Source organism: Cyanistes caeruleus, chromosome 5, assembly GCF_971803275.1.
Source record: "Cyanistes caeruleus chromosome 5, bCyaCae1.hap1.1, whole genome shotgun sequence".
Taxonomy (NCBI): Eukaryota; Metazoa; Chordata; class Aves; order Passeriformes; family Paridae; genus Cyanistes; species Cyanistes caeruleus.
In genome coordinates this window covers 58891311-58960329 of record NC_141705.1, presented here as the reverse complement: position 1 = coordinate 58960329, position 69019 = coordinate 58891311, and the positions used below count along the sequence as shown (strand labels likewise).

Here is a 69019-nt window from a genome sequence, read left to right as displayed (position 1 = left end):
ACACATTCACTGAGTGTTTTGCTTGTTTCATGACTTAAAGACAAAAGATAATTAGGAGTCCAATTGCTTCTCTCTGGCTGAAGAATGGTTTTCTAGGAATGAGTTAAATATTTGTTTGACGGGGTATACAAGTCACTACTTACCAGATAAAAATACATAAGGAAAAAAATGGCAGGGGTAACTTAAATCACACCTATAAAGTTAAGTCCAGGAAACTTTTCTTCAGAACAGTGTATTTAAAAAGCATGCCTGCAAAAACACCATCCCTTGATAAGTAAGCATTCATAAAGGTGCTCTCTACTGTTTAAATTATTTTAGCCATCCTACAGAGTACAAAATGCACTTATGTATGTTGGTTTGGAAGAAATCTCATGTAATTTGTAGAAGTATTACCTCTTTTTTACATTATTTTTTTGTAGATAATAACATGAATATATATATATACACCATATATATCCCATATTTGCTCACAGCTTTCATATATGACCTGATTTTAAATCTGCTTGAGATTAATTCATGTATAAGTACACACTTCTGATAATCACCACAATCTCCCAGAAAATGAATATTTGTAAAATATAACACATAATATGTGATTTTTGAGGGGATCTAGAAGGGTTGAACTGATAAATTAATTTCAAATGTTGTTGAAACTAACAGATACCTTTATAGTTAAAAAACACAAACATAAATAAATTTGACTGTCTCAAATGAGATTTTTTCATATGAATAACCTAAATGCATATCATCCCAAATACAAAGGAAATATTTTCTGAGACTTTAGTGGCATTTTGATTAGACTGTAGCTTTCTTTTTCTTTTTGCATTTTCACATCTACCAGCCCTAGAAAGTTGACACATCTCCAAAAACAGGCATAAACAATAATTCAAATATTTACACTGCTGACTTCAATATGGTCAATTTTATGGTTTGAAGACCCACTTTTCACTTATAATCTTGAAAGATTTTAAAGCTAATGCATACTAGCTTTAACTAGCACAGAGTCACAGCAGTTACATTGTAAATATGTAAAATACCATGTCTTCATGTATGTAAATGTCTTGTAAATACCATGTCTTCAGCTTACAGCATTGACATTAACATGAATCAGCTCCCCAGGTTTCAGACCAGAGCATGAGTTTAGTCTCTAATATTACACCAAGATTTGCAGGTAAAGAAGCACACTATAGGCTAATGAAGCAGGAAGATCAATTAAGCATTGCTTTCTTCTTTTCATTTAAGTGCAGAAAAAAAAAATGCAACAATTCCAGATGTAGGTGACATCTGGGACTCTTGAGCCCAGCCAAACTATTCCACAGCAGAAAGCTCAACCAAGCTGCAGAGCAGTTTTGGCAGAAGTCTGAAACCTCCTTATAAGTTCACTGCATAATTTCAACAGAGTTTGTGTACCATCCATCCCATGAGTAATGACATTACCCAGAGCAAGCTAAAAGTGCCAGCTCTTCCATGAAGAAATCCTGCTACAACCAAAACACTCCTCAAATTTGGCATATGCTCACTTAAAAGGAGAAACATCTGCTGATATTTTGGGTCACAATATAATCAGCAAATGGTGTTAGGTCTATTTCTGATTTTCCAAGTCTTATTAACAGTGGAAGATCATCTAGAAGACATGGAACATTGCCTATTGACAAGGAAACATTACCTGCCTCTAAATAATTTAGCTGCACTGAAATAATAACCAGATGCAGTATCCATGAGAACAAGCTGCTGTGTAAATGGTTTAAGAACAATGTAAATGGATTCCAGTTTCAGACAGCCAACAGACTAAACAGAGCACTTGCCATTCCCTCAGAAGAGGAAGATGCAGGTGATGAACACAGAGAATGGAAAAAGAGAAAACAAGACTACTACTGGTCAGTCTGACTGACAAATAGCCATAGGTCATCAGCTGCCTAAATACTGGTTTGCTTAGAAATTGATCCACAAAGTTTTTCATTTGCCATCTATTTCTTCAACACCGATCCTCAGGAAATGTGCCTAGCTCACCTTTCAAGATAAAAATGCATGTATTAGGGAGAATAGAGCGTACAGTTAGTAGATGAGGGAAAGGTTGTGGATGTGCCTGTCCAGGGTCTAGCTAGACTTCCATAAAGTGTTTGACACCATCTGCCACAGCATCCTCCTAGAAAAACTGTCTGTTGGCAGCTTGGGTGGGTGGACTCTTCAATGGGTAAAAATCTGGCTGGATGGCTGGGCCCAGAGAGCTGTGGTGAATGGAGGTAAATCCAGCTGGCAGCTGGTCACTAGTGGTGTTCCCCATGGCCCTGCTTTGGGCTGGTCCTTTTAATGTCTTTATGGATGATCTGGAAACGGGGATCAAGTGCACCCTCAGTAACTGTGCAGAAAATAATGATTTGAGTGGAAGTGTTGATGTGCTCAAGGGATGGAAGGCTCTGCTGGAGACCTGGACAGACTCCATCAGTGGGCTGAGGACACAACTGCAGGAGGCTCAAGAAGATGAAGTGCCAGGTTCTGCACCTGAGCCATGCAGTGATACAGGCTGGGTGAGGAAGGGCTTGGGACAGAAAGGGACGTCTGGGGTGCTGGCTGACAGCAGCTGAACCTAAGCCAGAGTGTGCCCATGTGGCCAAGAAGGCCAATGGCACCCTGGCCTGGATCAGCCAGCAGGACAGGGAAGTGGTTGTTCCCCTGTACTGGGAACTGGTGAGGCCACACCTCCAGTGCAGTGTCCAGTTCCAGGCTCCTTTAAAAAGGACATTGAGGAGCTGCAGCGTGTTCAGAGAAGGGAAACAAAGCTCATGGAGTGTCTAGAAAACATGTCTTATGAAGAATGGCTGAAAGAGCTGAGTTTGTTTAGTCAGGACGAGAGTATGCTCAGGGGGGACCTCATGGCTGTCTGTAACACCCTGAAAGGAGGTTGGAGAAGGAAGATGGGGTCAGTCTCTTCTGCTGTGCCTGCAGTAAGAGGAATAGAGGAAATGGCCTTAGGCTGAGACAGGGGAAATTCAGATGAGATATTAGAAAATATTTTTCATGGAATCACCACTGTGCAGGTGTTTAAGAGGCATTTGGATCTGGCACTAGATGATGTGGTTTAGGGGTTACAACGGCAGTGCTGGGTGAATGATTGGACTGGATGACCTCAAAGGTCTCTTTCAACCCTGATTATTTTATACCTCTGCATGAACTATTCTAAATTCAACCATGCAATATTAGGTACTAATAAAAAAGTAGGATGCATCCTGCCCTTTTGCATCACAAGTGCAGTTTTGAGGGAACACAGCTGCCTGACCATTTGGAGCTCTTCACAGCACAAATTTTGTGAGCCAAACCTCACTGCTAAGCATTTAACAAATAGCCTAAAAATATGCAGACTTTTTGTCCTTAAAAAATAGAAACTACTAAAGAAATATTACAAATATTTACTTTTCCCTAGCATTAAGTTAGAAACAAACTGTGGGTATGCCACATAGTGAGCAACAAAAGGAATGAATTAAGCATGCAACACTCAAAAAATCCTCACTAGGGATATTTGAAACAAAAGTATCTGAATAAGGTTTTCTGGCTTGTTTTTTTAGCAAGGTTAATAAGCACTACCTCCTAAAAGTCACATAAAGGATCACTTTTTAAATGGCACTCTGCATAACAGGGAATGATACAGGTGTCAGGTAAAAACATCCCTAGAGAAGGAAAACAATTTCCATACTTTTTAAGCATGTGTTCCCCTGTGAATCCCATAGGACAGGAATGGTATCTAGATAGATTTAATCTACTCACCTTATGTTCCTCACCTTCTTCTGGGTGCAACTGTCTAGCTTCAAAGGTACCAAAAGCTGCTCATTTAGTACAGCAAGGTAGTTATTTGGTTAGTTATATATCAGTATAGCTACTGACCTTCTTTCTAACTTTAGGAAACAGCAGAGTACCCTTTCCATGTTCTGTAACAAAAAGCCAAGCAGATTTCCGGAACAGTGTGTTTACAGCATTTATGACTGACCTAAAAATAAAACAACCCCTTTTATGAAGGATTGGGTTATTTCAATTTCTCTTTCCTTCCTTACTTTGACTAACTTCCCTCCTCATCATTTTCTTACAATTCACTTTCATATCACCTTTAATAACCCTGTATAAGTCACAATCTTTCCTCATCTACAGTACTCAGAGTTCCCCGTGTACTTTTTAAAACCTGGGATGACAACCAGGATTTTAGCAGATGACTAACTGCTACTAGTTCTCTTGTGATTTTATTTAGACACAAAGAGGTGCAGATTACAGCTTCCTACAAGCTTTCACAGAATAGCTGAGGTTGGAAGAGACCTCTGGAGATTCAACCCCCTGCTCTGGCTGGGTAAAAGCTCTCAGAAGACAGTCAATGCCACCTGGTATCAAACATACCTGACACCATTAGCCTTCCCTACAGGAAGTAAATAACCCTTTTCAGGTAAACAACAATTCCCCCATCCCTGAAACTAGGAGATGGATGGTGGTGGAACTAATTTATTTCACTTGGACAGGAAGTTAACTAAGAATTATATCCACATTTCACATCCACACCCCATGAATTGCTCCAGGACTATATCATTACAGTGATTTGAATACATATTTGGAAGAATGTGTTTTTAAATCCTTTTCTTTCATCCTCCTTTTTAACCTATTGTTCAATTTGCTACATTTGCCTTTTTTTTTTTTTTTTTTTTAAAGCATTACAGCTTCTGGCTTTAGCACAGGCAGGCAATCATACCTTTTGCAACAAGCAAAAATACAAACTGCCTACTTGGCATTAACATCTGCTTCCCCTGACAAGAGAAAAGATACTCTTGACCTCATAGAATAGTGCACATCAACTAAAATCACAGGTACTTTATGCAGGATTAAATACAATATGCAGTAACAACAACGGTCTAAGACAGAATAAACTTGGATTGTTCGACACTTCATTTCAAAACACATTCTCTTACTCAGTATTAATGAGGCAAAGCTCATTCCTGTAAATCAGATATTGCCTTGTGTTATGTGTCCTGGCCATGCATAAGGACTGCCCTGCCCACAACCTTCCCAGAGACTTCCCTGATTGTGTGCACAACCATGCAGACAAAACTACAGACATTTTATAAAGGACTGTATTAATTAAGCATTGTTGTTGGAAGAACAAAGGCTTTCAGCTATTTTTTAAAGAACTAGAAGGATTCCCATTAGATGCAAAATCAACATAACTTCTCTTTCCAGGAATGAAGTCTATGCTTGCTTTCATCTCTCAAAATCCAGCAACAACTCCCAACTTTGCAGCACACCTTTAAAATCAGGGTTCTCCACATCCTTCAGTAACAAGACAATGAAAGCAAAAAGACAGAGCATGACCAGCATTCACATAAAACACATAGCTCAGGACTAAGCTGCACATTTCTATTACCATGGTGTCATGTTTTAGGAAGCCTACCTTTTCAAGGGAAACTGAAGGAAATAGACAAACACTTAAACTAACTCTGGTAGAAAATGAAAATTAATCTATTATTCAATATTTGATACAGAAGGGCAAGTATAAAATTACACATGGAATAGTGTATTCTAAAGTAAGAAATAGTGTTCTGTCTGAGAGTAAAGCTAGAAGAAAGAAAACTGTACAAAAGTCTTAAGAGTCCCAGCTCCCACCTCCTCTCTGGATCTGCCTGCTCAAACAGATGAGAAGCAGACTATGACATTCTTCTCTCCTCCTATTCTAAGAAAACAATGAAAACTGTCAGACTCATGAGCCATAATGTTTTCTAATCTACAGGGGCTGAGAATATAAATTATATTTGCCTCAGGCTGGTCCAGCAGAACATGCTTTTTTGCTTGTCATATCCAGTTAAGAAAAGCAATATGCTTAAAATCGAGCTTCTATTTTTTACTAATAAACATGATCTGGTCCAATTTTTAACTGGCTCAAGCCATAACAGCAATATTTCATACCCCCAGTACGTCTATGCACTAGCTCTTCTTCTCTTAAAATGACAAACAGTAAAACAGATTGTCAGATACAGCCAAACTCCAAAAAAGCATTTATCAGTGACTCAACTCAGCTCATTATGATACAGAATTAGATGTTGCCAGCTTTTATATGCCAGATAGATACTACCCTGATAAATAGCAAATTAAGCCTAAAGAGCTTGCCCTGCACTGGGACACGTCACTGTCCAAGAGCCTCATACACAGGCTGGAGCTAAGGGAGGTTTAATGCAGATCTTGCTGGCTTGGCAAGGTTTGCTGAGCACTCTCCTTCTGCTCACTGCAGAGATCTGCCACTACTGAACCTGAACTGCTGTGATTCCATGTCCCAATTCAGGAGCACTGGGAAGGTGCCAAGAGACCAGTGAGCTAGGTATTGCATCACACAGCCATGGGCCGTCTGGTGCTCAGCCTGTGGCTGGCACACACTACAGCACTTTAGTTTTATTTTCCTTTCTGAAAAATATTAAAAAGCAATACAGCAAAACACCATGCAAAACTACTGCTGGTGCTTCTGCAGTTCAAACTTTAGGTCAACACCAATGTTGGAGAATTTACTTCAGAGCAGAAATTCAAACTTGCTATGTTGTAACCACAAGAAGTTAAGAAAATTAACCCAAATCAAATCTCTTCCTGCACCTCAAGAACAAAACAGCTGGCAAAAAACCTCAAATAATTTCAAGATTCTCTACTTGTTTGCTGTCCTTTTCTCCCTATACATACTTTTCTTTCTCTGTGTGGTGATTAGTCTTACAGTGGTGAAGTTTTCAACATATTAACTGGAGAACATACTAATCCAATTATGATGCTATAGGTTTTTCTTAATATTCCTGAAAATTGTATTGGTCATGGATAGATGACTAAGTACTTGGGATTCTTTTCCCCCCTTTTTATGTCATTGAAAAAGCATGGAAGTGGCATTTTGACGGTGACATTTCTTTTGCTTTATTCTTCCAGTGAAGAGCCACAACAAAGGTTATGCTTTCAATGAGTAAATTTTGTTTTTAGTTATTAGTTTATAGTTGTAAGAGTATATATTGCTGTCCAGCAAGTAACTCTGTCTTTAAGTCATAAAAGCTTAATATCATTCCTGAGTCAACATTTCAAAAGTCACCCCATGGTACTGCTAGTTTCAACTCCTTTCCCTTCTGTCACCACTTCAGCATATCATATTTTTTTAAGATATTTCTAAACTAACCACCAAATCACTGAAATGTGTTTTTACTTCCTTAATTTCTTTTATCACCACAGGGTCAGCATTTCACCCTACAACCACTTTATATTTCCTCAGTTGTCACTGTAAAACAGCCTAATAGTAGATCACATAAGTCCTCAGCACAATGGTACTATCAGGAAGTGCCCTTCCACGCACATCTTTTTTAAAGGACATGCATTCAGCACAGCAAATTCTGTAGCCCCCTTTCTCTTCCATGTTGTGAAGCAGCAGGTTCCTAACTCCCAGTGCCCTTACTGGTTCATTAGACAAAAGTTTTCAGGCTCCCTTTCCCATCCAATTCTCCAGGTGTGATTCAGCACTGCTTTGAAAAGGAAAGCTTCCAAACCAAAACTCAAAAGACAGGCAGCTGAAAGCCTAGGAAGCACTGGAATGCCTACAAAAAAATCCTATTTCTTCATTAATGCAAGCTACACTTGGCACACAGAGGCACAGAAGACTGTGATGCCTGATGTATTAAATACCGGAGAACAACCATCAAGTGCAAATTCATTATGAACCTCTCAGTGTGCACAACACAACCTGTGCATTTGGGAAGCAGGCAATGCTAAGCTTAAGCTGTATTTTAAGACATCATGTGAAAAGACTGGGGAATTCTGCTCCTCATTCCGATAATTATCACTCCCCACAAACAAGGGGCGTATGTGTCATTCACAAAACAATACTTCTGGCCCCATTTTGAGACGGTCAAGTGCTGCTCTGTTCGGATTTGCAAGGTCTACACAACCTTAGCAGCTAAGTTCCATTATGAAAAGCTGCTTAGGAAGAACTCCGAAATACATCTGGTTCTATAACATGCTTTTGAAAGTCAGGCAAGGTAAATAATTCCCTCTGTTAATACGGACTCTGATCACATTTGAAACTAGGATTGAAACTAGGACTTTACACCTTTTAGTTTTAATAAGTGGTAGGATATAGATACCCTTTTTTCACAGCACTGGGGCTTCCTCTCTGAAGGCTGAAGCTACTACGAGTCAACAGTGACACTTAGAGAACCAAATTACAGCATTTCCCTCTCTTACAAATGGAAGGTAACCAAGAACTTTACAGTTCTTTGCAGATGAAAAGAGCACCTGCTGCTTAACTAGCATTGGAGTCAAGCCCAGCGCATGCAGATGGCAGCACTCGGGGTGACGGGAGAAGTGGATGGTCCACAGTGGGAAAACGAGGCCCTACCGCCCCTCACAGCAGCGGGAAAGCCCGGCCACTTGCCCTCACGGGCTCTGCGGCCGCCAGTTTTCACCTCTCCGCTTTGATCCGGGCAGCGACTGGGGAGCTCAGCCCCGGGAGCGCCCGCAAGCCACCTGCAGGTCCCCGCGGCCACCTCCAGCCCTTCGACACCCCCCTCACCTTCCACCAGCTCGTCCAGGCTGGTGATCTTCTTGCTGCCATCGATGGTGTAGATGGTGCGGACCCCCTGGGGCAGGTTCACGTTGTCCGACAGGGAGCGGGTGAGCTCCACCAGGAGGGCGTCGAAGGAGCGGAAGCGGTCGGGGGAGATGGCGTACACCAAGCCCTTGAAGTACCTGTCCCCATTGCGGTAGAAGCGGGCTTTGCGCGCCTTCTTCTCGGAGCTGAGCGCCTGCAGGGTGCGGGTGCGGTAGAGGCTGCAGTGCGCGCTGTGTGCCGGGCTGGGCACCAGCCCATTGCCCCGCGGCCCCGCTCCGCCGCCGGACCCGGAGCCTCCGCGCCGCGGCCCGGACCGCTGCTGCCGCTTGTCCCGCTCCTCGAAGTGCTCCAGCTCGATGCTCCGGCTGCTCGCCATGGGGAGCCGCCTGCCCGCCCTCCCAGCTCCGCTACGGGCTGCTTGCTACGCCTGCCCGCCGCGCTCGCAAGGGCTCGGGCCGCCTAACAGAGCATCGCGCCCGACCTGCCCCGCCAGCGCAGCCCCGGCCCCGCCGGAGCCGCCGCTACCCGCTGCTGCGCCCGCGCACAAAAGCATCCCTCACGGCCCAGCGCGGCGCCCCCCGGCTACGGGCGATGCCGGGGGCCGAGCCAGAGGCTCGCAGGAGCCCCGCGGCCGCGCCCCCGCCGTGCCCATGCGGGCTCGCACAATGCGCGGGTGCCCTGCTCAGCCCCTTCCCTGCTGGCTCCGGCGGGCAGCGGCCGTGGGGCCGGAGCGCCTGTTCCGGCAGCTCCGGCTCTGGTCCCGCAGCAGGGGCGGCGGCAGCACCGCTCGGCCTCCCGGCTCCCGGCGGGGGAAGCAGCCGCCGCGGATCCGGCGAAAGCGGCGCCGGCGGCCGGGCCGTGGAGCGCGGCGGAGCGGGAGCGGGAGCGGGAGCGGGCGGGGCTCCTGCCGGGCCGGGCCGGGCCGAGCCGAGCGGGGGCGGCGCCAGCTGGGATCGCGTCCGGAGCGGCCGTGGGAAGGGTGGGAGGGGCTGCTCGGGGGAGCGGGAGGGGAGAGGGGTTCTTCTAGGAAGGGAAAATTTGCAGGCTCGGTTTTCCCGTAGCGGTAGTGCTGCCCTTTTGATGGTCGTCCAAGGGTCCCCCGCCCCTCAGGTGCACCCGCGGAGCTGCCCGCCAGCCCTCTAAAGCCGGGGCTTTACGTGGTTCAGCCACTGCATTAAAACGCTAAAAATGCCCCTTCTCTACGGCCCTCAGCCTAAAATACATCCCTCGGGGAAGAAAGCTACACATCCCTGTCATTTGTTGGAGGAACTGCTTTAAAGGGTATGTAGCGATAGGACATGGGGTAACGGGTTCAAAGTGAAGAGCAGGTGTAGATTGGGTAGAGGGACGAAATTCTTCCCTGTCAGGGTGGTGAGGCTCAGGCACAGGTTGCCCGGAGAAGCTGTGGCTGTCCCATCCCTGGAAGTGTTCTAGACCTGGTTGAACGGGGCTTTGAACAAGCTGGTCCAGTGAAAGGCATCCCTTCTCGTGGCAGAGGGGTTGGAACTAGATCGTCTTCGAGGTCCCTTCCAACCCAAACCATTCTGTGATTCTACGATTTTCCTATTGCATTTGCCACCACCTCTCCCTGATGACTCAAATGAACCTATTCACAAAGCCTAAACCTCCTAAATGTGCTGCAGCCCACGTTTCATGGTTTCCACAGGCATCTTCTCAGTGCTCCTGAGGCTGCTCAAGTCAAATTCACTTTTCATAGAAATGGTCAACAAATGCACTGAAATGGATGCAATTTCAACTTTTTTCCAATTTATTTTCAACCATTACAGAACATATCTTCTTCTCTTCGCACAATGAGCATGTAAAAAACTGCAAAAGCTTTTACAACTACGTACGTGTTTTCATTTTTTTAGGTCTCTTGCATTGGGAAATTGCAGTTGTGTTGTGTCATTACAGATGACCACAGTTTGTGCTCTTCTGTCCAATATTCTTTGCCACACTTTTGATGGATTTAACATCTTTCTCTTTTTATGTTTTGAAATACCGATAAAATTGAGCACTTTCTCACCATTATTACCAGGTTTCTTACTAAGTAGATTAAACATCTAGCTACAACATTCTGAAGATGATACATAGAAACCATCAGTGCAACTTACTCTTTATTGAAGTGCCAACATCTGTGATGTCTGAAAACCTCCACAAGCAAAAAGAAGTGATAAACTATGGAGCTGGATTATCTCCTCTGGTGGTAAAATCAACAAAAGGAACTGAACAAGAGGGAATTTTGTTACAGTCAGGGCATGAACACACTTCCTAAGATTAGACACGCAGGTCTTGACTAGGAACCAGGACCTAGAAGCCACAAAACAGTATGGATCAACTTTTTTAGACTGCTTTTGATACATAGTTTCTAGTCCTGATCACAGTCAAAGTTACACAGACAAAAGTCAAACTCATGTGTATAACTTTGCTCCAAAGTGGATGGGTCTCAGCTGCAAAGTTATAATTTTTTCCAAATAGTACTGCACTGTATGGGCATGTCTGGCCTTTGCAGAACAAGTCACATTTCTTAGTTCAGACCTCAGCTGGAGGTTATTTGGACTAGCCTTTTCCCATTTCCTCAGAAGCAGGTCCCAAAGGGCCCAGGGAAGTTTAATCTCCCCCTTGTACACACCTTTTGTCTCTCTGAGCTGCTAACTATTGCCACAGGACAGTGCTCAAGTGTGTGCAGAGGATTCATGCAGACTAATATGTAAATAAATATATATAGATAAATTTGAATTTAATGTATTGGCTGTGTCTGTGACTGAATATAGGTTGGAGAATCTGATGCCAGGGTTATCATTTTGCCAGTTTCAAGTCGTTTTGTTGGGTGGTAGGACATGTCATGTGCAGGACTTGCTCTGACTTCTGAAATCTCTAGCTAGAGATGGGATGGAGGGAAAGGAATTTTATACAACCTCTGGTAAAGTAAAGCTAAAAGGGAATTCTCCAGCTTTGACCAGGAAAATTCTCTCTCCTTCTCATATTGAATTCCAGCTACAGAGAATTTTCAAGTCTGTAGAGCCAACTGTGTTTTATAGAGTACATGAGCATGAAATTGACTTCTGGTCTGTAAAATCACACTATTTCTATATTAAGGGGCTATTTACAGAGAGGTTGGGATTAGATCTGCAGCATGTGAAACTGCCAAGGAAATTGCTGGTGACATCTCAAACGTGGTCCTACAACTTGTGCTCTTCTTTTTTTTTGGTTCTCCTCTGATGTTACGTGTATTTTAAATGAGCTGTGCAAACCACTGTTCAGAATGGTTTGCAGTGCTTCCATTGGTGTGTCTGCTTTGCCTTTTCCTTGCCACCTTGTTTCCCCTGCAGAGTTATCTGTAGTCAAACAGATGTTTTAAAAGACTTCCCAAGATGAGGAATATAACCACAAAACAACCCCATATGCAACTAAAGAACATTTGTTGTTACACTTTAGAAAATTAATGTGATTAATATGCAGTCCTGTGTGGAACTTGTTGCCGCCTGTTAGTTTACTTTCATTAAGTATGTTTGTTGGTTTGCCCCAGTTACTCCCCACTATCCCGATATAGTTTGTTCCCAGTTGCCTGTCATCGTAAACCTCTCCCCTCTTTCCAGATTGTTCCCCATCCATCACTTTGGTCCTGCCCCCAAGCTCTATCAATCTATGTACACCAACCTTTTGTTCTGGTTCCTTCCCTGCTCATCATCCCTTGCTCGATGCCCTATTGGTTGTATAGCTATCCTCCCTCCCCCAAGTCCCTACCATTGGATTTGTGTATTGTAACCCCTTCCCACGACACCTCCCCTGCTGCCATATTATTGGTTGTTGTATGAGCCGCCCACGGGCTTTAAAACCTGGCGCACAGAGGTGCCCAGGGTCTCGGCTCGGACTTTCTCCTCAAGATCCCAGCCCTGTCCTTCATCGCCTTCTCCCTGCACCTGCTGGAATAAACTTGTTCCTGGGAAATTGGAGGGCTCCGAGCACTCTCTCTCCCTTTACTGCACCTCGTGTCGCCCTGCATACCATAGAGCCCAAGCCCAAAGGAGCTCTAGAGGTTCCAGGTCGAGCCACACAGTGCTCACCTGGTTCCCCACTCCTGCCGCCGACGCTTGGCACAAGCTAGCTGGGGCGTGAAGGGCCGAGCGGGCAGTGACAGGAACTGACCTATGTATTCCCATTGTCTTCTTCCAAAATAGTTGACAAATTAGCAGTTCACTTTACAGCAAGCAAGGTTACTTGTACAAATGATACCTTGCCTATTAACCTAAATCTCCAGACACCATCAAAATGTGATTATCATTCATTCTTGTGATATTCTTATTCTGTAAATATACATTTCTTGTTTGAATAGAACAGAGCTTGCAGTGTTCATGTCCACCTAATTACTCAGTTCTCTCACCTGACTTTGCTTTGTTTTTTACTTTCTTTTTTATTGTGGTAGGCATAATGAATTCTTGGTTGAAATCTCTTCCTGCATCTAGAGGAGCTCTTGTGTGGTTTTGTTGCTTGGTTGCTTGTTTTAAAACAAGCAAGCCCTGTGAAAAATTTCTAAAAGGAAACTAAGAAAAGTATGCCATCACATGCAATGTCTTTTTTCCTTCTGTTACCTGAACTCTTTACCTTCCTGGCTGTAATCAGTGACATTCAAGTTACTAAGAGCATTTAATAGGATTGATAGGTGAGATTCAGTTCAGAATTAGAGTTTACAGTGGGTGGCTTTAGAAAAAAAATAATGTATCTGGCCTTTACCTTTAGCTCATTGATTTCACCTGGAAAATAATAATACATAATGTTGCTAAAGAAGAAAAAAAGACATCATAAACTTGGGGTCTGTTGACTGAAGGTTTTATTTATGGAAAATATTATTTAAATAATTCAATAGAAAAATGTTTACTTGCCACATCAAGGACCGAATTTGAGTATTTAAGCAATTAGATGATTATTTGAAATTATTTGTTTTCAACCCAAGAATCTTGAAATGCTTTTAAAATATTCATATAATAAAATTTCTCAGCATCCCTGTGAGATTCTGTGCCCTACTTCGTAGATGCATAAAATGGGAACCCAGAAGTTCAAGCAACTTGACCAAGTAGCAGAGAAATATATCAGTGTAGGTGGAATCATGACGCTGCTCCTTAGCCACACCGGAGCTCTGGGCTAGCTCTGTGACGCCACTCCGGCACGGGCAGCGGCCAGGAGTGGGGAACCACAGGGGAAAGGCGATTCCACTGCGGGACCTACAGAGCTCCGACCCCTGCCGGGCTCTGCTAATTCAGGTGTCGTGGGTAATGATGAAAGGAAGGAGGAGGCTCAGTCTGCTGTACTTCCTAGGAACAAGTTTACTAGGGTGAGGGAACGGAGACAAAGGTTCGGACTGGGACGACAAAACAGGAGAAAGAGCCCCGAGCACCTCTGTGCATTGGGTTTTATTCAGGGGTGGGCACAATTCAGGGTCCAATCAGGGATCACGGAGGGAGGAGTAAGGGGAGGAGATTACAATATTGGGGACCAATGGGGATACAACGAGGGCAACGACATAGTAACCAGTAACGTATGGAAGAAGGGATGAAATACACAGAAGGAGCTGGAAGGAGAGGTGGGGTTTACAATGATGGATAGGGGAGATGGGGCAGGGTAAAGACAACTGACGGGGAACTTTCAGGAAAAAGGGGAGGGGTTAACAATATTGACAACTAGGGCTAAACCATTACACAACAACAGGGGGGAAACAAGAATGTACCAACAAATCTTAACAAAATCAAATAAACGAACTGCAACAGAATCAGGAAGATCTTCAGTCCTTAGTGAGCCAGCTGAGCCCAGGTGGCCAAGAAGGCCAATGGCTTCCTGGCCTGGATCAGCAATAGTGTGGCCAGCAGAACCAGGGCAGTGATCATCCCCCTGTACTCAGCACTGCTAAGGCTGCACCCCAAATCCTGTGTCCAGTTCTGGGCTCCTCATTACAAAAAAGACATTGAAGTGCTGGAGTGTGTCTAGAGGAAGGCAGAGGAGCTGAGGAAGGGTCTGGAGCACAGGTCCTGTGAGGAGCAACTGAGGGAGCTGGGGGTGTTTAGCCTGGAGAAAAGGAGGCTCAGGGGAGACCTCTCTACCCCCCTGAAAGGGTGTTATAGCCAAGTCCCTCCTCACAAGCAACCAGGGAGAGGACAACAGGAAATGGCCTCAAGTTGCACCAGGAATGGTTTAGATTGGATATTCGGAAAAAAATGTTCACTGAAAGGGTAGTCAAGTTTTGGAACAGGCTGCCCAGGGAAATGATGGCATCGCCATGCCTGAAGGTACTTAAAAGATGTGTAAATGTGGAACCTGAGGACATGGTTTAATGATGGACTTGGAAGTGCTGGGTTAGCAGTTGGACAGAATGATCTTAAGGCTCATTTCCAATCTAAACTATTCTATGATTTCATAATCTCATTATGAAGCTGTTCTTACATTAACACTTCTTGATGAATGGGAATGTGAGTCTGAGTGTTGAATATTGAATTATCTCTATACAACTTAATGTATCATAGGGAAATGTCTGAGTCCAGGGTCTGTGATGAATCTGTGTGTTATTCAGAAGGCCTGAGAATTATTCACCAGTTTTGATAGATCAGATGAAAATGCCATACAGAAGTTCAGTTACTTTTTAAATGACTTTGTACACTTCCCAAGGAATAACTTTGTCTTTAAATTCATCTTAAAGATTATTACTGAACATCTATGTAAGATTTCTGAAAGCAGTAAAAAAAAAAAAAAAAAAAAAAAGAATAAAAGCCGTATAAAACCAAACAAAAAACACAAAAATGTAGAGAAGAAAAGATCCTCACATTATGTTCTATTTCAATTTGCTGTACCGAAGAGGACTTCAAAACCCTTCCTAGAAAGGTCCTGGGAAAGGACCCATAAAGCTTCCTAATGGCTGGGATTTCATATCAGCCAAATATAACACTCAGATGAGTGTTTTGCCTTCGTACCCAGTATTTTTTTTCTTCCAGATTAGCATCTTTCTGCAGAAGATCTCTAGCACTTCGCTAATATTCAACAGAGACATTCTGTCCCATTTTCCTGTCACTGATGTAGGACTGCATGAGAGGAGTGGGATAATACCTCCACCCAGAACAGCATGAATGAAGTGATAAAATATACTCAAAATAAGTAAATACATCATGGAAAGCTATTTTTTATGCTGTATTAAACATCTTCAAAGAGCTAGGATACCCTAGGATACCCTCCCAACAGGTTCCTTCTGATGTCAACAGAGATCTCAGCCCTTTTGCACTCCAGTAAAATTCATCTCCTGGTTATTTTATTACTGGTTCTTCAGTGACATGACGTAACGATCCTCACCCACTCAAGCTCGATTAGAGATGGCTACATTAAATAAATCAAGTATGGGTTTTTATGATGTAAATAAATCCCTAACTCCATGTGCCCATACTGGTGGATTACATAAAGGTCTCCAAGTTGCTCCCTCCTTAAGTTCTTCAGGTCTGATTCAAGTGTGATTAAAAAGGAAAGTTTCCAAACTCAGCCTGCCACCTCCACTGTGGCAGCTGCAGTCACTGCCAGCTCGTCAGAGCTCACATTCAGGTGTTTGACCAGCACTTGGGGCCTTTGGTACACAGCTCATCTCCCACAGAGTCCATTAACAAACCAAACCAGCTGTCAGTGGGCTGGTTGTTTAGTGATGCCATACCAGGTGGTTCCTCAAGCCCAAGGTTCCCTTCCTCCCCAGGAAAGGGCCTAGGAACTGGCAAAAGCACGCGTTCAAATGACCTCCAAGCCTCCAGAAGCAGTTTCTGTTCTTATCAGGCTCTAAAGCAGGTGAAGCACTTTCCTCGCGGTCAATTTGCTCTGTCTGCAAGGTTCCAGCAGCTCTGGAGGGCAGCAGCCTGCTCCGTTTCTGAGCTGGACTGGAATCAAGTGCCCCTCCAGGGCGCTGACGCTGAAAGAGAACAAAACCTTAGCATTTTCTGTGGCACTAATATGAACATGGCACTTGGTTTTTGCCACCCCAATGACAGCACACAAGGATACACAAAACACTCCCTCAAAGGCTGCAATATGCATCCAATGGTGCTATGGGCCATTCCCACCTAAGTGCATCTCCTCAGAGCAAAGACATCACCCCTGAACTCGGACAAGCTGCCTGACCAAGAAGGAGCCTGTCCCAATGGCTTGAAAATGAGGAGACCAGTTCCCAATTCTAGCAGGCTGCTGCTCACACTGTAAGCATTTCTGAACTATTGCTGTGAACACCCACAGAGATTCAAAACCTTCAGTATTCCAGAACATCGAGTTACATGAAATTGTCAAAGGTTTCCACTCCTGTGCATTTGTTTCAAAGTGTGGATACTAAATGCAAGAAGCAAGCAGAGAGCACAGTGTGTGTGTGAAACTAAGTCACACAAGGTTCTCACTGTGGCCTGAGAAAGCATAAGGTGGAATCCAAACAGTCCTTGGAGAAGGACAACAACCTTCTCCAGGTGCTATTTAGGATACTTGTTGTTTACTTGCAAGAAAAATCAAGTAGTGATGTTCCAATTGCCCAGTAACAGTGATGTGTTGCTTTAATGACCAATTAGAGTTTTACCACTCGGCCCTGTCTATAAAAGAAGAACTGGAATAATAAAACTTGCTCTCTTGGACAACCCATGAGAGAGTCTGTGTCGTACTGCCTCGTCGTTCCTAAAATAGTGCGACAACAAACTCTTGAAATCCTTTCTAGAAGTACCCGTAAAATGTTTCAAGATTCAGATTCATGCTGATGTGTTTGTGACTGTGTTTGGAGTTGACTGGGAACTGTGTCGAAAGTGGTGAATCAGAGAATTACGTTTCTGGGGACCCCCTTCTTTATCCCTAGTGACCACCCATACTGGCGGTTGGAGGTTTGTTTTCCCTTTTCTGGGTTTTTATTAGGAGAACCAGTGTGTTATAAATGAGGCTCGAGACTTTCTGATGTAATTAAAGCCTGGCCTGTCTGAGCTGCAGCCAAAGGAGAACGCAGGCTAGTCCTGTGTGCTCCACTCTACAAACCAAGACAGCAACGTACCTAGACAAATTCCCAAACAGAAAAGCCACTGCTAACACTTAACAACCTATTTTATACCCTCCCTTAGACCTGGATTGGTCCGTTTTGGATCCGTTTCAGGATTGGTTGCTTTCTTGGGCTCTGATTGGTCCATAGCCGCGTTCATCCTGGTCCAATCATTTTCCCAGGATGTTGAATGATTGGTGGATGTTTCTTCCAATCATTACTCGTGGTGCTGATGGTATCTTCATTCCTTCATGTTCTTGAATGTTCTATTCCAGGCCCCCCATAAGCCCCCTTATATTTTGTACCAGTCCCCCATTCTATCCACCCGACCCCAATCCAGTATCAACCCCGAACACTCCAAAATCCTTAACAACCATCTTAACAACTTTACAACATAATTAAAGATAGTTAACTTTTATCATAATATCAATTAACTCTCCAACAATAACAACTTTCATTAACCTCCCAAGTTCAACGAAAAGATCCCTTATAACAATTCCCCCTTCTAAAACTTTGATTGGGCTGTTAGCCCACATCAATAGTCTATTACACAGTCTTCTTATCTATTTGGTAAAATTTTCACAGCTTCTGGTTGTTTTCATATATTTCTTTCACTGCTTCCAAGCCTTGGTCTTCTTCTGGGTTCTCAGTTTTCATCACCTGGAGGTTTTCAATTCTTTCATCAGTCAATTTCTTTTGTAAGTTCAGTTCAAAGGAGATTTGGACAGCATTTGTTACAGTCCGGATCATGCAAGGAATTAGACAGGGAAGGAAAACAATACTTATTAGTGCACCACCAGCAATTACCAACCATTTCTTCCACCACTCCCCATTGAACAAATTGTCCCACCAATTTGTTTTTATCAAGGGTGTCCATTATTGAGCTGGTACATGGACTAATTTTCTTATGTTAGTAGTGATGTTGGTAATTACTTCACTATGGTCATCGATTTCAATGCAGCACTCAGATGAATTAAATTTCCCCCACACACCACCCTCTTTGGCTAACAGATAATCCAATGCTAACCTGTTCTGATAGATCATTGTTCTCATTTGCCGAGATTGGGCTGAGAGTAAATCGATGGCCAAGGACGATTGGTTTGAAATAATTTCTACTAATGCCTGTAGACAAATTATGCGATACAGATTGTATATAGGGGTTCTGTATCCCCATGACCCATCCTGAGCCCATGTAGCAGGGCCATATGTAGCTATTATCCTCTCAGGAGGCCACCCCACCTTTGAGTAACCCCAATTAAAATCTCTCTCCTTTTCCTCCTTAACTCATCATAGAGTGGGATCCCTAGATGTTTCTTTTCAGTCCTGGGGAGTAAGAAAAAGGAAGGTTTAATGATCCCCAGGGTGCAACTTCCCACCCAGTTCTTAGGAAGTATTACATAAACTGACTTTCCACATAACCAGAATAGACTCTTTGGGGCTTTCCAATATTTATCTGTTTTTACTGAAGTTATACCGCTTTTATTCCAAAACTCAGAGATTTGTGACTCATCTAGAAAGTGGGTTTCTTCTTTAGTAATACATTCATACAGTTTTTCTCTCTTTACCAGTACACAACCTGTTCTGTGCTTTCTTGCCTGATGCAAATGTGGTGCTTTTGGAATCCACCATTGATTGGTATAATTTCTTACCAGATACTTTTTACAATGCAGCTCTCCCACATATACTGTATACCCAGGACCTCTTCGCCACAAGCATTCTTCTCCAATCACCTTGGATCTCAAACTCCAGGTTTCTTCCTCTGGTCTATTATCTGGTCCTGGCTCTTCTTTGTCTAACAGCTTTAAAATTTCCTGCGGGTTTAAAGGTATTCCTTCCCATGGCCATATTTCTGCCATCCTTGTATCACCACAAATCAAACAATTTGTTACATTAAATTCTTGACTGATTTTCTCAACCAAATCCGGAAACAAATTTTTACCTCCCACTAATTGGATGTCAGGAGTCCTCTTAACCACCCCTTGTATTTCTTCCTCTTTAATTAGATCAGACTCATAAATTTGTTTATTCCCTCCCAGGTTTGCCAGGCTTTTCTCTGTACATATCCATTTTTCTTTCATAGGGCATTCTCCCAGTAGTTTCTGTTTTCCTACATTTTCAAGTTGCCAATAGGTTTTCCCATCCTCTGTGTTCATTGACTCTGAAGTGTTGACACAGGAGGGGCTCGGGTTTGTATGCACTCTGAGGACGGCTGATCGAGCACCCCCTGCATATAATGGGTAGTAGCATCTATCACAAGGGACAGCCTCTCCCATCACAGTGTTCATCATCAGGAGGTCTAGAATCCATGGAAGTCTGGTATAGGGCGCTCTGTCATTCTTACTCAGAGAACTCATGTCTCTTACTCAAAAAGTGTTTCCCTACCCGGTCTTGCCTCCCTTTCTCCTCGCCCTGGATTGGTGTTCTTACCAGCTACCTGGTTGCAGGGTTTCGAGATTCCTTCTGTGTCAACTGGTTTCCTCTCCTGTTTCTCTTTTGGGGTCGAATTTGCTAAGCACCTGGGGGAATGTTCTATTTCTTGTACTCAGAATCTGCATAAGAAACACCAGAATCTCAGTTTTTACTAAGATACACAATTTAACTAAGTATTCAATGTCCATTACAACTCACAAACCTTAACTGAATATTTAGCTTCCATTACAACTCACAATCTTCAAATAACTTTTTCCCAACACTATCGTTATAAGTTCCATCTTTTTACCTGTCCCTTTCAGGTCAGTCACCTGGGGTAAGGAACTCAACCGTGGCAGAAACAGGCCCTTTTACTCTTGACATGTGAGTCCATCCTTTCTCTTAGGTATTAATTGCTGTTTCTGTTGTCAGAAGGACCTGGAAGGGACCCTCCCACTTTGGAGTCAATGGTTGTTCTTTCCATGTTCTAATTAATATCCAATCTCCAGGCAGAAATTTATGAATAATCTTAAAGTCCATTGGTGTTGTCTGAGGAAGATATCCCTTTTGTCTTAATTCTTCCAACATGGTAGCTATGGTTTGTACATATTTCTTTATGTGATGTTCACCTTCTTCATAGGTTCCTATATTATTTGGAGTAGTCAAAAAGGGTAATCTGAATATCATTTCATGTGGGGAGATTCCCAAATCTGCTCTAGGTTTTGTTCTTATCCGCATCAGGGCCATTGGGAGGCATTTTAACCAATTCAATTTTGTTTCTTCTGTTAGTTTTGTGAGAGTGACCTTTAACACTTGATTCACCCTTTCCACCCAGCCTGAGCTTTGCGGCCTCCACGGAGTATGGAGTTTCCATGTTATCTGTAGTGCATTGATTGTTTGATGTAATATTTTTGCTGTAAAATGGGGGCCCTGATCTGAATCTATGGTGTTAACAATTCCGTATCTTGGTATAATTTGTTCCAGTAAGATCTTACTTACAATCTCAGCCGTCGCTTTGGTGGTAGGGTATGCCTCCACCCAATGAGTCAAATGATCTACTATCACTAGTAGGTATTTGAACCTTTGAATCCGAGGTAGCTCAGTAAAGTGTATTTGTATACTCTGGAAAGGTCTCCTGGCCAACTCCCTTCCTCCTTGTGGAAACTTTCTCATTACTTTCCTATTAATTCTTTGGCACATTGTACAGTCCCAAGTTATAATCTTTGCAATTTCAAAGGCATCAATACAAACATATGTCCTTAACATAAGGCTTGAGTTCCCCAATGGGTTGAAGCATGTAAATTCTCAAATATTTTCCTTGCTAGAGTCTTATTTAACACCTGTCTCCCATCAGGCAGCCTCCATTCCCCCCTCTCATTCTTAATAGCACCGTGCTTCTGTAGTCCTTCCTGCTCTTTTTCCGTGAACACTGGAACTCCTAAGTCCTCCCCATCATGATGGTTTCCATCTTCACTACTCCCTTCTTTTATTTCTTCTATATGAAATACTTTTTCAGCATCATCCACAGCCACCTCTTTGGCGATCCTGTCGGCCAGCTCATTTCCTCTTACTTCCCTTGAATTTCCCTTTTGGTGTCCTCTCACGTGCACAACCGCTGTTTCTGAAGGGCCTTGCAGAGCTCCCAACACCACCTTTATCAGTCCCTCATGGATTCAAGTCTTCCCTTTTGAGTTTGTAAATCCTCTCTTGGCCCAAATTTTCCCAAATGTATATGTGCATACTTGGAGTCTGTATAGATTGTTCCAGTCTTTTTGTTGTGTCATTTCAGTCCCTTTAGCAAAGCATACAGTTCACAGCATTGTGCTGACCAAGTAGAGGGTAGTTTTCTTTTTTCAATTACTGTCATACTTAGTCGATTTATCACTGAATGTCCTGACAACCTTTTTCCCTTCAGTACTCTCGATGAACCATCGATGAAGACTATTTCCCCTTCTGGTAAGGGGTATTCATAAAGATCTTCTCTAGCCTTTGTTTGAATTTCAGTGGTTTCTAAGCACCAGCGTTCCAGTTCACCCTTAGGTTCCCCATACAAAAACTGTGAGGGGTTTTGGACTCTTGTGGTGGCTAATTCCAAATTTTCACTGTTATTCAAAAATTAATTTTTTACTTTAACAGTCTGTTGTCCAAAATCCAGTGACTGGCCTTTTTACTCAGTATTGATTTTAAATCATGTGGGGTACATACTCTAATTTTGTTTCCAAATGTCAGTTTGTAGCTGTCCTCCACTAGGGCTACAGTAGCCGCTACAGCAGCTGCTACAGCTTGCAAACAAACAGGCCAACCTCTTACCACTAGATCAAATAACTTTGAAATATATGCCACTAGTTTTCTGACTCCACAACATTCTTGAACCAAAACTCCATATGCAATTCCTTCTTCTACATTCACAAATAATTCAAACAGTCGATTCAGGTCGGGTAAGCTGAGTACTGGGGCAGTTCCTAATTTTTCTTTTAACTTCTTTAATCTGTTTTCATCCTCCTCATTCCACGTTACTGGCTCTCCCCCTGCTTATTTGTCATATAAAAATTTTACCAACTTGGTATGGTCTTTTATCCGTAATTTACAATACCCAATCAATCCTCATAGTTTTCTTATATCTTAGTTTTCGGAGTTGGTAGTGATATTATTCCCCGTATTCAATTTGAGTTAAGTTTTTATATCCCTTCTCAGTTATATGTTCTAAATACTTCACCTCTGATTCTACGAACTTCAATTTCTTTTTGGATACCTTTAAACCCTCCTCAGCCAGAAAATTCAATAATTTAACGGTGGTCTCCTGGACTTCATTTTTCCATTTCCCTGAGATCAACAGGGAGTCTACATATTGCAAGACTTGCATGTTTCCTTCTGGGATAACCCTCCCATCAATTTCTCTAAGGCTTGCTCAAACAAATTTGGTGATTCTGTAAATCCCTGGGGAAGCCTCGTCCATTTTAACTGCTGTTTCCTTTCGGTCTCCTCATTCCACCACTCAAAGGCAAACCACTCTCGACTGTTCTCTGCCAAAGGGCAGGACCAAAAGGCATCTTTTAAGTCTATCACACTGAAGCACTCATGTACAGATGGGATCTTATTTAACAAGGTGTATGGATCCGCCACCATAGGGTACCAGGTGACTGTTTATTCACTTCCCTCAAGTCCTGAACCAGTCTGTATGTGCCATCAGGCTTTTTGACTGCCAGTATCGGGGTGTTGTGTGGGGACATGCATGGTTCCAAAATCCCCTCTTTTATCAATTCCTTAATCACTGGTGTTAATCCCTGTCGACTTTCAGCTGACAGGGGGTATTGTTTGACCCTTATTGGCATTGTATCAGGTTTCATTTTGACCTTCAGAGGAGGTATATCCAACAATCCATGGTTGCCTTTTTCTGCCCATACTACTGGATTTATTCCTTTCTCATCTTCTTCCCTTAATACTATCATTTAACCACCATGCGTCCTCCTTCAGGTATTACCCCTATTCCCAATTGCACTTGCAAGTCCCGACCTAACAAATTAATTCCTAAATCTGGCATATATAAAAATCAGCACAACCTTCCCGAAAATTTCCTCTCACTTGGACTCTTTCTATTATAGAGGTTTTGAATGGATTGTTTTCAGCACCCTTAACAGTACATTTACGATTGCTTACTTCAGGAATTTCTGTTACACTTGATCTATTTGCCCCAGTATCTACTAAAAACATATATTCTTTGCTCTGAGAGCCTGTTTCCAAGTTTACCAGGGGCTATTTTTGGTGTTCCAGTTCTTCCCTCAGAGCATAGAACCCTTGACACCCCTAATCGTCGCCCCTCAGTATTTTCTCCAAAGCATCCTGTTCCTTTGCTATCCCCTCATCCATCCTCCGCTTCCTACAAAACCACTGTGTGTGTCCTTTTTCATTACAGTAATAGCAGGTTATGTACATCCATGGTGACCTCCCTTCTTTCCTGACCTCTTCTTTCTCCTTAGTTCCTCTCTTTTGATCTTCCCTGTCACCTCCCATCGGTCCTCATTTCCTCTCCTTTGCCAACTCCTCAGTTCCTTCCTCTTTTCCCATTCTCATACTCTCTCTTGTGACTGCCACCATAATCTTTGCTTTTGTTTTTGTCTTTTCTTCTTCTCTCCTCAAATATGTTTTCTGTGCCTCCCTCAATAGTTCATTCAAACCTCTCTCCTGCCAGTCATCTAATTTCTCCAGTTTTCTCCTTATATCAGTCCAAGCTCTGGTGACAAACTGGACTTTTACTAACACCTGCCCTTCAGGGCTCTCTGGGTCCACACTAGAATATAACTGAAAATTTCTTTTCAGCCTTTCTAGCTAGGCAGTCGGGGTTTCGTCCTTTTCCTGCTGACTGTCAAAGGCTAGTTTTGCATTGGTAGTTCTGGGAACAGCTTCCTTTATTCTCCTAATGATCAGTGATCTATAATCCCTCATCTCTCTCCTCCCCTCTTCTTCATTTGGGTCCCAATCAGGTTGATTATGGGGCATTTTCTCTTCACCCCTTGGACCACCTCGGTTCTCCTGCTCCCAGATCCGCATGCCAGCTGCTCGGATCAATTGGTTTTCTTCAGGAGAGAAAAGTATTCCCAAAATGGAATTTAATTCCTTCCATGTGTAAATACTCAGGCCCAGGAATTGATCTAACTGGTTGGAAATGCCAATTGGATCCTCCAATAAACTTTTTATTTCCTTCTTAAAATTGTGCACTTTGGAAGCTGTGAGTGGGACATTCACAAACCCTATTCCTCCCCGAGCCCCTTCCATGGGTACCTCTCTCAGTGGCAACAATCTCTCAACTTTCTCCCTTTCCATCTGGTTCTTTCTGGCCTGGAATCCTGTATTGTAGTGATGACCTTCTAAATTCCCATCCTGCTTTTCTTGGCCCCCTGCTTCTGAGGGGGCTTTGCAACCACAACTTGACCCCAGTTCTTTTTATCTAGTCTCTTTTCCACTCTGTGCTTCTAGAGTAGCACTTGGGGTTTGGGATGTTGGTGAAAAATAAGAAGGACCACTCCGAGCGATATTTGGGGCTAATATGTGTTGAGAGATGGGATGTAATTTGGAGGAACTAGATACGGCTACCAGAGCGGCTGAAGATGGTGTGGGGGTGACCAGAGAAAATTGATGTTCTGGGGTGGGTTCTGAGGAGGAATTTAAAGGAACTGGGATGAAATACCTTCCATACAGGAGACAGGAGGGATAGACCCGATGGGTAGTGGTGTAGAGTTTGTTTCTAAGGTGGGGGGTACAGGTAAGTACTTAGGTATGGCTTGAGATGGATCAGGGTAGGTGGGCAAAGGTGCAAGTTGGGGTTGAGGTGCTAGTGGTAGGAAGGAAGGGGATACTATAGGAATAGCTGGAGGTGGTGGTGGATGAAGATGATCTAGAGGATCACATTTTTCCTTAGATCTTTCTTTATAATTATCCTGTCCTTGTGACACCTTAAACAACTTAACCTGTTTTTCCCTTTTTATGTTTTCTAACCAGCATGCTACGTATTTTATCTCCTCTTCACTTTGATTCCTTTTTATATTAATGTGCTTAACTAATGCCAGGCACATCCATTCCTCCTTGGACCCATACCATGCCCAATATACTGGGCCCTCTGCGGTGCTCTCTTGCAGCCAGATCTCCATACAATATTCAATCATTTTTACTTTATCTAGACCATTTAACCTGGTGTCCTTATGCTACCTGTCCAGCACTCCCGCAAAGGGCTATTCAGACAAATATCTCTTAGCAGAGTTTTCCCCTTCTTTGACTTGCTTACCCGTTTGCTAGCACACTGGCCCATAGTTCAACTATTCAGGTCACAATACAAAGGGGAAATTTAGTTTTAACAGAAAACGAGTTAAAATTTATAAAATCAGAAAAATAGCTAGAAAGGAATGTGGGAAAAACAAAACAATGTTGTAAATAAATTAACCAAATAAAGGTAAGAAAGCGTGGGAAAAGCGGAAATGGTGCTAACAAAAGTGGCTTGATAACAAGGAATGGTGTGGCAAAAACAAGGATGACCGAAAGTATATGTGGGAAAATATAAATAAAATGGCAGAATAGTGTGGGAAAATGGAAATGACCAAAGAGAAGTTCTGGCAAAATAAGATGGTGGTACTTATCAAATATCAAAAGAATTCCTAACGTGAAAACTCAATATGTACAAAAACAGTAACTTAAAGAAATACAAGTAATATTTGAGAAACAGATTTGTAGTCCCTAAAATTCTAAATATTCTATTTGTAGATATAGAAAGGCACTGACAAAATCAAGTTCTAACAGCTAACAGAATCTAGCAATAAAGAGGCTTCCCCCCTCCCTGAGAGGATTCAGCCTCTTACAAAATGGCCGCTACCTTGCCACAAAAAGCTCCTAAAATGGCGGACTCCTCCTCCGCCCCTCCCCTGAGGAGTGGTCTGGGTAATAAGCAAAAATCAATATACATATATATATATTGCAGACCAAAAGATAATTTCTAAATGACAATTCAGCTGCCCTTAAACAATTAGCAGTCCATTAATCAAAATACACCTTTAATTAATAACAAACAACTCAGATGTAAAAAAAAATAAATTCCTAACTTGACAGGTTCTAACCTGTTTTTCCCAATCCTAGTGACAAGGGAGATCCTCCCACAGCTGGTGGCCCCTCCCTATAAACCCCTCTCTGGGTTCCTAGCTCAGGGAAGTGAGTCTCCCCCTACAAACCCCCTTTGGGTTTCTAATTCGGGCCTTCGGAGTCACCTTGCTGCAGGGTTTCTGCCTCCCCTACAAATCCCTTGGGTTCCTAGTTCAGGGAAGGACTAACCCCCCCTTATGAACCCCCCTTGGATCTCTAACTCGGGGAGCCTCTAGCTTTCCTCCAGAGTGGGTCCCCTCCCCTCCCCCTGTCAAAAGGAGGGGCACTCACATATCTGGGGGTCCCCTTTTGTGGCAGTCCCTGGGTAAGTGTCCTTCTCCCTTACTCTGGAGTCCTAGCTCCCCAGACAGCAAACTTGCCCTAAGTCTGTTTCTGGGGAACTGCCCTCCAGGTGGAATTCAGCCCTCCCCTACAAACCCCTTTAGACTCCTAGTTCAGGAAAAGTTCTCTGTAAGTCTCTTGGGTTTCTAACTCAGGAATTAGGCCAAATCCACCCCTTGGAGCCTCCCTCCCTGGGAGGAGAGGGAGCCTGAACGAGTATGGGTGGCTGAAGGAGAGGTACTCTCCGTCTCCCCAACTCCCGGGGGTCCCTAGAGTACTCCGCACCCCCCTTTTGCCTTAAACCCCACTCCCGACACTCACCCACGCATCGGAAGCCTCGCAACCTCTCAGAGGACCATTGAACTCCTGGTCGTAGTTTCGTCTGCAGCCTCAGGTACAGCCAGCAAGCCCGTCAATAATCCCGATGTAGTCCAAGTTCGGGAAGCCAAAAACGAGGCTGGACGCATCACTCCGGTCCTGTCCTACTGAGTGACCACTCTAGGGTCATGGCTATATCCCAGACAAGCCCCCATTAAACTGTTATAAGCAAGGCTCGAGACTTTTTGATGGAATTAAAGCCTGGCCTGTTTATTAATACTGAGCTGCAGCCAAAGGAGAACGCAGGCTAGTCCTGTGTACTCCACGCTACAAACCAAGACAGCAACAACGTATCTAGACAAATTCCCAAACAGAAAAGCCACTGCTAACACTTAACACCCTATTTTATGCCCTCCCTTAGACCTGGATTGGCCCATTTTGGATCCGTTTCAGGATTGGTTGCTTTCTTGGGCTCTGATTGGTCCATAGCCGCGTTCATCCTGGTCCAGTCATTTCCCCAGGATGTTGAATGATTGGTGGATGTTTCTTCCAATCATTACTCGTGGTGCTGATGGTATCTTCATTCCTTCATGTTCTTGAATGTTCTATTCAAGGCCCCCCATAAGCCCCCTTATATTTTGTACCAGTCCCCCATTCTATCCACCTGACCCCAATCCAGTATCAACCCCGAACACTCCAAAATCCTTAACAACCATCTTAACAACTTTACAACATAATTAAAGATAGTTAACTTTTATCATAATATCAATTAACTCTCCAACAATAACAACATTAATTAACCTCCCAAGTTCAATGAAAAGAACTCCTATAACAAATGTATCCAACACTCTCTGCTTTCTCTGATTTTTTTTCTGGCATTTTTACAGGTCCATAATTTCTACTGTCATTAATCAGGTCTTTTGCAACTTTGCTCCATGTCCAAATTTTATGGTTCCTAGCAGGAGAACGCAATTGTGAAGGTGTCGGCTGAGAGGGGGTGGTGAAGGGAGTAAACTCAGAATCAGTGGAACAAGATGAATCGGTTGAGTTCTCAAGAAATCTATCTAGTCTGTCCACAGAGGTTATAGCTGCTATGGTTTTTTTTGAGGAAAATTGCTGTAGGTTGAAGTGATTCTGGAAGGCCTTGAATTAAAGGGGTGATAATTTCAGTTTTCAGGGGTAACAACATTGATGATTCATAACCAGCAATGAATTTTCTTTTGTGTATCATTTGCAAGCAGGCAGCATTGTGAATGTTTTCCAGTAGTTGGTCAGGGGTACTCACTATAGCAATGGAGTCCCCCCTTTCCAAGGGGTTCAGCCCCTCTGCCCAATAAGCTGCGTGCTGAGTTAGGGACCATGGGTTATGTCTGTCTCCTGCTGTTAAGACGACTTCATGTCCCCAGTTGGGGACATGTCCCCCAAATTTGATCACCTCCAGTGAGAGACACTGGGAATACGTATTCTGTCTCTGACTTGTGAGGGAGATGCCTGTACTCTTTTTTTTAATTTTTTTAACTTAGCCAATTCGGTAGCAGTGTACGGGAGTTGTTTATTTTTAGTGGTTATATGTGGATCAAGATCTTCATCATTGATATAATTATATTCTGTTTTAATTAGAGGTTTCAAACTAGGGCACCAGTGTTCCCCACAATTTAATTTGCTAGATCCTTTTGAGGGTAGATTTGATTAATGAGAGGGGTTTCCCTCTCTTCTGTTTCTTTTAGCGAGTCAGCATTTTTTGGATTGTTATCATGGAGGGCTGCTCGCAACAGACTGATCTTACTTCTTTCTTCATCTAATTGTTTTTGCAAAATTTTAACTAGGTTTTGGAGGGGGTCTATTATAGTTCTTTCCTCACTTCTTTGCTTACAGCGAATCTTTCTAGCTGCTGTAAAACAAGCTCCCAAAACTGAGCAGAGTATAGTTATATTTTTGCCCAGTTTAAATTTTGTTTCATGTTGTCAAGAACATACTCCATCAATCACATTTTCCAAATTAAACCAGTTATTAAGCACCCATTCTTCCCCTCCTGGAGAAGGTCTGGCATTATGTTTTGCTAAGAGAGCATAAAATGCAGCTTTAATTTCTGCACTGCCATTTTCAGTCATTTTTACAAAGGGAAAACCACTACAGGGAGGTATAAACTTAAATGATACATGCGCACAGCTTCTCGCTTCCCTGGATGGGTGAGAAGACTGAATCTGCTTGGGAGGCACTCCTTCAGTTTAAAATTCTGGTTGTCTCTTGGCTACACCAAGCAGTCAAAATTCAAACATGCAACAACAAGAAACAACAGTCCCCCCCGTTCCTTTTAGCACTAAGAGATGTTCTGCAAAATTCTGCAGACAGAGCCCTCAAGTGAGTGTGGGGTGCTTTTCACCTCGGTGTGTGCAGTTTGCAGGAAATTCGAGTCGCCCCCCCTTGCTTTCTAGACCCTGCTCACTCTTTTGGGAGTGTCGGGCTAGGTGCGTGTCGTGGTTTTAAACCAGTAACTAAAAAAAAGATTACTTATTTCTTGCTGTGAGATATGGATTAGAACAAGAGCAAAACAGGCATACAACTTAAAAGGAATAAAGAAAGTTTATTAACAAACTGCAATAATAAGAACACCAGAATAATCTTCCAGAAAAACCTTTTTTATCCTCCACTACCCACTATTCTCTTGTTCACATGACAACAGAGACAAAAACTTTGGAACTTTGATGGTTAAAACAGTCCCAATTCCTGCTACAGTCTTTTCCCAGTCTTTGTAGAGAAACAGAAGTCTCTTTCTGTTAATTTATGGAGTTTCTCACAAGAAAACTACTTCTGTTATAGTTTTCTATTGCTGTGATTTCAGCTGCCCAGAACTGCTGTTATCAGAGCTCACTCCTGCCATTTCACATCACTCTGAGGTGTGTATGGGCCATGAGTCTAGGAATGGCATTTTAAGGATAAGTTATTCAAAGGCAAAAGTCTTATTCATCTGTCTCTGCGAGCTTCACTAGCAAACAGTTTTCTCATTGCCTCTCAAGGCTTCAAATCTTTCAGCACTTCACTGTACCACAATTACTCTACTTTTTACTCAAAATTTACACTTTGAACACTTTATTCCTCCCTACATACTGTATCATGAATTAAAGGAGTTCTTTCAGGACTTTATTGTCCATCTCCATAGCTTTAACAGAAAAATATTTCATCTTAATTAAAGCATCTCCTTATTCTCTACCTTTTCTGAAGCTTCTTTTCTTTTCTGTCACTGGTAGTTTATAAAGTCTCTTTTCATGTTGATCACTCTCTTTTTCTCTCTCTGGATAAAAAGATTAATCTGCAAGTCTCATCTGGGTAATGAAAGAGTTAAAATCTTGCCCAGGCTTTGTAGATGGTTCTGTGACCTCTGCCGGTGCAGGAGCTGGAGCTGTCTTCGATAAAAGATTGCTCATGGCTGTTCTGGAAAGTGTAGTCACCGCCTTAGCCTGCCGCAGGTTCAGAGCCTCTTTCTTTCTTCACTCGTCAGTCTCTGGTGAATTCATTCACAGCAAAAACTGCAGCCAAGCCAGGGAGCGGCCTGGCCCGGCCTGGGCCCGGGAGAAGCCCCGCAGGCCCCATCTCCCAGCCGGGAGCTGCTGGGCCCAGCCCAGACCCTGCCTGGGCCGCATGGGCTGGGCAGAGAAAGGGGGGCCTGGAGCTCTGTTACCTTTCACAGCCAGGAAACAAAGAGACCAAGAGTGCTCTGACTTTACATCTTAAGGTAGGGTTCACAAGTTGATCTCACTTTTCAGTGGTCAAAACTGCTGTCAGTTCCCAGTAATGACTGATAATTGGTCAGGAGAAAAGACTCTCATCAGCTACCAGCAACTTCAACTTCCTTAGCTCTCAAAACCACCTTAAAGGTAAAGTCACCTCATGACAGTGCGGCTGGAGTGAGATGTCCTTCCCCTAATACAGACTACACAACAAACCTTCAACCCCTTTTGTCTGTCAGAAATCCTGTCTGTGACTCCAGTGTAAATGTCACGATTGGCTAACATGAATGGGAGTCAAGAGAAGTTTGTTTGATCTCAGAGTGCAAAAAGGATACAAAGGGATTTCAGTTTAAATCACAACAATAATGCACCTTTATTTTAGTGCCAACAACAAGGGTTATGCGATAGAGGAGAGAGAGAGAGAGGGAGAGATAAAGAAAACAAAGTAAAGGAAGAGAGAAGAGGGGGTTAGAGCTACTAACAGATGAGACGGGGTTGCTGGGTTCTTTTTTCTGTGGGGAGATCTCACTTAAATTAACTTACTTTTATGTAATTCTTCCCCAAAGTTACCTTGTTTCCAATGTGCTAATAAGCACCCCAAAGGAGAAGTACCCAGTATGGGAGCATTGCTGCCCAAAACCCCTTTAAGCTTCTCCGTATTACAACTACAATACACCACAAATGCCAAACCTGCAACGCTTTTGCAGTCGTCTGACGGACGGCGCCTGGGCAACGCCAACAGGAATTCCTTTAGCCCAACCAAGCACAGCTTTTACTGCGTCTTACTGGCAGGCAGCAAACCAAATGAAAGCACCTTAACTTTCTCTCCCAAGGACGTTGTGAGCAGCAGAGATGGTCGCGGCTGATGGGCTCCCTGAGAATCCCTCGGTGCCGGCTGGAGCGTGATCGGGTCGCGAGCTCGCTCAGCAGCACTCAGGAGGTCCCATCTGGGGTCACCAAAATGTTAGTGTCCAGGAACAGACATAATCACAGAATGATTATATGGAGGTGCTGTATTGAAGAGCTCTGGCTATCAGCGGTACACATACCCAAATGTGACCCGACTTGGTCTGTCCCCAAATTTTCTATGATTTTAAAACCTTTCACTATCAATGACGTTTATACCTAAACATCCACCAGATTGTGGCCTGAGAAGTACAAGGCCTTGCATCCCAAGCGGCACCTGTTTCTTCTCCGTGTACAAGACACACTTTATTTGCCACAATTATTATTCAATCATTATTAAACTATTATTTGTTGGCCACAAGAACTACAAAGCCCTTGGCTTTAGCACATTTCCCCCAAATCAGTGACTACGATGTGATGAAAGAACGAGCTTCTGACTGCTCAAACCAAGAGCCTGATTTCCACCTGTTAAACAACATCTCTGTCTATCAGCACAGGCCAACACAGAAGAGCAGACAGACTAGAGTTAAATCAATCAAAACGTTATTTATAAGTGAACACATAAAAAATGAAACTAGGTATAGAAAGAACTATATACATAAAGAAAGAAGAACTATATACATAAAGAAAGAAAGAAGCCTCTACACCGCCTGTTGGATCTCCCAGATCCACCTGAGAGTGCCCTGAGAAGCAGAAACACTCATAAATAAACTGGAAAATACAATTCTGGATCGTGTTCCTCTCTGCAGGTTGGGCACGTGCCGGTGTTCTCCAGGGCAGCAGGGAGGCACGTGCTGCAGAACACGTGGCCACACACAGTTGTGTAAAGCTGTCGTCCACTTTGCATAATCTGGAAGAAAGGAAACAACAACCACATGTATTGGGAGGAAAGAACTGGAAATTGCTGCTCTATTGGCAGCAGGCAAATGAGACTTGAGAGCATCTGGAATCAGTTAGAAGCCAGGAGGGAGCCACAGATCAGCCAGTGCCATCCTGGCAAGGGCTTGTCCCTCTCCATTCACCAGCAAGAAGGGACTTGTGGAGCTTCCCAGCAAGGGCTGTGCTTCCAGCCAGCTGCCCACATCAGGCAGCTGACTTGGGCAACTCCCCTTTTGGCTTCTTCCTCCTCCCACAAAGCACAAAGGGTGACAAGAGGTGCATCCTTACCTCTGAGTAATAGTCCATGCAAATTGGACAGCTAATAACAACTCCTGGCTCTGCACTAGAGGGAACAGAAGCAGAAAGAAGGTGCAGCTGTTAATATCACCCCACTTCAATGGTTATTGATACCTAAAATCACTAGCCCTGGCCCATTTCCTTTGAAGAAGCCTACTTAAAGAAGTCTTTAACTCTCTCTTTGCTGCATTTAATGAGGATTTGGGGTCTCCGTGCCTCGAGGGAAAGAGCATCCTGATTTTCACTAGGAGGAAGGTGCAGTCAGTCACCCTGCTCTGGGATTTGAAGTTAAGAGCAGTCTTTAGCGCTGGCCAGTTGGAAACTTGGACTTGCAGTGGGTCATCATGAACAGCTTTGGAACTACAGCATCCAGCTGTCCTCTGGGAACCATTCAGCCCGGAATATTCATTGCAGGAGCCAGTTCTAACGCTACAGAGTAACATGGCTCTGGCAAGATCCAGCCCCAGGAAGGAGCCTTTGGTCAGTGTTGAATGCTGCAGCACTGAGTTCTTTCAGAGCAGTTCCATTCTGGAACAGGGAACTGAAGGGACAATGTATTCCTTTTCTATATGAACCAAGTGGTGGGATTTGTTCACCTACAGAGGGAACAACCTAAACTTAAACATGTCCAAATTCATTGGCAAGAGGCATTATGCTTAAGAATAGTGAAAGCCCTTGAGGCGGCATATTTAAGACCTGACACCTAAAATGGAGTTGCATACTCCATTTCTCTCCTACCTTGCCTTTCCCAAAGGCTCAAAGCACACCAGCTTTATTGAAACCGATGCCTTTCCCTTTCACCCCCAAAAACCACTTTAGAAAACCTTCCACCATAATTTTCATGTGCTTTGTCCTCCCTAGTGCCACAGACACCTGGTTTAATTGAATCAGCTGAATGCATTGCATCTTTCTTATTCTGCTGGAGCGCTCCTAGAGCAGGACTTTGCTGTTGCTCTGCAGAATGAGGATTTTACTGTGCAGGCATCCAACTTGAACTGCAAGATCTCCATGCCAGAAGCAAAGAAATCAGGGCTTGTGACATCCAGCACTGGCCATAAAAGCATGACCTGCACAGCTGCCTGTGTGCAAGTGTACCTTGGGAAGAATGGCTCCAGCTGCAGGAGAAAGGGAGCCAGCTGGCAGCATTCCAGCAGGGAATTTCTGCTGGAATTTGCCCAGCTGCTGCCTGCTGGTGCCATGATGCCAAGCCTCATTGCTAGCAATGGAAGTATTTCCATATCTAAGCTGGCTACTAGAACTTGTCAGAAAAAGCAAATGCAATCCTGAGCTATGGGCTGTGACCAATGCCCTTCCTTGCCATTGCCCCACTCTCATCTCTAAGGTTCTGTGGCGTCTGCCTTGGGCTGCCTTTTTCTCCCTAAATGCAACTGGTATCATTTGATCATCATGCAGCACGGGAGAAGTATGGAAATGAGTAGCGTAGGGAAGGTTTCAAAGATGCAGCAGGCATAGCAGTAGAACTTATTCCAACTGAGAAAAGAAACAAAAGCACAAAGTTCCGTGTTTGGTAGGGCATGAGCCATACGTACGCTGAACTTCCAGTATCCTCCTCTGCTCCGTGTTCTGCAGGGGCTGCATCAGCCACAGGTGCGTCATTAGCTCCACTTCCATTGGCAGAGCCATCCACCTGTTCCTGGCTGTTCAGTGCAGCAGTTTTCTTTTCTTCTCCATGCACTGTAATTGAATTTTCAGAAGTTAGATCTATTATTCTCTCTCTCCTTGGAGCTACCCTTCAAATGAGTTCTAGAAATAGTAATGGTTCCTATTTTAAATGGACTGTGTTCATCTGGGTTGGAAACAATCGGAAACAAACTACTTTCCCAAAGAGTAAGGCTGAACCTTTCCAGACATTGGGTCTACTTGTGGTTGCTAAATGCAAAAAGCAAGCAGGAACACGCAGTCTGTGTGAAACTAAGTGACAACAAGCTTCTCACTCTAGCCTGGGAAAGCATAATGAAAAATCCAAGCAGTCCTTGGTAGAGGACAGCAATCTTTGCAGGTGCCGTTTAGCAAACAGCTGTTTAAAATCCTCGTTGTTTCCTTTCAAGAAACAGTCAAGGGGTGCCGTTCCAATTAAGCAATGATAGTGATGTGCAAGTTTAAGGACCAATGAGAGTTTTACCTCTCAGACCTTCTGGAACAAGTCTATAAAAGAGGATGTGGAATAATAAACTTTGCTCTCTTGGACAAAACAACTAAGAGAGTCATATCGTACTTCTGGTTGTTCCTAATACAGTACGACAACTACTCTGCTACGGAGCAACACAAAACCTTTGCTTTGTTCACTCTACAGCCAGCTAAGAAGGTGAATTCTAGGGAGAAGTGAGACAATTGGGACACAAAAGAAGACAGAAGACTAATTAGGAAGATGACGGTGTCACTTTGTAACCAATCAATACTTATTTCTTTCTTTGTTCAAATTTGTAAATAATAGAAGTTTTGCTAGTGAGCGTGTCTGATAGGTGAAATAGCACTGAGCACCCAGACCAAAAGTGCAGCACTGAAAGAAACAATCAATGTCTCTCTCAAGTGTAGAACTATTGACCCGTTGCACCAAACCCAGTAACCAAGCCAGTCTTTGTAGGCAACATCTTGAGCAAGTTCAAGAGAGATCAATTTGAAATGGCGTGGTCTGTAACAGCCAGAGGGTGAAGAAATGCTGTTTCCTTTTTAACTCTCCGAAAATGCAGGCATCAATGACTTCTGCAGGAATCAGTCACTCATCAATTAAAACTGTAGGAAGCGTCACCAAATTCCAGTTCCTTCTGCATAAGTATTCAGCCTCAACTCTTCTGGCAGGGATTTTCCACTGTGACTGATAGAGGCCACCACACACACATTGAATCCATTCTCTAAGACACTGGCTAGCAGCTTGAGCCTGTCCTCTGCCTTTTACTAAAAGCAGTTTCAAGCCCTGCTGCTCCAGGTTCTTGGAAAAGAACAAAAGTCATGATTACATTCTAGATCAAAGTCCATTACCAAGTGTCAAACATCAACTCACCTTCAGGAAGCTTCCATTGATGCACATGAGAAGGGAAAGAAAAGAAGACACAATTAGATTGGGTGGGACCCCGGTGCTGCATGCAAACCTCAGCTCAGAGAGCAGTTCTAGCAGAGGAGTGAGGAAGGCTAGGCTCTCACCCTCCAAGTTGGCTTAAGAACATTCAAAGCAGGAGCACAAACAGCTGCTGCCCTGAAAACAACCAAGTGGCTGCTGCTGATTCTGCTCTCATTGATGCAACAGGGTACCAACAGACAGGCAGCTTAGGAAGCACCTGAAAACCCTCCTCCCACCTCCTCTGTTCTTGTTCCCTAATTCTATTTGGCCTGGAGCTGTTTCTTTCCCTTGTTCTCCCCAAAACCAGAAAATTCTGCAATTTTAACCCTAAACACTTCATGTTAGATGAAAGTGCTGCTGAAGAAAGGAAACCACAACAGGCATTGGCAATAAAGAACTCTATCAGTCAATGCTAGAATTCCAAGGAACACATGGATCTGCCAGTGCCATCCTGGCAAGGGCTTCTCTCTCTATGGACAGCACCAAGGAGGCACTTGCAGGAATGGGCAACTTGGAGCTTCCCAGCACAGGCTGTGCTTCCAGCCAGCTGCCCGTGGCACCCACCTAAGACAAGTGAGTTGTGCAGCTCCCCCTCTGCCCCTTTCCCTCCCACAAAGCAGGACAAGAACATGTGCATCCTCACCTGGGAGTCCTCATCTGACCAACAGGGAGGATCAAATTCAAACAGCAGCCAATCACTAGAGAGAGGAGAACCAAAAGAACATACAGCCATTTAAACGCACAGCCATTTCTTTCACTGGCCTCCAAGGGTTGACAACAAAGAAAATGTTGGTACTCAAAACATCCCCTGTTCTGAATAAGAACCATTCTCACCCAGAAACACCATCATTGCAAGAATTTTTGTGTACTGCAAGCATTTCAGCATGTCAAGCAGTTCTCTTAAATTCAGTTGTGGCTTCACAAACAGGGAAGGAAGGTTTCTGCTGGATTTTTCTGGGTTTCTTTTAATTCTCCTCCAGGCAGACCACTATATTCCAGGTCTGAAGTTTTTGCACAGAGTTCTGCAGAACCCTACAGCTTGGCAGAAACCTCTTTCTACCACATATATGAAATCGGAGTTTTAATAGACACTTTCTCTCTCACATACCCATCATCTTCTCTTGGTTCCTCTCCTTCATTCCTTTCCAGTGGCTCAGGTGAATTGTCTGAGGCCCTGGAAAGATGTGGCTGCTGCGGGCTCTGCTGCAGGGGTAGAACGGGGTAGAAATGGACACACTTAGGAACCAGTGGAACTTGACCCTTCCTGCTCCCCCGTTTCAGTTCCCTAATTGGATTTGGGACAGAGCTGTTTCTTTGCCTTTCTCCCTCCAACTGGCAAGTTCACCTGTGATAGCCTGAGCATTACTTTTTATAGGAACTGCTACTGAAAAGAAAAACCCCCTCTACCCAAACGTGCTCTTGTGTTTGGAGTAAGTGGAGCTGGGTCATGCAAAGTCTGTTGTGAAATCTGAGGCCTTTTCTTTGCACAGGTTCAGGAACAACCCTGTCAGGATATAACTGCCATGCAATGTTTGCTGCATGTGTCTGCTTTGCACAGCAATAGAGGCATCCCAAATTTGGGCAGAGACACTGGTGTGAGGGCTGGATGAAAGCATATTCTTTCAAAATAGTAGGGGGAAAATCAAAAATCCCAAGTGTGCCCCTTTTAAAGACTTAGAGGAATAAGAAAGTGAATTAGTGTGTACCCCAGTCAGCTGCAATTGCTTTTTACATCTCAGTGACAGGGGGACCTTAAACTGATGCTGCAGCTAAAATACTTCTTCAAATCAAAGACTTCCTGTGTTCTCTTTTGAATCACTGAAGCAACAACCTCTTTTAGTTTCTTCATCCACTCTGCAACCAATTCTCAGGCATGCTGATGTGTTTGTGAGTGTGTTTGAGGTTGACTGGGAACTGGGTCTAAAGTGGTAAATCAGAGCCATCTTTCATGCTTTGAGGCCTGGGGACTCAGTAAGATTGCAGAGGGCAAGAAAATTCCTATGGGTGCAACATGGAGAGGAGTGTGCCAGTCACTACTTACCACAGGAGATTCATCATCGCTGATGGTGATGACTTCAGGCTCTGGAGAATCTCGTGTGAGATCTATGACTTCTTCAGCAGTTGAAAAAGAGAAGGTTAGAAGTGAGGTCAGAGATTGCAGAGGAATGCAATGGGCTGCCACTGTGGAGCAGACTGTGCTTGGATTCCCTGTGCCCAAGGTGTCTTTTGTTCAGGAATGTGTCCAACATTTCACTCAAGCTTTGCCCTCAGCAGTCCAGAGGGAGCATGGTCCTCTGTGCATTGCCTCATGTGTCCTGCTGAGCATTGCCCTGTGCCCTGAAGGGGCAAAACAAGAGGAAGAGCACCTGAGCTCCTCACAAGTTCTGTTGGATGACAAAAGCTTACGGGAGGTGCACACCAACAGATCATTCCTTTCCCATAGGGGAATGTTTAGCACAGAGGAGAGAAAACCAACCAAAACTAGAGGGAATGCTAATTTTACCATACCATGCTGTCCATGCTCCCCTGAAGAATGGGCCCCAGCTAATGATTAACTTTTCTCCATCTTTGTGCAGCTTGAGAGTTGCCAAACTCAGGCTGCCACCTCCACTGTGGCAGCTGCAGTCACTGCCAGCTCGTCCGAGCTCACATTCAGGTGTTTGAGCAGCACTTGGGGCCTTTGCTACACAGCTCCTCTCCCACTAGAGGCCAATGGACAGAGTCCAGTAACAAACCAAACCAGCTGTCAGTGGGCTGGTTGTTTAGGGATGCCATACCAGGTGGTTCCTCAAGCCCAAGGTTCCCTTCCTCCCCAGGAAAGGGCCTAGGAAGTGGCCAAAGCACACATTCAAATGAACTCCAAGCCTCCAGAAGCAGTTTCTGTTCTTACCAGGCTCTAAAGCAGGTGAAGCACTTTCCTTGCGGTCAATTTGCTCTGTCTGCAAGGTTCCAGCAGCTCTGGAGGGCAGCAGCCTGCTCCGTTTCCGAGCTGGAGTGGAATCCAGCGCCTCTCCAGGGCGCTTTCGCTGACGCTGAGAGAGAACAAAGCCTTAGCATTTTCTGTGGCACTAATATGAACATGGCACTTGGTTTTTGCCACCCCAATGACAGCACACAAGGATACACAAAACACTCCTGCAAAGGCTGCAGTATGCATCCAATGGTGCTATGGGCCATTCCCACCTAAGTGCATCTCCTCAGAGCAAAGACATCACCCCTGAACTCGGACAAGCTGCCTGACCAAGAAGGAGCCTGTCCCAATGGCTTGAAAATGAGGAGACCAGTTCCCAATTCTAGCAGGCTGCTGCTCACACTGTAAGCATTTCTGAACTATTGCTGTGAACACCCACAGAGATTCAAAACCTTCAGTATTCTAGAATATCATATTACATAAAGTTTTCAAAAGTTTCCATACTTATGCTTTTGCTACAAACTCTTGAAATACTTGCTAGAAGTACCCCATAAAATGTTTCAAGATTCAGATCAGCAGTGAGCAATGATGTACTTACTGAGCTCATGGTGTTTGGTGATGTAAAAGCACCGCAAAGGAAGTGGGACAAACACCTAAACAGGAATGTCCGGGATTTGATCAATCCCTTTGGTTCCTTTGGGAAGCCCACTGACAGAAACCTGCTGTTCCAAACCTATCAGAAAAGTACAGGGGAGATTATCTATTTGGAATGCCAGTTTTCTTGAATATCCCCATGCCCCAAGACTCCCATTGCCAAGTCTTCAGTTGCTGTTCAAAGCACGAGGGGAAGTCCGTGACTCTGGCACTGGAGCCCACCTGCAGCCCCTGCTGCAGCCCAGACCAGCCCCTCAGCATGACACACAGCTTTTCAGGAGTTATCTGCACTCACCTGTACAGTCAGTCCAGAGTTTGGCGCACAACCATCAACGTACGGCTCTCTATTGGCAGCCGGGATGCAGAAGACGGACACTCCACGTCTGCACGCCCAGCAGAGAATCCGTCAACTGGCTCAAGAGACTCGGTGTCAACAGAACCTTGGGAGCAGGAGTGCCCCTGGCAACCGGTGCCAACATTCCATGCCCAGGTAACGGGGCTGCGCTTTGCTCACCCATGGAGTTGCAGAAGGCCATGGAGGCACTGCAGCCATGGCCTGGTTCTGCTGCCGCTGGCTCCATCAGGGTGCTCAGGGCCCTGTCCTGCCTGGCCTGGAACCTTGCAGGGACAGGGCATCCACAGCTTCTCTGGGCAGCCTGTTGCACTGGCTCAGCACCCTCCTAGCTCTTGCAAACATCTGATCCCAACCTTCCCCTTCCCCCATGGCTCTCTGCCCCCTCTGGGCACTGGAAGGCCACAGTCAGGCCTCCCCAGCCCCTGCTCCTCTCCCGGCTGCACAGCCCCGGCTCTCCCAGCCTGGCTGCACGGGACAGCTGCCCCAGGCCTCCACACATCCCCAGGGCCACCTCCAGCCCTGCTCCACAGGCACATCCCGCTCCTGCTGGGCCCAGCTGGACACAGCTCCGCACGCGCGGCCTCACGGGCACAGCTGCACCTCCCGCCACCTTCACCCTCAGGCACCTGAGCATCACTGGAGCCTTCCTGTGCCCAAAGAACCCCCAGCAAACCACATCTCCCCAAAGCAAAAAGAAATTTAAACCCTTCCTTAACCTTCCTCCTCCAGCTTTATTGGTCTCTGGCTGGTTTAACTCTTATGGGACTGCTTTAACTTGAACCCGAGTAAATAGCAATTAAAACAGAATCCAAGTTTGTTGGAGTTGGTTTTTTTTTGACTGTTGAAACTATCTAACCATTCAGATCCTGATTTCAAGTCTCTGAAATCTTGACATTGTCAGGTGTTGAACTACTCCTCTTCAACAGGGAATTGAGAGTGTTGAACTTCCCAACAGGGCTGAGGAGGTTTGCTCTGCTCCCATGGACAGCACCTCCCTCCTGAGGCCCTGCTCTGCTCTCCAAGGTGCCACAGCAAAAAAAGCAGAATTAATAATCAGATTTCCTTCTAGCCACTCAGCCATGGGACCTGTGTTGTGAGGGATGGGCTGGGGCTCCTGAGGGCACCAGGGAAGCCATCTGAGTCCTGCCAGATGCAGGAATGCTCCTCAGCCCCTGGTCCCTTTGGTTGGGTGCCCTCTGGTGTGGGGAGAACGGTGGAAGTTGATCCAATGCTGTGGATATGAGCACAAGGATATGTTCAGCTCGTGCTCTACACGAGGAGCCTCATTTCTTACAAAAATTTCTCACTTACTACAATTCATCCTTTTGGGTAATTAGGTATCAAGTATTGAAGAATGGGTGGGGATAACTCTTCCATTTCTTTGAAAAAACCCTAAAGGAGATTCAATGCTTTATATAAAACTGCTAAGATGCTAAAGCAATTCCAAATATACATTTAATATATGAATAATGAAGCTCCTTGTATGGGTCCCAAAGCACTGAATATGAGAAATGGACAGTGCAAATATGCTGTCTGTCTGTTCTGGGCTTCTGAAGCTCAGAAAAAACCCCAATTCTTCTATGCCTAAAGATCAGTGATGGAATGAGCTGAAAATGTGCTTTTCCTTCTGCTGACAAGTATGCACCAAGATGAAAAACAAATTTTAAAACACCAGAAATTTGAAAAGAAAATTGCCTCAGCTGATGCTGTGGAGCCAAACCAAGATGGGTTTCAACTTCTTATAAAATCAGCTGAGTGCCATTTCATTGCAGGTTAATTAAGATCAAATTTGCTTGACCAAAAATGCTTTCTTTAAATGCTCTTTTCAGTGAAAATACCTAGCATAGCGTGTCACTCACGAATATAACTCTTTAAAAAGACATTTCTTCTTACTGTCATTGCATCCACCAAGAAGTTCCAAGTCTAGCAATAATGAGAAACAGAAAACATTGGTCTAAAATTTATGGCTACCCTATAAGGAAATCATTTGATGTGCATCTGTCGAAGTGTTATCTTTGAGGAATTTTGACAGCTCAAGTAGTTTTCATGAATAGGAAAAATCAAAAGATCACTTTATCAGGCTAATACTAATGTTTTGGGGTTTTTTTATTAAGATCAAACCAAATCAGAAATAGCTGATACAATGAACCTTGTTTATTACTACCTCTGGCTAAATATGGCAATAGTAAGACATCTTGAAGTATGACTGAGGATGCAGGTAAAAAACACAATCGAGACAAAAATGAAGAACCCAAATTAAGGTTGCATGTCCGCACGGATAACCAAATGTTAACACCTAGAGGACTTAGCTCAGTTTGGTCATCTGAGTTTTCTGTTTCATGGCACAACAAATTTCCTGTTGCATTGTTGACCTGAGATCTGCTTTTGCCTCTTTTTTACTTTTCTGTAACAGAAGTCATTTTCATTCCTCTCTTATCTCTGGACAATTGCATTTCTCTTCAATGTAACTTTGGATTAAACTGCTGTAATTGAAGGAAATGGAGCTACGACACGGTGTACTGCTAACAGCTCCAAGTCAGGAACCAACTTGATCCATTCAAACACGCATTCCTTCAAAAGCCTCCAGGTTCTAACTCGAATGAAACCTTGCAACACTAAATGCAGCAGTTTGTTAACATCCCACTTATTCTCCAAGAAGCTTGCTTTCTTTGGGTGTGTGCACAACCTGCTCGTCTCTCCATCTTCTGAGCACTGAAATCATGATGTTAGCGTTCAGGAACAGACATAGTCACGGAATGATTCTATGAAGGTGCTTTATTGAAGAGCTCTGAGTGTCAGGGGTACACATACCCAAATGTGACCCGACTTGGTTTGGAGTTGAACATGTTTTTATACTCTATTGTTGTATAACTTACATATTATAATTATTAAACTTTCATTGTTCTATTGTATGCATTGTTTTTACCCAAGCATGGATTGCTCGTGATCTCCTCTCAACCCCTTAACATTGTTTCTCATGTTCTTTAAACAATAATCACATCTAACAATTGTATCATTTATCATGTATTGATTACACAAGGGCAGTTTTGCATGATCTTTAGCAAGCACAAGGCGTAACATTTCTCAGGTCCTACTTTTCCCAGGGCTTGCCAAGCTTAACTATCTTTCTAAGTCCCCAAATTTTCTATGATTTAAAAACCTTTCACTATCACTGACATTTGCACTTAATCATCCACCAGATTGTGGCCTGAGAAGTACAAGGCCTTGCACCCCAAGTTTCTTTTCCCTGTACAAGACACACTTTATTTGCCACAATTATTATTCAATCATTATTAAACTATTATTTGTTGGCCACAAGAACTACAAAGCATTTGGCTTTAGCACATTTCCCCCAAATCAGTGACTACGATGTGATGAAAGAACGAGCTTCTGACTGCTCAAACCAAGAGCCTGATTTCCACCTGTTAAACAACATCTCTGTCTATCAGCACAGGCCAACACAGAAGAGCAGACAGACTAGAGTTAAATCAATCAAAACGTTATTTATAAGTGAACACATAAAAAATGAAACTAGGTATAGAAAGAACTATATACATAAAGAAAGAAGAACTATATACATAAAGAAAGAAAGAAGCCTCTACACCGCCTGTTGGATCTCCCAGATCCACCTGAGAGTGCCCTGAGAAGCAGAAACACTCATAAATAAACTGGAAAATACAATTCTGGATCGTGTTCCTCTCTGCAGGTTGGGCACGTGCCGGTGTTCTCCAGGGCAGCAGGGAGGCACGTGCTGCAGAACACGTGGCCACACACAGTTGTGTAAAGCTGTCGTCCACTTTGCATAATCTGGAAGAAAGGAAACAACAACCACATGTATTGGGAGGAAAGAACTGGAGTTTGCTGCTCTATTGGCAGCAGGCAAATGAGACTTGAGAGCATCTGGAATCAGTTAGAAGCCAGGAGGGAGCCACAGATCAGCCAGTGCCATCCTGGCAAGGGCTTGTCCCTCTCCATTCACCAGCAAGAAGGGACTTGTGGAGCTTCCCAGCAAGGGCTGTGCTTCCAGCCAGCTGCCCACATCAGGCAGCTGACTTGGGCAACTCCCCTTTTGGCTTCTTCCTCCTCCCACAAAGCACAAAGGATGACAAGAGGTGCATCCTTACCTCTGAGTAATAGTCCATGCAAATTGGACAGCTAATAACAACTCCTGGCTCTGCACTAGAGGGAACAGAAGCAGAAAGAAGGTGCAGCTGTTAATATCACCCCACTTCAATGGTTATTGATACATAAAATCACTAGCCCTGGCCCATTTCCTTTGAGAAGCCTGCTGTCTTTAACTCTCTCTTTGCTGCATTTAATGAGGATTTGGGGTCTCCGTGCCTCGAGGGAAAGAGCATCCTGATTTTCACTAGGAGAAAGGTGCAGTCAGTCACCCTGCTCTGGGATTTGAAGTTAAGAGCAGTCTTTAGCGCTGGCCTAAACTTGGTGTTTGGAAACTTGGACTTGCAGTGGGTCATCATGAACAGCTTTGGAACTACAGCATCCAGCTGTCCTCTGGGAACCATTCAGCCCGGAATATTCATTGCAGGAGCCAGTTCTAACGCTACAGAGTAACATGGCTCTGGCAAGATCCAGCCCCAGGAAGGAGCCTTTGGTCAGTGTTGAATGCTGCAGCACTGAGTTCTTTCAGAGCAGTTCCATTCTGGAACAGAGAACTGAAGGGACAATGTATTCCTTTTCTATATGAACCAAGTGGTGGGATTTGTTCACCTACAGAGGGAACAACCTAAACTTAAACATGTCCAAATTCATTGGCAAGAGGCATTATGCTTAAGAATAGTGAAAGCCCTTGAGGTGGCATATTTAAGAACTGACACCTAAAAGTTGCATACTCCATTTCTCTCCTACCTTGCCTTTCCCAAAGGCTCAAAGCACACCAGCTTTATTGAAACCGATGCCTTTCCATTTCATCCCCAAAAACCACTTTAGAAAACCTTCCACCATAATTTTCATGTGCTTTGTCCTCCCTAGTGCCACAGACACCTGGTTTAATTGAATCAGCTGAATGCATTGCATCTTTCTTATTCTGCTGGAGCGCTCCTAGAGCAGGACTTTGCTGTTGCTCTGCAGAACGAGGATTTTACTGTGCAGGCAGCCAACTTGAACTGCAAGATCTCCATGCCAGAAGCAAAGAAATCAGGGCTTGTGACATCTAGCACTGGCCATAAAAGCATGACCTGCACAGCTGCCTGTGTGTAAGTGTACCTTGGGAAGAATGGCTCCAGCTGCAGGAGAAAGGGAGCCAGCTGGCAGCATTCCAGCAGGGAATTTCTGCTGGAAGTTGCCCAGCTGCTGCCTGCTGGTGCCATGATGCCAAGCCTCATTGCTAGCAATGGAAGTATTTCCATATCTAAGCTGGCTACTAGAACTTGTCAGAAAAAGCAAATGCAATCCTGAGCTATGGGCTGTGACCAATGCCCTTCCTTGCCATAGGCCCTCTCTCATCTCTAAGGTTCTGTGGCGTCTGCCTTGGGCTGCCTTTTTCTCCCTAAATGCAAATGGTATCATTTGATCATCATGCAGCACAGGATAAGTATGGAAATGAGTAGCGTAGGGAAGGTTTCAAAGATGCAGCAGGCATAGCAGTAGAACTTATTCCAACTGAGAAAAGAAACAAAAGCACAAAGTTCCGTGTTTGGTAGGGCATGAGCCATACATACGCTGAACTTCCAGTATCCTCCTCTGCTCCGTGTTCTGCAGGGGCTGCATCAGCCACAGGTGCGTCATTAGCTCCACTTCCATTGGCAGAGCCATCCACCTGTTCCTGGCTGTTCAGTGCAGCAGTTTTCTTTTCTTCTCCATGCACTGTAATTGAATTTTCAGAAGTTAGATCTATTATTCTCTCTCTCCTTGGAGCTGCCCTTCAAATGAGTTCTAGAAATAGTAATGGTTCCTATTTTAAATGGACTGTGTTCATCTGGGTTGGAAACAATCGGAAACAAACTACTTTCCCAAAGAGTAAGGCTGAACCTTTCCAGACATTGGGTCTACTTGTGGATGCTAAATGCAAAAAGCAAGCAGGAACACGCAGTCTGTGTGAAACTAAGTGACAACAAGCTTCTCACTCTAGCCTGGGAAACCATAATGAAAAATCCAAGCAGTCCTTGGTAGAGGACAGGAATCTTTGCAGGTGCTGTTTAGAATCCTTGTTGTTTCCTTTCAAGAAACAGTCAAGGGGTGCTGTTCCAATTAAGCAATGATAGTGATGTGCAAGTTTAAGGACCAATGAGAGTTTTACCTCTCAGACCTTCTGGAACAAGTCTATAAAAGAGGATGTGGAATAATAAACTTTGCTCTCTTGGACAAAGCAACTAAGAGAGTCATATCGTACTTCTGGTTGTTCCTAATACAGTACGACAACTGCTCTGCTATGGAGCAACACAAAACCTTTGCTTTGTTCACTCTACAGCCAGCTAAGAAGGTGAATTCTAGGGAGAAGTGAGACAATTTGGAACCAAAAGAAGACGGAAGACTAATTAGGAAGATGATGGTGTCACTTTGTAACCAATCAATACTAATTTCTTTCTTTGTTCAAATTTGTAAATAATAGAAGTTTTGCTAGTGAGCGTGTCTGATAGGTGAAATAGCACTGAGCACCCAGACCGAAAGTGCAGCACTGAAAGAAACAATCAATGTCTCTCCCAAGTGTAGAACTATTGACCCGTTGCACCAAACCCAGTAACCAAGCCAGGCTTTGTAGGCAACATCTTGAGCAAGTTCAAGAGAGATCAATTTGAAATGGCATGGTCTGTAACAGCCAGAGGGTGAAGAAATGCTGTTTGCTTTTTAACTCTCCGAAAATGCAGGCATCAATGACTTCTGCAAGAATCAGTCACTCATCAATTAAAACTGTAGGAAGCGTCACCAAATTCCAGTTCCTTCTGCATAAGTATTCAGCCTCAACTCTTCTGGCAGGGATTTTCCACTGTGACTGATAGAGGCCACCACACACACATTGAATCCATTCTCTAAGACACTGGCTAGCAGCTTGAGCCTGTCCTCTGCCTTTTACTAAAAGCAGTTTCAAGCCCTGCTGCTCCAGGTTCTTGGAAAAGAACAAAAGTCATGATTACATTCTAGATCAAAGTCCATTACCAAGTGTCAAACATCAACTCACCTTCAGGAAGCTTCCATTGATGCACATGAGAAGGGAAAGAAAAGAAGACACAATTAGATTGGGTGGGACCCCGGTGCTGCATGCAAACCTCAGCTCAGAGAGCAGTTCTAGCAGAGGAGTGGGGAATGCTAGGCTCTCACCCTCCAAGTTGGCTTAAGAACATTCAAAGCAGGAGCACAAACAGCTGCTGCCCTGAAAACAACCAAGTGGCTGCTGCTGATTCTACTCTCATTGATGCAACAGGGGACCAACAGACAGGCAGCTTAGGAAGCACCGGAAAACCCTCCTCCCACCTCCTCTGTTCTTGTTCCCTAATTCAGTTTGGCCTGGAGCTGTTTCTTTCCCTTGTTCTCCCCAAAACCAGAAAATTCTGCAATTTTAACCCTAAACACTTCATGTTAGATGAAAGAGCTGCTGAAGAAAGGAAACCACAACAGGCATTGGCAATAAAGAACTCTATCAGTCAATGCTAGAATTCCAAGGAACACATGGATCTGCCAGTGCCATCCTGGCAAGGGCTTCTCCCTCTATGGACAGCACCAAGGAGGGACTTGCAGGAATGGACAACTTGGAGCTTTCCAGCAAGGGCTGTGCTTCCAGCCAGCTGCCCGTGGCACCCACCTAAGACAAGTGAGTTGTGCAGCTCCCCCTCTGCCCCTTTCCCTCCCACAGAGCAGGACAAGAACATGTGCATCCTCACCTGGGAGTCCTCATCTGACCAATAGGGAGGATCAAATTCAAACAGCAGCCAATCACTAGAGAGAGGAGAACCAAAAGAACATACAGCCATTTAAACGCACAGCCATTTCTTTCAGTGGCCTCCAAGGGTTGACAACAAAGAAAATGTTGGTACTCAAAACATCCCCTGTTCTGAATAAGAACCATTCTCACCCAGAAACACCATCATTGCAAGAATTTTTATGTACTGCAAGCATTTCAGCATGTCAAGCAGTTCTCTTAAATTCAGTTGTGGCTTCACAAACAGGGAAGGAAGGTTTCTGCTGGATTTTGCTGGGTTTCTTTTAATTCTCCTCCAGGCAGACCACTATATTCCAGGTCTGAAGTTTTTGCACAGAGTTCTGCAGAACCCTACAGCTTGGCAGAAACCTCTTTCTACCACATATATGAAATCAGAGTTTTAATAGACACTTTCTCTTTCACATACCCATCATCTTCTCCTGGTTCTTCTCCATTGTTCCTTTCCAGTGGCTCAGGTGAATTGTCTGAGGCCCTGGAAAGACGTGGCTGCTGCGGGCTCTGCTGCAGGGGTAGAACGGGGTAGAAATGGACACACTTAGGAACCAGTGGAACTTGACCCTTCCTGCTCCCCCGTTTCAGTTCCCTAATTGGATTTGGGACAGAGCTGTTTCTTTCCCTCTTTCTCCCTCCAACTGGCAAGTTCACCTGTGATAGCCTGAGCACTACTTTTTATAGGATCTGCTACTGAAGAGAAAAGCCCCCTCTACCCAAACGTGCTCTTGTGTTTGGAGTAAGTGGAGCTGGGTCATGCAAAGTCTGTTGTGAAATCTGAGGCCTTTTCTTTGCACAGGTTCAGGAACAACCCTGTCAGGATATAACTGCCATGCAATGTTTGCTGCATGTGTCTGCTTTGCACAGCAATAGAGGCATCCCAAATTTGGGCAGAGACACTGGTGTGAGGGCTGGATGAAAGCATATTCTTTCAAAATAGTAGGGGAAAAATCAAAAATCCCAAGTGTGCCCCTTTTAAAGACTTAGAGGAATAAGAAAAAGAATTGGTGTGTACCCCAGTCAGCTGCAATTGCTTTTTACATCTCAGTGACAGGGGGACCTTAAACTGATGCTGCAGCTAAAACACTTCTTCATATCAAAGACTTCCTGTGTTCTCTTTTGAATCACTGAAGCAACAACCTCTTTTAGTTTCTTCATCCACTCTGCAACCAATTCTCAGGCATGCTGATGTGTTTGTGAGTGTGTTTGGGGTTGACTGGGAACTGGGTCTAAAGTGGTAAATCTGAGACATCTTTCAACATTTGAGCATAGGGGACTCAGTAAGATTGCAGAGGGCAAGAAAATTCCTATGGGTGCAACATGGAGAGGAGTGTGCCAGTCACTACTTACCACAGGAGATTCATCGTCGCTGATGGTGATGACTTCAGGCTCTGGAGAATCTCCTGTGAGATCTATGACTTCTTCAGCAGTTGAAAAAGAGAAGGTTAGAAGTGAGGTCAGAGATTGCAGAGGAATGAAATGGGCTGCCACTGTGGAACAGACTGTGCTTGGATTCCCTGTGCCCAAGGTGTCTTTTGTTCAGGAATGTGTCCAACATTTCACTCAAGCTTTGCCCTCAGCAGTCCAGAGGGAGCATTGTCCTCTGTGCATTGCCTCATGTGTCCTGCTGAGCATTGCCCTGTGCCCTGAAGGGGCAAAACAAGAGGAAGAGCACCTGAGCTCCTCACAAGTTCTGTTGGATGACAAAAGCTTACAGGAGGTGCACACCAACAGATCATTCCTCCCCCATAGGGGAATGTTTAGCACAGAGGAGAGAAAACCAACCAAAACTAGAGGGAATGCTAATTTTACCATACCATGCTGTCCATGCTCCCCTGAAGAATGGGCCCCAGCTAATGATTAACTTTTCTCCATCTTTGTGCAGCTTGAGAGTTGCCAAACTCAGGCTGCCACCTCCACTGTGGCAGCTGCAGTCACTGCCAGCTCGTCAGAGCTCACATTCAGGTGTTTGAGCAGCACTTGGGGCCTTTGCTACACAGCTCCTCTCCCACTTGAAGCCAATGGACAGAGTCCAGTAACAAACCAAACCAGCTGTCAGTGGGCTGGCTGTTTAGGGATGTCATACCAGGTGGTTCCTCAAGCCCAAGGTTCCCTTCCTCTCCAGGAAAGGGCCTAGGAAGTGGCCAGAGCACACATTCAAATGAACTCCAAGCCTCCAGAAGCAGTTTCTGTTCTTACCAGGCTCTAAAGCAGGTGAAGCACTTTCCTCGCGGTCAACTTGCTCTGTCTGCAAGGTTCCAGCAGCTCTGGAGGGCAGCAGCCTGCTCCGTTTCCGAGCTGGAGTGGAATCCAGCGCCTCTCCAGGGCGCTTTTGCTGACGCTGAGAGAGAACAAAGCCTTAGCATTTTCTGTGGCACTAATATGAACATGGCACTTGGTTTTTGCCACCCCAATGACAGCACACAAGGATACACAAAACACTCCCTCAAAGGCTGCAATATGCATCCAATGGTGCTATGGGCCATTCCCACCTAAGTGCATCTCCTCAGAGCAAAGACATCACCCCTGAACTCGGACAAGCTGCCTCACCAAGAAGGAGCCTGTCCCAATGGCTTGAAAATGAGGAGACCAGTTCCCAATTCTAGCAGGCTGCTGCTCACACTGTGAGCATTTCTGAACTATTGCTGTGAACACCCACAGAGATTCAAAACCTTCAGTATTCTAGAACATCATATCACAGAAAGTTTTCAAAAGTTTCCATACTTGTGCTTTTGCTACAAACTCTTGAAATACTTCCTAGAAGTACCCCATAAAATGTTTCAAGATTCAGATCAGCACTGCGTAATGATGTACTTACTGAGCTCATGGTGTTTGGTGATGTAAAAGCACCGCAAAGGAAGTGGGACAAACACCTAAACAGGAATGTCCGGGATTTGATCAATCCCTTTGGTTCCTTTGGGAAGCCCACTGAAAGAAACCTGCTGTTCCAAACCTATCAGAAAAGTACAGGGGAGATTATCTATTTGGAATGCCAATTTTCTTGAATATCCCCATGCCCCAAGACTCCCATTGACGAGCCTTCAGTCCCTGTTCAAAGCAGAAGGGGAAGTCCGTGACTCTGGCACTGGAGGCCACCTGCAGCCCCTGCTGCAGCCCAGACCAGCCCCTCAGCATGACACACAGCTTTTCAGGAGTTATCTGCACTCACCTGTACAGTCAGTCCAGAGTTGGGCGCACAACCATCAACGTACGGCTCTCTATTGGCAGCCGGGATGGAGAAGACGGACGCTCTACGTCTGCTGCGCAGCAGAGAATCCGTCAACTGGCTCAAGAGACTCGGTGTCAACAGAACCTTGGGAGCAGGAGTGCCCCTGGCAACCGGTGCCAACATTCCATGCCCAGGTAACGGGGCTGCGCTTTGCTCACCCATGGAGTTGCAGAAGGCCATGGAGGCACCGCAGCCATGGCCTGGTTCTGCTGCCGCTGGCTCCATCGCGGTGCTCAGGGCCCTGTCCTGCCTGGCCTGGAACCTTGCAGGGACAGGGCATCCACAGCTTCTCTGGGCAGCCTGTTGCACTGGCTCAGCACCCTCCTAGCTCTTGCAAACATCTGATCTCAACCTTCCCCTTCCCCCATGGCTCTCTGCCCCCTCTGGGCACTGGAAGGCCACAGTCAGGCCTCCCTGGCCTCTGCTCCTCTCCCGGCTGCACAGCCCCGGCTCTCCCTGCCCGGCTGCACAGGACAGCTGCCCCAGGCCTCCACACATCCCCAGGGCCGCCTCCAGCCCTGCTCCACAGGCACATCCCGCTCCTGCTGGGCCCAGCTGGACACAGCTCCGCACGCGCGGCCTCACGGGCACAGCTGCACCTCCCGCCACCTTCACCCTCAGGCACCTGAGCATCACTGGAGCCTTCCTGTGCCCAAAGAACCCACAACAAAACACACCTCCCCAAAGCAAAAAGAAATTTAAACCCTTCCTTAACCCTCCTCCTCCAGCTTTATTGGTCTCTGGCTGGTTTAACTCTTATGGGACTGCTTTAACTTGATCCCGAGTAAATAGCAATTAAAACAGAATCCAAGTTTGTTGGAGTTGGTTTTTTTTTGACTGTTGAAACTATCTAACCATTCAGATCCTGATTTCAAGTCTCTGAAATCTTGACATTGTCAGGTGTTGAACTACTCCTCTTCAACAGGGAATTGAGAGTGTTGAACTTCCCAACAGGGCTGAGGAGGTTTGCTCTGCTCCCATGGACAGCACCTCCCACCTGAGGCCCTGCTCTGCTCTCCAAGGTGCCACAGCAAAAAAAGCAGAATTAATAATCAGATTTCCTTCTAGCCACTCAGCCATGTGACCTGTGTTGAGAGGGATGGGCTGGGGCTCCTGAGGGCACCAGGGAAGCCATCTGAGTCCTGCCAGATGCAGGAATGCTCCTCAGCCCCTGGTCCCTTTGGTTGGGTGCCCTCTGGTGTGGGGAGAACGGTGGAAGTTGATCCAATGCTGTGGATATGAGCACAAGGATATGTTCAGCTCGTGCTCTACACGAGGAGCCTCATTTCTTACAAAACTTTCTCACTTACTACAATTCATCCTTTTGGGTAATTAGGTATCAAGTATTGAAGAATGGGTGGGGATAACTCTTCCATTTCTTTGAAAAAACCCTAAAGGAGATTCAATGCTTTATATAAAGCTGCTAAGATGCTAAAGCAATTCCAAATATACATTTAATATATGAATAATGAAGCTCCTTGTATGGGTCCCAAAGCACTGAATATGAGAAATGGACAGTGCAAATATGCTGTCTGTCTGTTCTGGGCTTCTGAAGCTCAAAAACCCCCAATTCTTCTATGCCTAAAGATCAGTGATGGAATGAGCTGAAAATGTGCTTTTCCTTCTGCTGACAAGTATGCACCAAGATGAAAAACAAATTTTAAAACACCAGAAATTTGAAAAGAAAATTGCCTCAGCTGATGCTGTGGAGCCAAACCAAGATGGGTTTCAACTTCTTATAAAATCAGCTGAGTGCCATTTCATTGCAGGTTAATTAAGATCAAATTTGCTTGACCAAAAATGCTTTCTTTAAATGCTCTTTTCAGTGAAAATACCTAGCATAGCGTGTCACTCACGAATATAACTCTTTAAAAAGACATTTCTTCTTACTGTCATTGCATCCACCAAGAAGTTCCAAGTCTAGCAATAATGAGAAACAGAAAACATTGGTCTAAAATTTATGGCTACCCTATAAGGAAATCATTTGATGTGCATCTGTCGAAGTGTTATCTTTGAGGAATTTTGACAGCTCAAGTAGTTTTCATGAATAGGAAAAATCAAAAGATCACTTTATCAGGCTAATACTGATGTTTTTGGGTTTTTTTATTAAGATCAAACCAAATCAGAAATAGCTGATACAATGGACCTTGTTTATTACTACCTCTGGCTAAATATGGCAATAGTAAGACATCTTGAAGTATGACTGAGGATGCAGGTAAAAAACACAATCGAGACAAAAATGAAGAACCCAAATTAAGGTTGCATGTCCACACAGATAACCAAATGTTAACACCTAGAGGACTTAGCTCAGTTTGGTCATCTGAGTTTTCTGTTTCATGGCACAACAAATTTCCTGTTGCATTGTTGACCTGAGATCTGCTTTTGCCTCTTTTTTACTTTTCTGTAACAGAAGTCATTTTCATTCCTCTCTTATCTCTGGACAATTGCATTTCTCTTCAATGTAACTTTGGATTAAACTGCTGTAATTGAAGGAAATGGAGCTACGACACGGTGTACTGCTAACAGCTCTAAGTCAGGAACCAACTTGATCCATTCAAACACGCATTCCTTCAAAAGCCTCCAGGTTCTAACTCGAATGAAACCTTGCAACACTAAATGCAGCAGTTTGTTAACATCCCACTTATTCTCCAAGAAGCTTGCTTTCTTTGGGTGTGTGCACAACCTGCTCGTCTCTCCATCTTCTCAGCACTGAAATCATGATGTTAGCGTTCAGGAACAGACATAGTCATGGAATGATTCTATGAAGGTGCTTTATTGAAGAGCTCTGAGTGTCAGGGGTACACATACCCAAATGTGACCCGACTTGGTTTGGAGTTGAACACGTTTTTATACTCTATTGTTGTATAACTTACATATTATAATTATTGAACTTACATTGTTCTATTGTATGCATTGTTTTTACCCAAGCATGGATTGCTCGTGATCTCCTCTCAACCCCTTAACATTGTTTCTCATGTTCTTTAAACAATAATCACATCTAACAATTGTATCATTTATCATGTATTGATTACACAAGGGCAGTTTTGCATGATCTTTAGCAAGCACAAGGCGTAACATTTCTCAGGTCCTACTTTTCCCAGGGCTTGCCAAGTGTAACTATCTTTCTAAGTCCCCAAATTTTCTATGATTTAAAAACCTTTCACTATCACTGACATTTGCACCTAAACATCCACCAGATTGTGGCCTGAGAAGTACAAGGCCTTGCACCCCAAGTTTCTTTTCCCTGTACAAGACACACTTTATTTGCCACAATTATTATTCAATTATTATTAAACTATTATATGTTGGCCACAAGAACTACAAAGCATTTGGCTTTAGCACATTTCCCCCAAATCAGTGACTACGGTGTGAGGAGAAGAACGAGCTTCTGACTGCTCAAACCAAGAGCCTGATTTCCACTTGTTAAACAACATCTCTGTCTATCAGCATAGGCCAACACAGAAGAGCAGACAGACTAGAGTTAAATCAATCAAAACGTTATTTATAAGTGAACACATAAAAAATGAAACTAGGTATAGAAAGAACTATATACATAAAGAAAGAAGAACTATATACATAAAGAAAGAAAGAAGCCTCTACACCGCCTGTTGGATCTCCCAGATCCACCTGAGAGTGCCCTGAGAAGCAGAAACACTCATAAATAAACTGGAAAATACAATTCTGGATCGTGTTCCTCTCTGCAGGTTGGGCACGTGCCGGTGTTCTCCAGGGCAGCAGGGAGGCATGTGCTGCAGAACACGTGGCCACACACAGTTGTGTAAAGCTGTCGTCCACTTTGCATAATCTGGAAGAAAGGAAACAACAACCACATGTATTGGGAGGAAAGAATTGGAGTTTGCTGCTCTATTGGCAGCAGGCAAATGAGACTTGAGAGCATCTGGAATCAGTTAGAAGCCAGGAGGGAGCCACAGATCAGCCAGTGCCATCCTGGCAAGGGCTTGTCCCTCTCCATTCACCAGCAAGAAGGGACTTGTGGAGCTTCCCAGCAAGGGCTGTGCTTCCAGCCAGCTGCCCACATCAGGCAGCTGACTTGGGCAACTCCCCTTTTGGCTTCTTCCTCCTCCCACAAAGCACAAAGGATGACAAGAGGTGCATCCTTACCTCTGAGTAATAGTCCATGCAAATTGGACAGCTAATAACAACTCCTGGCTCTGCACTAGAGGGAACAGAAGCAGAAAGAAGGTGCAGCTGTTAATATCACCCCACTTCAATGGTTATTGATACATAAAATCACTAGCCCTGGCCCATTTCCTTTGAGAAGCCTGCTGTCTTTAACTCTCTCTTTGCTGCATTTAATGAGGATTTGGGGTCTCCGTGCCTCGAGGGAAAGAGCATCCTGATTTTCACTAGGAGAAAGGTGCAGTCAGTCACCCTGCTCTGGGATTTGAAGTTAAGAGCAGTCTTTAGCGCTGGCCTAAACTTGGTGTTTGGAAACTTGGACTTGCAGTGGGTCATCATGAACAGCTTTGGAACTACAGCATCCAGCTGTCCTCTGGGAACCATTCAGCCCGGAATATTCATTGCAGGAGCCAGTTCTAACGCTACAGAGTAACATGGCTCTGGCAAGATCCAGCCCCAGGAAGGAGCCTTTGGTCAGTGTTGAATGCTGCAGCACTGAGTTCTTTCAGAGCAGTTCCATTCTGGAACAGGGAACTGAAGGGACAATGTATTCCTTTTCTATATGAACCAAGTGGTGGGATTTGTTCACCTACAGAGGGAACAACCTAAACTTAAACATGTCCAAATTCATTGGCAAGAGGCATTATGCTTAAGAATAGTGAAAGCCCTTGAGGTGGCATATTTAAGAACTGACACCTAAAAGTTGCATACTCCATTTCTCTCCTACCTTGCCTTTCCCAAAGGCTCAAAGCACACCAGCTTTATTGAAACCGATGCCTTTCCCTTTCACCCCCAAAAACCACTTTAGAAAACCTTCCACCATAATTTTCATGTGCTTTGTCCTCCCTAGTGCCACAGACACCTGGTTTAATTGAATCAGCTGAATGCATTGCATCTTTCTTATTCTGCTGGAGCGCTCCTAGAGCAGGACTTTGCTGTTGCTCTGCAGAACGAGGATTTTACTGTGCAGGCAGCCAACTTGAACTCCAAGATCTCCATGCCAGAAGCAAAGAAATCAGGGCTTGTGACATCCAGCACTGGCCATAAAAGCATGACCTGCACAGCTGCCTGTGTGTAAGTGTACCTTGGGAAGAATGGCTCCAGCTGCAGGAGAAAGGGAGCCAGCTGGCAGCATTCCAGCAGGGAATTTCTGCTGGAATTTGCCCAGCTGCTGCCTGCTGGTGCCATGATGCCAAGCCTCATTGCTAGCAATGGAAGTATTTCCATATCTAAGCTGGCTACTAGAACTTGTCAGAAAAAGCAAATGCAATCCTGAGCTATGGGCTGTGACCAATGCCCTTCCTTGCCATAGGCCCTCTCTCATCTCTAAGGTTCTGTGGCGTCTGCCTTGGGCTGCCTTTTTCTCCCTAAATGCAACTGGTATCATTTGATCATCATGCAGCACAGGATAAGTATGGAAATGAGTAGCGTAGGGAAGGTTTCAAAGATGCAGCAGGCATAGCAGTAGAACTTATTCCAACTGAGAAAAGAAACAAAAGCACAAAGTTCCGTGTTTGGTAGGGCATGAGCCATACATACGCTGAACTTCCAGTATCCTCCTCTGCTCCGTGTTCTGCAGGGGCTGCATCAGCCACAGGTGCGTCATTAGCTCCACTTCCATTGGCAGAGCCATCCACCTGTTCCTGGCTGTTCAGTGCAGCAGTTTTCTTTTCTTCTCCATGCACTGTAATTGAATTTTCAGAAGTTAGATCTATTATTCTCTCTCTCCTTGGAGCTACCCTTCAAATGAGTTCTAGAAATAGTAATGGTTCCTATTTTAAATGGACTGTGTTCATCTGGGTTGGAAACAATCGGAAACAAACTACTTTCCCAAAGAGTAAGGCTGAACCTTTCCAGACATTGGGACTACTTGTGGATGCTAAATGCAAAAAGCAAGCAGGAACACGCAGTCTGTGTGAAACTAAGTGACACAAGCTTCTCACTCTAGCCTGGGAAAGCATAATGAAAAATCCAAGCAGTCCTTGGTAGAGGACAGCAATCTTTGCAGGTGCCGTTTAGCAAACAGCTGTTTAAAATCCTTGTTGTTTCCTTGCAAGAAACAGTCAAGGGGTGCCGTTCCAATTAAGCAATGATAGTGATGTGCAAGTTTAAGGACCAATGAGAGTTTTACCTCTCAGACCTTCTGGAACAAGTCTATAAAAGAGGATGTGGAATAATAAACTTTGCTCTCTTTGACAAAACAACTAAGAGGGTCATATCGTACTTCTGGTTGTTCCTAATACAGTACGACAACTGCTCTGCTATGGAGCAACACAAAACCTTTGCTTTGTTCACTCTACAGCCAGCTAAGAAGGTGAATTCTAGGGAGAAGTGAGACAATTGGGACACAAAAGAAGACAGAAGACTAATTAGGAAGATGACGGTGTCACTTTGTAACCAATCAATACTAATTTCTTTCTTTGTTCAAATTTGTAAATAATAGAAGTTTTGCTAGTGAGCGTGTCTGATAGGTGAAATAGCACTGAGCACCCAGACCGAAAGTGCAGCACTGAAAGAAACAATCAATGTCTCTCCCAAGTGTAGAACTATTGACCCGTTGCACCAAACCCAGTAACCAAGCCAGGCTTTGTAGGCAACATCTTGAGCAAGTTCAAGAGAGATCAATTTGAAATGGCGTGGTCTGTAACAGCCAGAGGGTGAAGAAATGCTGTTTGCTTTTTAACTCTCTGAAAATGCAGGCATCAATGACTTCTGCAAGAATCAGTCACTCATCAATTAAAACTGTAGGAAGCGTCACCAAATTCCAGTTCCTTCTGCATAAGTATTCAGCCTCAACTCTTCTGGCAGGGATTTTCCACTGTGACTGATAGAGGCCACCACACACACATTGAATCCATTCTCTAAGACACTGGCTAGCAGCTTGAGCCTGTCCTCTGCCTTTTACTAAAAGCAGTTTCAAGCCCTGCTGCTCCAGGTTCTTGGAAAAGAACAAAAGTCGTGATTACATTCTAGATCAAAGTCCATTACCAAGTGTCAAACATCAACTCACCTTCAGGAAGCTTCCATTGATGCACATGAGAAGGGAAAGAAAAGAAGACACAATTAGATTGGGTGGGACCCCGGTGCTGCATGCAAATCTCAGCTCAGAGAGCAGTTCTAGCAGAGGAGTGAGGAAGGCTAGGCTCTCACCCTCCAAGTTGGCTTAAGAACATTCAAAGCAGGAGCACAAACAGCTGCTGCCCTGAAAACAACCAAGTGGCTGCTGCTGATTCTGCTCTCATTGATGCAACAGGGTACCAACAGACAGGCAGCTTAGGAAGCACCTGAAAACCCTCCTCCCACCTCCTCTGTTCTTGTTCCCTAATTCAATTTGGCCTGGAGCTGTTTCTTTCCCTTGTTCTCCCCAAAACTGGAAAATTCTGCAATTTTAACCCTAAACACTTCATGTTAGATGAAAGAGCTGCTGAAGAAAGGAAACCACAACAGGCATTGGCAATAAAGAACTCTATCAGTCAATGCTAGAATTCCAAGGAACACATGGATCTGCCAGTGCCATCCTGGCAAGGGCTTCTCCCTCTGTGGACAGCACCAAGGAGGCACCTGTAGGAATGGGCAACTTGGAGCTTCCCAGCACAGGCTGTGCTTCCAGCCCGCTGCCCGTGGCACCCACCTAAGACAAGTGAGTTGTGCAGCTCCCCCTCTGCCCCTTTCCCTCCCACAGAGCAGGACAAGAACATGTGCATCCTCACCTGGGAGTCCTCATCTGACCAATATGGAGGATCAAATTCAAACAGCAGCCAATCACTAGAGAGAGGAGAACCAAAAGAACATACAGCCATTTAAACGCACAGCCATTTCTTTCACTGGCCACCAAGGGTTGCCAAGAAAGAAAATGTTGGTACTCAAAACATCCCCTGTTCTGAATAAGAACCATTCTCACCCAGAAACACCATCATTGCGAGAATTTTTATGTACTGCAAGCATTTCAGCATGTCAAGCAGTTCTCTTAAATTCAATTGTGGCTTCACAAACAGGGAAGGAAGGTTTCTGCTGGATTTTGCTGGGTTTCTTTTAATTCTCCTCCAGGCAGACCACTATATTCCAGGTCTGAAGTATTTGCACAGAGTTCTGCAGAACCCTACAGCTTGGCAGAAACCTCTTTCTACCACATATATGAAATCAGAGTTTTAATAGACACTTTCTCTTTCACATACCCATCATCTTCTCCTGGTTCTTCTCCATTGTTCCTTTCCAGTGGCTCAGGTGAATTGTCTGAGGCCCTGGAAAGACGTGGCTGCTGCGGGCTCTGCTGCAGGGGTAGAACGGGGTAGAAATGGACACACTTAGGAACCAGTGGAACTTGACCCTTCCTGCTCCCCCGTTTCAGTTCCCTAATTGGATTTGGGACAGAGCTGTTTCTTTCCCTCTTTCTCCCTCCAACTGGCAAGTTCACCTGTGATAGCCTGAGCACTACTTTTTATAGGATCTGCTACTGAAGAGAAAAGCCCCCTCTACCCAAACGTGCTCTTGTGTTTGGAGTAAGTGGAGCTGGGTCATGCAAAGTCTGTTGTGAAATCTGAGGCCTTTTCTTTGCACAGGTTCAGGAACAACCCTGTCAGGATATAACTGCCATGCAATGTTTGCTGCATGTGTCTGCTTTGCACAGCAATAGAGGCATCCCAAATTTGGGCAGAGACACTGGTGTGAGGGCTGGATGAAAGCATATTCTTTCAAAATAGTAGGGGAAAAATCAAAAATCCCAAGTGTGCCCCTTTTAAAGACTTAGAGGAATAAGAAAAAGAATTGGTGTGTACTCCAGTCAGCTGCAATTGCTTTTTACATCTCAGTGACAGGGGGACCTTAAACTGATGCTGCAGCTAAAACACTTCTTCAAATCAAAGACTTCCTGTGCTCTCTTTTGAATCACTGAAGCAACAACCTCTTTTAGTTTCTTCATCCACTCTGCAACCAATTCTCAGGCATGCTGATGTGTTTGTGAGTGTGTTTGAGGTTGACTGGGAACTGGGTCTAAAGTGGTAAATCTGAGACATCTTTCAACATTTGAGCATAGGGGACTCAGTAAGATTGCAGAGGGCAAGAAAATTCCTATGGATGCAACATGGTGAGGAGTGTGCCAGTCACTACTTACCACAGGAGATTCATCGTCGCTGATGGTGATGACTTCAGGCTCTGGAGAATCTCCTGTGAGATCTATGACTTCTTCAGCAGTTGAAAAAGAGAAGGTTAGAAGTGAGGTCAGAGATTGCAGAGGAATGAAATGGGCTGCCACTGTGGAACAGACTGTGCTTGGATTCCCTGTGCCCAAGGTGTCTTTTATCCAGGAATGTGTCCAACATTTCACTCAAGCTTTGCCCTCAGCAGTCCAGAGGGAGCATTGTCCTCTGTGCATTGCCTCATGTGTCCTGCTGAGCATTGCCCTGTGCCCTGAAGGGGCAAAACAAGAGGAAGAGCACCTGAGCTCCTCACAAGTTCTGTTGGATGACAACAGCTTATGGGAGGTGCACACCAACAGATCATTCCTTTCCCATAGGGGAATGTTTAGCACAGAGGAGAGAAAACCAACCAAAACCAGAGGGAATGGTAATTTTACAGTACCATGCTGTCCATGCTCCCCTGAAGAATGGGCCTCCGCTAATGACTAACTTTTCTTCATCTTTGTGCAGCTTGAGAGGTGCCAAACTCAGGCTGCCACCTCCACTGTGGCAGCTGCAGTCACTGCCAGCTCGTCCGAGCTCACATTCAGGTGTTTGAGCAGCACTTGGGGCCTTTGCTACACAGCTCCTCTCCCACTTGAAGCCAATGGACAGAGTCCAGTAACAAACCAAACCAGCTGTCAGTGGGCTGGTTGTTTAGGGATGCCATACCAGGTGGTTCCTCAAGCCCAAGGTTCCCTTCCTCCCCAGGAAAGGGCCTAGGAAGTGGCCAAAGCACACATTCAAATGAACTCCAAGCCTCCAGAAGCAGTTTCTGTTCTTACCAGGCTCTAAAGCAGGTGAAGCACTTTCCTCGCGGTCAATTTGCTCTGTCTGCAAGGTTCCAGCAGCTCTGGAGGGCAGCAGCCTGCTCCGTTTCCGAGCTGGAGTGGAATCCAGCGCCTCTCCAGGGCGCTTTTGCTGACGCTGAGAGAGAACAAAGCCTTAGCATTTTCTGTGGCACTAATATGAACATGGCACTTGGTTTTTGCCACCCCAATGACAGCACACAAGGATACACAAAACACTCCTGCAAAGGCTGCAATATGCATCCAATGGTGCTATGGGCCATTCCCACCTAAGTGCATCTCCTCAGAGCAAAGACATCACCCCTGAACTCGGACAAGCTGCCTCACCAAGAAGGAGCCTGTCCCAATGGCTTGAAAATGAGGAGACCAGTTCCCAATTCTAGCAGGCTGCTGCTCACACTGTAAGCATTCTTGATTTACTGCTAACACCCACAGAGATCCAAAACCTTCAGTATTCCAGAACAATATGTTATATAAAGTTTTCATAGGTTTCTATTCTTGTGCTCTTGCTACATACTCCTGAAATGCTTCCTAGAAGTACCCCGTAAAATGTTTCAGGATTCAGATCAGCACTGCGTAATGATGTACTTACTGAGCTCATGGTGTTTGCTGATGTAAAAGCACCGCAAAGGAAGTGGGACAAACACCACAATAGGAATGTCTGGGATTTGATGAATCCCGTAGGTTCCTTTGTGTATCCCACTGTAGATTTTTTGGACTGACAGAAACCTGCTGTTCCAAACCTATCAGAAAAGTACAGGGGAGATTATCTATATGGAATGCCAATTTTCTTGAATACCCCCATGCCCCAAGACTCCCATTGCCAAGTCTTCAGTTCCTGCTCAAAGCTAGATGGGAAGTCCCTGACTCTGGCACTGGAGCCCATCTGCAGCCCATGCTGCAGCCCAGAACAGCCCCTCAGCATGACACACAGCTTTTCAGGAGTTATCTGCACTCACCTGTACAGTCAGTGCAGAGTTTGGCTGGCAAATGTCAGCACACGGCTCTCTGTACGCAGCCGGGATGGAGAAGACGGACTCTCCACGTCTGCATGCCCAGCAGAGAATCCGTCAACTGGCTCAAGAGACTCGGTGTCAACAGAACCTTGGGAGCAGGAGTGCCCCTGGCAACCGGTGCCAACATTCCATGCCCAGGTAACGGGGCTGAGCTTTGCTCACCCATGGAGTTGCAGAAGGCCATGGAGGCACCGCAGCCATGGCCTGGTTCTGCTGCCGCTGGCTCCATCGCGGTGCTCAGGGCCCTGTCCTGCCTGGCCTGGAACCTTGCAGGGACAGGGCATCCACAGCTTCTCTGGGCAGCCTGTTGCACTGGCTCAGCACCCTCCTAGCTCTTGCAAACAACCTTCCCCTTCCCCCATGGCTCTCTGCCCCCTCTGGGCACGGGAAGGCCACAGTCAGGCCTCACCTGCCCCTGCTCCTCTCCCGGCTGCACAGCCCCGGCTCTCCCAGCCTGGCTGCACGGGACAGCTGCCCCAGGCCTCCACACATCCCCAGGGCCACCTCCAGCCCTGCTCCACAGGCACATCCCGCTCCTGCTGGGCCCAGCTGGACACAGCTCCGCACGCGCGGCCTCACGGGCACAGCTGCGCCTCCCGCCACCTTCACCCTCAGGCACCTGAGCATCACTGGAGCCTTCCTGTGCCCAAAGAACCCACAACAAAACACACCTCCCCAAAGCAAAAAGAAATTTAAACCCTTCCTTAACCCTCCTCCTCCAGCTTTATTGGTCTCTGGCTGGTTTAACTCTTATGGGACTGCTTTAACTTGAACCCGAGTAAATAGCAATTAAAACAGAATCCAAGTTTGTTGGAGTTGTTTTTTTTTTACTGTTGAAACTATCTAACCATTCAGATCCTGATTTCAAGTCTCTGAAATCTTGACATTGTCAGGTGTTGAACTACTGCTCTACTAGAATTTCCCAACAGGGCTGAGGAGGTTTGCTCTGGTCCTGGGGACAGCGCCTTTACCCACCGGATTGCAGCCGGCAGTGGGGTGGACCATCTTCTCGGCAGCAAGAATATCCTTCTGTGATTTCCTGGCCCAGTCGAGCTGCGTACCGCCTCTTAAATGTGCCCCACCTGGGTAATTTCACAGTGTCTGCCGAACAGGGGGCTTTGCTCTCTCTCTGGCACCCAATCGCTAAAACCTTTGGTCATGAGTCTAATTTCTTTTTATCCCTTTTTGGTGTAATCGGTGCCACAGCAGGGAATCTACTTCTACTAAACCCAAATTGGTAGGAAGTACAAAAACAGAGTGGGTCAAGCTTTGCTCCTCCTCTAAACACTTAGTGCATAATCCTTTCGGTCTCTATCCCCTTTTACAATGTACCACCCACATCTCATGACAATAAGCACATGCAAAACGTTTACAGGGGTAACTAGGACATCCGGGTTTTGAACAACTTGTCGTATTTTCCTTGGACATCAGTGTCGCTGCAATTTTATTTTCAGGTCTCCTGGGGAGGAGGTTGCTTTCCACTTGGGCTCCTCCTCTCTTTCAACTTTCTTTACTCGTGTTGCCCGAGTCCAGCCTTTCTCAGCAGTTTGAATGTCAGTGTTGGTGGTTAAAAGCACGAGAAACTGGCCTTCCCAGTGAGGAGCTAGCGGGACCTCTCTCCAGGTTTTGATCAGCACACTGACACTGGGCTGGATTTGATGTATGGTGAATCCCAGAGGAGTGCACTGGGTTAACAGTCCACATTTCCATAGTTCCTGTAGATTTTTGTTAACAGTTATTAAATATGGTTGTAACTGGTTATCTTCTATTTTAGGATGATCTACCGGCATTCCATGTTTGTAAGGCATCCCATATAACATTTCGAATGGAGACAATCCCACCTCTGAGTGTGGCTATGTCCTGATATTTGGGAGAGCCAAAGGAAGACACTTAACCCAGGACAATTTTGTTTCTAGCATCAATTTTGATAATTGATTTTTTAAAGTTTGATTCATTCTTTCCACCCTTCTTTAGCTTTGAGGGTGCCAAGGGGTATGATTCTACCACTGGATTCCTAAAGCCTCTGCCAATTGTTTTATTATCCTAGAGGTGAAATGTCGGAATCAATATAGTCTATTATTCCGTACCTAGGCACAATTTCTTCCAGGATTATCTTTGATACTACCTGTGCAGTAGCCTGTGCACTGGGAAAAGCTTCCACCCACCAGGTCAGTTGATCCACTATTACTAGTAGATATTTATATCTCCCTACCTCTGGTAATTCCATGAAATTGACCTGTCTTCTTTTGAAAGGGTGATAAGCCACCGGTCGACCTCCCAGGGGCATTTGTTGTGCCCAGGTCTGGTTTATTTTTCTACATATCGTTCACCCGATTACTTCTTGTTTTGCCATCTCATATATTGCATTACATCCAAAAAACTTCAAGAATTGTTCTGAAAGTGCTTGTGTCTCCCAGTGAGTTTGCTGATGCAACCTTTTTAAAATTTTTCTTGTATATTCTTTCGATACTAATTCCCTGACTAATTCTGTCAATTCTGTCAATTTCCATTTCCCGTTTTCTAATTTCCCCCCCCATTTTTTCCAAACCTTCTATTTCCCTTTGTAGGATACACAGCCGAAAGCCTAAAAAGGAGGAGGCATTAGAACACCTACAAATTGTATGTCTTTGCTAATGAATCTACATTGTAAGATATTTGTGAACTTCCTTTTTATCCAACAGTTCAAGGCTGTCATATTGACTTCGATGACTCATTTAGGCTTCGCATATGGCAAATTTCATCTATCCAATACTTCTGTAACTGGATAAAAATATCTTAAAATTTAGATAATTTGAGGAGAAGAAAGGCATGATTTGAAGACAAAGAAATCTTTTAACCATCTATTCTTTTCTAGCATATTTAGAAAGAAGTCGTTAGTGTTTTTAAAACATATCTATTACCTTTTTTTGCTAACCCCATTATCATTTTTGTATAGTCATTAATAATTTTAATTCCATTTGTTGCTGTTTAATTACAAGACATTAAAATTCTTTATTTTCAATAGGGATGGCTATCTGGATAGTTGTTATAATTTTGGTCGAACAATCCATGATTAAATGGATTATTTAATCTGTTTTCTTACTTAAAAGTATTGTAGTAGGATCTTGAAAAAACCCTGAAGAATTATGTTATTTGATGATAAATATATAGGGACAAGATTCCAGTAATCACTGGCAAAAATTATTTGTTATAGTGAATTACCTATATAATTAGAAATGAAAATTTAATGTGCTTTCTGAGACAGCTACTTTAGCAAAGATGTCTAAAATAAACTGATGCCCTAAACCTGATGGAAACTAGAGATGAAAACAACAAGGAAACAATGAAACTTATTCTAAGCAAATGAGCTGCTAAATGGATTTCTAAAACATGTAATTTTATAATATGATGGTTACTGAAGCAAAGCCAACTACATAGAACTCTCTCATCTCCACTCCTATTGATGTTTTTTTCTAACCCACCTGGGGCTGCTGCCCTTATTTGAATCTGGGTAATATTCTTGGTAGAATAACAACCCTCACCTCCCAAAATGTCATAGAGCAGGAAATAAAGATAGCATATTTAGATTGCTTTGAGAACAAACCCATTGTATAGTATAGCTATATACCTAGAGTACCAGCAGGCAAGGGAACAACTGCAGAGAATTAAATGAGTAATAATTTTCCCCCTTGCTTTCTTCTGTGTCACAGTTGATTTCACTGGCTTCAGGGGCCTTTTCATCCGAGCAATGATTTTTTTTTTTTGTAAAACAGGAGGAGAATGTAAAAATGACATATTTTGATAAAATGACCAAGATGCAAGGAAAGGTGAGGTACCACATGGCATCAGAGCATGTACATTAGTACAGCTGTCAGCAAAAGGATAATTTTTCAAGACCACAAACCTCTTTCACATCCAAAAAAGCAGCAATATATTAGCACCATTTAAAAGCAATATTGCTGTAAGAAAAATTACTTGAGCAATTAATTATGTTAATCAAAGTTAAGATCAGAGTGGCATATTAGCAAGAGAAGAGCAGCAGATTCAGAAGCCTTGTGCTACAGAGAGTAAAACAGGTGATTATTGATGTGGGAGGTAGAGGCAGAACAAGGAACTGCCTTGAAGAACACTGTGTGTAAAAAAAACCTCCTGACTTTACATTGGATCTATGAATTCCAATAACTGGAAGAAAGGAATGTTGTTCCTTAGGTTTACTTTCTGGCTGGACCTTTTAACTCCCTTGAGGATTTTGAAAATCATAATTAATGCAGTGTAGAATGGTGATGCTTTACAGAAATACCTTGAAGATTGGAGAAGTAGAATGACTTATAGAAGTAAAGGTGTAAAGTCATAAAGTCACCTATATATAAGGACTAGTTTCTACTCCAGTGTGGACTAGAAACTCACTGCTGGGAAACAGAAGAGAAGAAAGAGGGGGATGAATTGTTGATCACAAGTTTTGGCTAAGATGCAAGAACAGAAAATGCAGCCTTTCACTTTCTTCTTCATCCGGAGACAATCAGGTGCAATATTTAATTAAAAAATAGTGCAGGGAGACTTTCAGGATAAGCAATTGCTGAATGTAACTTAAATTCTTATAAAGAAGAATCAAGTATTTTTTATTTAAAAGTAAGCAAACTATTATTTCTGGTCTGATGATATGGTTAGGGTGAGCATGGCATTGTCTGTGGATGCATATCTTGCTTACAAAGTCTGTATTTGGGCCTTATCATTATTGGTGCTTGGCTGTGGAAGTCCTCAGCCATGGTGATTTTCTCAGTGATAGACTTTATAGTGTCAGAGCCTCAACTTGTTTTGTACTGTACAAATACAGTGATGGTGATGATCAGGAAGGGTTCCAAAAATTGCTGATGAGAATTTAATAACATTATTTAAAGATCTGTCGCCTAGCCAGCTACTGAGGGAGACTGAGTTGTATCCCCTTACAGTGTTTTCACTCTTTTTTGTGCTAATATATGCTCTGTGCACATCACTAGAGACCGATTTCATCTTAGTGCTCTGTACCTTGTTTTAGAGAATTCTTGCATCTAAAGAAAAGTGTTCTTCTGGAGGTGAGAGATCAAACCCAATCCTGGCCTTCCAGGCTTGCGTGACTTCTTTAGTAATTATGGTGTGAATATTGGTATGTGTGTTGTCAGATTTACAGGAGGCTGGCATGCTGCTGCTTTGTTCCTAATTACCAGCAAAGGTTTTAGTTAACTTCAGGAAAATTATTCTCTGTTCATTGGCACAGTACCAGATGAAGTTAAGGCAATAAGGTCAGCTCCTGTATAGGAAAGAGAAAGCAGCCACTTGGCTTTCATTTGATGAGAATGTTGCTTTAGTTTTTAAAAGGAAATCAGATGCAGTTTTGTGAAAATGATTAATCATCTCCTGTTCTTTCTCTATCAGTCATAGTTTAGTTGGCATCTTTTTTTGTACTCTTTGTACCTCTGACAGGAAATCCATACATTTGACTTCTTGCTGCCAGCAAAGCCATTTGCATTAGGAGCAGAATGATGTCTCTCAACTACTACAGCCAAGATGGTCGAAGTCATGTGGGAGCTTTGCCAGATTTAACTTTTGGCCTCAATAAAATAATGAAGTGCTGCTTTGGGGCTTAATTTTTGCCTGTAACTTTGCGAATATCACGTTTATTTTCTCCAGATGATTTAGACTGAGAATATTGCTGCCTTATGACTTCTTATTTTAATGATTCCTTTAGGAATGCTGATCCTGACAGGTCTGGAAAGAATCTGATTTGTCAATAAATAAGGAAACCATGTAAGTGGAGGAAATCTGGTGATTTTTTTAGGTCCTGGGCTTGAACAATTTGTACAAAACTAGTCATGTTTCTTCCAGACAGGGTATAGTCTGTGCTGCTTTGTAGAGAGCTAGACATAATATAGAATTAAAACATTTGCATAGAGATTGTCACATGGAGCCAACTCTTGAGAAGGCAAAACCTTAAGCAAATTAATTTCAAGATCAGTTTTGACTCAATTAGGAATAATTCTTATTTATACTTCTAGCTGAGAGGCAGAGGAGATGAGGAGGGCACAGATGAAGGGGCACAGAAGCTGACTGCTGACAAAAGAACAACTATGGCTATAGGCACAAAGTAACCTTGGGCTTTTCCAGAGTCCTCAATATATTTGCTGAGCTTGAATTTGGAACAAAAGTAATAATTTTGAAACATTTTTCCCTTGAAGGAAAGTCAGATGCGAGGGTTTAATTGGAAATGAAGCCTTCTTGGAGAACTTAAGGTATTTTCATTATGGACTTCCTCAAACCTCAGAGATGGGAGATATTAAATGCAATACAACCCTTTGGTTCTGTGGAAGTAAGGAGAAACAAACCATTCCCAGACTGCTCAGTTTTAGCTCTTCCTTTTTTCTTTCCATAACAATAATGGATTAAGTGCCACAACTGAAAGGACTTAGTGCTAAACCCAGAGAGGTTACAATCCCAAGAATTTGTCTGGAAGGGCTGTGCCTGCAAATAGTAATTCATCAACTGAAAAACCTGACGCCTGCGTTTGCAGAACACGAAGGTAAATACTGCTGACAAACACAAACACAATAAAGTGTCCTGGGGAAAGTTTTTTCCTTACCATTAAATATTTGGGGTTTTATTTTAATTTTTTTCCCAGAATTAGAAAGCTCTT

The 69019-nt window shown here is 44.2% G+C and overlaps 5 protein-coding genes across 19 annotated transcripts in view; all 5 read right to left on the bottom strand.

Annotated features, from left to right (window-relative positions):
• DCLK2 (doublecortin like kinase 2) overlaps positions 1 to 9234 on the bottom strand; it is a 79990-nt gene extending 70756 nt beyond the window's left edge. For 3 of the 5 annotated variants that reach the window (XR_015286930.1, XM_023926434.2, XM_086889598.1), the window contains exon 1: positions 8555 to 9234. Coding sequence is in view for 3 of the 5 variants with exons in the window: in XM_023926434.2 (XP_023782202.2) it covers positions 8555 to 8969 (415 nt within the window). In the remaining 2 variants the exon portion in view is untranslated. The remainder of the gene's footprint in view (positions 1 to 8554) is intronic. The other 2 variants (XR_015286931.1, XM_086889597.1) reach the window with 2 other exon arrangements.
• A 6596-nt stretch (positions 9235 to 15830) lies between these two features.
• On the bottom strand, positions 15831 to 27689 carry LOC111928849 (endogenous retrovirus group 3 member 1 Env polyprotein-like). Of its 2 annotated transcripts, XR_015286929.1 has the most exons (5): positions 27312 to 27689; positions 20043 to 20164; positions 19265 to 19426; positions 18643 to 18737; positions 15831 to 18308 (listed from the first exon to the last, which is right to left on the bottom strand). XR_015286929.1 is itself a non-coding variant. In XM_086889578.1 (2 exons), exon 2 carries the CDS (start codon positions 19967 to 19969, stop codon positions 18830 to 18832), a length of 1140 nt encoding a protein of 379 aa, XP_086745704.1. In that variant the 5' UTR covers positions 19970 to 20164; positions 27312 to 27689; the 3' UTR covers positions 18747 to 18829. The 2 variants fall into 2 exon arrangements, 1 of the variants encoding a protein (XP_086745704.1); XM_086889578.1 differs by lacking the exons at positions 15831 to 18308; positions 18643 to 18737 and having other exon boundaries at positions 18747 to 20164.
• Positions 27690 to 31384: 3695 nt separating this feature from the next.
• On the bottom strand, positions 31385 to 40728 carry LOC111928958 (E3 ubiquitin-protein ligase RNF4-like). 6 transcript variants are annotated; one of them, XM_086889589.1, is made up of 9 exons: positions 40058 to 40728; positions 39707 to 39841; positions 39088 to 39229; positions 38239 to 38309; positions 37306 to 37400; positions 36841 to 36895; positions 34669 to 34813; positions 33110 to 33164; positions 31385 to 32792 (listed from the first exon to the last, which is right to left on the bottom strand). In XM_086889589.1, the coding sequence occupies exons 2-7, from the start codon at positions 39713 to 39715 to the stop codon at positions 34781 to 34783; spliced, it is 405 nt and encodes a 134-aa protein (XP_086745715.1). In that variant the 5' UTR covers positions 39716 to 39841; positions 40058 to 40728; the 3' UTR covers positions 31385 to 32792; positions 33110 to 33164; positions 34669 to 34780. The 6 variants fall into 6 exon arrangements, with proteins under 6 accessions (XP_086745715.1, XP_086745714.1, XP_086745716.1 ...); XM_086889588.1 differs by having other exon boundaries at positions 34669 to 36150; positions 40058 to 40194; XM_086889590.1 differs by having other exon boundaries at positions 34669 to 36150; positions 37306 to 37397; positions 40058 to 40194.
• A 2145-nt stretch (positions 40729 to 42873) lies between these two features.
• Positions 42874 to 53950, bottom strand: LOC147653158 (uncharacterized). 2 transcript variants are annotated; one of them, XM_086889579.1, is made up of 9 exons: positions 51175 to 53950; positions 50824 to 50958; positions 50205 to 50346; positions 49356 to 49426; positions 48421 to 48515; positions 47256 to 48010; positions 45799 to 45943; positions 44242 to 44296; positions 42874 to 43924 (listed from the first exon to the last, which is right to left on the bottom strand). In XM_086889579.1, the coding sequence occupies exons 1-6, from the start codon at positions 51457 to 51459 to the stop codon at positions 47725 to 47727; spliced, it is 1014 nt and encodes a 337-aa protein (XP_086745705.1). In that variant the 5' UTR covers positions 51460 to 53950; the 3' UTR covers positions 42874 to 43924; positions 44242 to 44296; positions 45799 to 45943; positions 47256 to 47724. The 2 variants fall into 2 exon arrangements, with proteins under 2 accessions (XP_086745705.1, XP_086745706.1); XM_086889580.1 differs by having other exon boundaries at positions 47956 to 48010.
• A 38-nt stretch (positions 53951 to 53988) lies between these two features.
• On the bottom strand, positions 53989 to 63004 carry LOC111928939 (E3 ubiquitin-protein ligase RNF4-like). 4 transcript variants are annotated; one of them, XM_086889585.1, is made up of 9 exons: positions 62317 to 63004; positions 61950 to 62100; positions 61334 to 61475; positions 60485 to 60555; positions 59550 to 59644; positions 59085 to 59139; positions 56914 to 57058; positions 55357 to 55411; positions 54716 to 55039 (listed from the first exon to the last, which is right to left on the bottom strand). In XM_086889585.1, the coding sequence occupies exons 2-7, from the start codon at positions 61956 to 61958 to the stop codon at positions 57026 to 57028; spliced, it is 405 nt and encodes a 134-aa protein (XP_086745711.1). In that variant the 5' UTR covers positions 61959 to 62100; positions 62317 to 63004; the 3' UTR covers positions 54716 to 55039; positions 55357 to 55411; positions 56914 to 57025. The 4 variants fall into 4 exon arrangements, with proteins under 4 accessions (XP_086745709.1, XP_086745711.1, XP_086745710.1 ...); XM_086889584.1 differs by having other exon boundaries at positions 56914 to 58394; positions 62317 to 63001; XM_086889582.1 differs by lacking the exons at positions 54716 to 55039; positions 55357 to 55411; positions 56914 to 57058 and having other exon boundaries at positions 58766 to 59139; positions 62317 to 63001.
• Positions 63005 to 69019: the final 6015 nt, after the last annotated feature.

What these genes read in the sequence shown, in the direction of transcription:
- LOC111928849 (XM_086889578.1), bottom strand. Translation starts at nt 19,969, where the DNA reads ATGAGTTCTCTGAGTAAGAATGACAGAGCGCCCTATACCAGACTTCCA.
- LOC111928958 (XM_086889586.1), bottom strand. An exon ending in GCGATGATGAATCTCCTGTG is followed by an intron (nt 37,401 to 38,238) that starts GTAAGTAGTGAC and finishes CTACCCCTGCAG; the next exon opens with CAGAGCCCGCAGCAGCCACA. An exon ending in GAACCAAGAGAAGATGATGG is followed by an intron (nt 36,896 to 37,305) that starts GTATGTGAGAGA and finishes TCCTCTCTCTAG; the next exon opens with TGATTGGCTGCTGTTTGAAT.
- LOC147653158 (XM_086889579.1), bottom strand. Translation starts at nt 51,459, where the DNA reads ATGGAGCCAGCGGCAGCAGAACCAGGCCATGGCTGCGGTGCCTCCATG. An exon ending in TTCACCTGCTTTAGAGCCTG is followed by an intron (nt 49,427 to 50,204) that starts GTAAGAACAGAA and finishes CAACTGCTGAAG; the next exon opens with AAGTCATAGATCTCACAGGA. An exon ending in GAACCAGGAGAAGATGATGG is followed by an intron (nt 48,011 to 48,420) that starts GTATGTGAAAGA and finishes TCCTCTCTCTAG; the next exon opens with TGATTGGCTGCTGTTTGAAT.
- LOC111928939 (XM_086889582.1), bottom strand. An exon ending in TTCACCTGCTTTAGAGCCTG is followed by an intron (nt 60,556 to 61,333) that starts GTAAGAACAGAA and finishes CAACTGCTGAAG; the next exon opens with AAGTCATAGATCTCACAGGA. An exon ending in GAACCAGGAGAAGATGATGG is followed by an intron (nt 59,140 to 59,549) that starts GTATGTGAAAGA and finishes TCCTCTCTCTAG; the next exon opens with TGATTGGCTGCTGTTTGAAT.